Below are 72,089 nucleotides of genomic sequence, written 5' to 3'. Positions count from 1 at the left end.
GAAAATACACCATGACGAACAAAATATTCTAGTAGATAGTTGGGTGTAGTAGGACGTCTTGCTGGCCGTTAAATGTGGTAGACATATGTATTGTGCAGATACTCTGAAACACATATTGACTTATGCGACCGAGCATCATTATGCATAAGGGATGATTCTGAACCCAAGATCATCATACATAAAAGGCACAACATGTAGGACTCCACGTATAGCAGCGTATTCAATGTCTTCCTTGGACTCAGTACATGCCTCCAAAGAAAATGATAGACCGTTTCACAAATGTCACTGTTTCCAACGTGCATCGTTCTCCAGGTTTTCTCTAAACGTTTTCACGATGTTGGATGGTTGGCCACTTTCGACCGTCGGTGAATAGGACTTTTCCCATCCTCTACAGTTAACTATCAGTTGTTAAGAATGATTATTCTTTATGCCTTCGTCGGTTAAAAGGATGCCTTTTACGGGCTTTCTTACTCTCTCAGTTCTAACAGCTGAGTCTGAGATTGATGAGAGTACGCGAATCAGAATTAAGTTTTTAATGCGAGAAGACGTTTAGTTGCTCTTTAGGATTACTTTAGGATTAATACTCTAGCGCTCAATGCACCCTCTAGGGGTGGTAATTTTTACTACACTGAACGTGGATACAACCTTAAATCTTGATTGTCGTGCCATTTTTTGACTATGTTGGTAAGTAGTGAAGTCTCACATTACTGCGCATTGCGTTTCGAATTAAGGTACTTTAGTTACAATTTCACGAACCTGACCACCTCCCAGTTTTATGTGATTGCAGTGAGTAGTCAAGATACTTCGTTATTATGGCTTTTCTAAGTTAAATATTTCTTAGAATGATAAAAATCAAAATCCTGTAATAAAAAACTAGATGAAAGCTTACGGAGCCTTTAGAACTGAACCATCACCTGTATGGTGCATTGGGCACCTGATCACTTTTAATTATTTGCTGTTCTGACTTCCCGTGACTTACTGTTATAGCGATATAATGTTTGATGTGTATCGTTTCCAAAATGTGATATTGATCACAAAATGATTAATATGATATGGAGCAGCAGGTTACTCTTCAGCGCGAATATCAACTTTAAAACCTCTAGATAGAATTTATTATCAGGGTATCAGGATTGCAACAGGGGCGTTTAGAACAAGCCCTTTATATAGTCTCTGCAATGATGCCGGTGTCCTTCCTCCGGAACTTTTCAGGGAGGAGGCAATTCTTAGGTTTGTTGCTAGACTTTGGTCTAAGCCTTTCCATCTTCTATTTCCTTCAGTTTTCCGTAACCCTCACCAAGATATGTACTCGTTCCTAAGAACTAGGACGAGACCTCTCGGAATCCGCGGTACTGAAATGTTGAGATTAGGAGGGAATACCTTGCCGGCGGTTGAGGGTTTTAAATTGCTAGATATCCCACCGTGGGNTATAAATTTATTAAATTTTATGCAATTTAAAATGGGAATTTTGTATGCATTTGGCCTTCCGAATTAAGAATTTTAAAAAGAAAAATTAAAGCTTGGATGGCAATAGGATAAATAAGATTACGAGTGAATGTTTGGAGTCAGAGCTTTATAGCACTCAGAAGAGATATAGCTAACCTAAGATAGAAGGTTTGGATGTTAGGGCGTGAAATGACCTTAGCCGTTAAAACGCCCTTAAAAATTAATAATAATAATAATAATAATAACAATATTATTGGGTATACAATGCTTGCACTGATTAGTTTCTGATGTCTGGAGGTTTTGAATGCACTAGAACAATCAAAGACAAACGTACAGAAGTTTGCCCAATAATGGTCCTTCATAAAATGAAAGAAACTCCAAGTTACGAAGGGACCTTCACGATGAAGACAGCTGATAACCGGTGATTGGCCAGTTGGAATGCAACATTATCGTCTCACTGGCTTCAAACTGTCATGCTGCAACTCCAGTGGTACCGGTTGAAAGAATCGGACTTAAAGAAAACTAAAAACTACGTTTTAAGTTCGGGACTTCTTGCGATAAAACCATTATCAATTTTTAATGTTCCAAAGTTCATGAAGACAGATCGGAGGTCACTTCTTTCTGCATCCACGACAAAATCCCATGTGGACAAAGATATTGCAAGCATTACCACAAAAATCCCCGTTTCATGTGGCGAGAATGTAGTGTTGGATTGACACACATTGGTTCACTATTTATACAACTACCACAGACTCCACCATTGATCCTAATGAATTTCCATTGAGAGCACTGAAGAGGATATTTTTCTATGTTTCTAATTGTTGATTCAATTTTTAAGTATACATATTATATTTTATTAATTTTTAATATAAAAATAAAAAGTTGCAAAGTACTACATATAGCAAGTACGACATATGCGATAACTAGAAATTTAAAACAGGGTTAAGGTCTCTAAAAAATTTAGAGATTTCTAGGTGTTGCGATATTTCTAATGGGGAGTATTTATTAAATTCCATTAATATTTTGTTCAATATTTTTTTAAATTGAAAACGTAAAGAAATAAACATCGTCGGTGGCTTTGTTTACATATTGGGGACAAAATATGTTTTAATATGATCCGAACGAGTTTCATCTTATTAAAAAGGTTCATCTTACCAGGTTGCGCTTAAGTCATCACTAAGATCTTACTCGAACACCTTTTATTCGAGGTGCCTGTGGCGTGCATAAATTATTTCAGTATGTCACAAAATAACAAATTCCATAAAAAGATGACGACAGCTCATATGATGTGTTATTTATTAAAATAGAAATATTCGTTTGCGTGAATGGAGAGTCTTAGCCTTATCTACTCCGAGGATTATCCAGTACTTTAGAGTAGTATGAACGATGTCTGGTGTGTAAACGTAATTTATTAGTGGACAGGGGGGGAGTAGTTATCCACAATTTTCCCAATAAATATCTGGTATTGTGGGGTAGCAATACTATCACGTTTTTATGCGTATTTGTGTTATTTTACTCACAATTAACGAGGCCTGGGGTAGAGAGAGGCTAGCACTAGGATAAAGAAAAGAAACTAGTAGGATCAAATTACTACAAAGATAAAGGAAAAGAATCCTATCCTATATCCTAACAAAAAGAATATCAAAGAAAGAGAGAGCTAGCGATGAGCAATGCAGTTTGTTAGCCAACAAAAATATAAACAAGTCAACTAACAAACGTAACTTTATGGTGTTTAAATATACATAGTTCATGTTTTTATTTTGGTTATTTGTGTTTTTATTAAAAACGATTATGTAAAGAATTTTAAGAGATGATAATTAAAAACTGAAAAAGAAATGATCCAATGCATAGTATTAAGTTCGTGAATAGTTAGATTGCCAAAGTTCTGATAGAAGCATAGCCCAGGGATATGCATTATTTAGACGCTGTGTAGTTCATAGTTCGCCAGTATATTCATTTAAAGCACCTTATCTACCTTGTTTATTGAAATGCAATTTTCAAATGTAAGGAACGTACTAGTTTAAAACTTTATAATCAATTATTTGTTGACTAGTTTTAATGTATAAAATATTTGGTAGAAAATACATTTTTATGACGGCTTGTTAACCCAAAAGCATTAAGACACAGTAATACAAATTCCATGTCGATTGGCTACCCGTTAACCTTTCTTAACGTCCACCATACAATATATTCAATAAATGTCCAGTTAACTTGTTATATCATCTTTTATTGAAATCTGCCGTCTGATCATAACCGCATGCACAGCACTAAGTAATAATGTACTAAAACAATAATTATTATGATGTAGTAGTTTCTATATTACATATAATCATAATAAATTAGGGTGATTAAAATGGATCCCATCATGTTTCATCTGGTGCTGAATTCCATGTTTAATTTCCTTGCAAAAAAATATTTAGATTTTTATTTGTTAACCATTTAAATTATTAATTTAAATGAATTAAAATTTCGAAATCCTGGTGAAAGGCATACATTTCTCAAAATGTCAACGAAGGGACTATGTGATTTCTCTTTAGTGTGGCTTCATTCCGGACCGTTTCTAATTTAATTAGTCTTTAATTAGACTTCTTGGATATGTAATGACTATGAAAATGCTCGGTGAGTATGACTTATTCGTTAGTTCGGGTGTCATAGTCAAGATTTTAAAACACAGAAAACTAAGAATAGAAATTATAAAAAGTTAGCGTTCAACACGATTCCATGTCGAACTGCTGTGAATAATTTAACTAGGGTGGGGCTTATGAATTTTAATTTAAAAAAATTTATGATACTAGGTCACCAAAAAATAGAAATATCCCAGCATCTTATAAATGGGCTTTAGGAGAAGGAAATTTTTTTCCAATAATTTAAACACTTTTTTTCTTCTGGTTTTCTGACCTCCTTTTACATTTATTTCAAAGCTCTTATAAAGGGTGTTCCGTCAGGAAGTTATCCTTCGTATCAAATTGAACTAAAACTTCCATATTATTCAAACTCTCTCTTAAGTGTCCTCAATTGCAATCGAGATATTTCACATTTCAAGGTATTTCAACCTTTAACCCATAAAGATCCTCTAACTCATAAAACGTTAATGCTACTCTATATTTTATTATAGAAATGCAAAGATTTTTGAAAACTCATTTAGGTTTTTCATTATTGTAACCTTAAGCAAACAAAATACAAAATCCCTTATAACAGAAACGTTTACCAGTTTCTGTAGGTCTTGTTTAAAGTGTAAGTAAGATTTTCTTGGTTCTGAATACCGACAAATATGTCTCTTATGGAAAAGTGGCCCTAAGTAATGAGCTTTGTACGTACTACCATTTACTTAATTCATACGCTTATCATTTATTGTACTTGCTTACCTTCAATGTACTTAACACGCACATACGTTACGTTAAAATACTTGCTAAAGGTAAATGATCACTTAGGTAAAATTATACTTTAATTGATACAAGTTTCTGTTTTGGTTACAAGCGATTAAAAAACAAATCATTATGATTTTGAAACTTCTGTTAAAAATAATGATAGAAATAAATAGTACACAAAAAAAGATGTTTCAGACAAAATTTAACATTAGAAAAAACAAGCTTGAGAGCAGTAAAATCTAACAGGAATCAATGTCAGCCTTGCATTCTTCAAGAAACTGAACATTTTGAATATTTAATTTGAGTGCATGGTGATTAGTGACCCTTAGCCGATGATAATTCGGAGATATTGAGATGCGGTCTGGTGTGGGGTAGGTTTTAGAAAACCATTTTCTTTGTCGTGCCAACGTTTCGATTATTGAGATCATCTTCAGGGCTCAATAAAGACCAAAACGTTGGCACGGTAAAGAAAATGTTTTTCTAAAACCTACGTCACACCAGGCCGCATCTCATGATCCCCGAATAATTATTTAATTTGAGTGTTTGATGTTTCTTATGTTCAGTGTTGTACGAAAGAGCCTTTTTTTGTTGCAACGATTATTTAACCGCCATGACTGACAGTATTTACACTACTATGAAAATATTATTTAAACTTTAGACAAGAACTTGTGAACATCGTAAATCTTAAGTCCTTTTATACTTTCTTTGCATAAGGTTAAAATAAAAAAACAAATGAGCCTAATCGAATTATTAATGATATTTGCATTGATGTAATCAAATTTACAGTAGGATTATTATTTTATAAGATGGGGCTTTATGGGAAAAATTGGTAAATGGTCGAAAGAGCAAATAGGTCAGGAAACATGGAATACACAGAAATAGATATGAGAATCGACAACTGGGACTTTGTAGTCCCAACTTTTTATTTGAATAGACTCCTAAAGTGTTATTGCCTGCTCAAGCACATTAGTAGATTTGTACGTTTTACTTAAGATAAAAAAATGCAGGATGGTATTAAATAATACTGGAGAAAATAGAGTTAAATAATCTGGTGAATTTAAGTAGTTCAAACAAATATTGTTTGAAAAATACGAAATTTCATCCGATAGATAAAATTGATTTTTTAGCGTGTATGTAATCTACGTTTATATTTTATAACAATACAATCGAGAAAAATAAGGATGAAATTAACAAAAATATCTCAATCACATTATTATTTTATTATCCCTGTTTTGTTGATTTCCCAATTTGTGCCATCACGTGTAGTCAATAAGCTACCATCCATCTACCAAACAGAATGAGTACGAACAATGTATATAAATGTGAATGTATTTATTGGTGTATTGCAGTATTTTACTTCCGCTCGGGGCTGAAATGACACCTAGCTGTCCCCCTGGACGCCCCTGCAAAAAAAAAAAAAAAAGAAAAAACGTAAAGTAAAAGTTTTTGTGTAACAGTGTAGTGTTTTACAATAATAATTATTTTTGTAATTTTCGGAAAAAATTGGGTGCCGAAAATACATATTCAGTTATTTTTTGGGTGTGAAACTTCGACTTTTTTCTTGCTAAGAAAGGTTGTTTAAGTTTTTAAGTTTAACTATTTGAAAGGTGAAAAATTTGAAATTTTTTTGTTTATCTATTGCTAAAATTGTTTAGCTAAAACATATTTTAATCTACTCTTCAAACAACAGGAAAATATTAAATCCTTGTACAAGTTACTTATTGAAATACAAAGCATGATGTGTCACCGAGCGGTCCATGAGTCTGACGTCTGTTTTCAGTAAGTATTATTGAACGAGTTCAGGGTTTTTCTTTATCACTACTAAACCCTATTAATATTATTGAACTGGTACATTTTATTGACCGCTTTCGTTGGAATTTGCTTTTGCAAGAAAATAACAAATTGGAAATGTTTCACGGTGCACGATTTTTTTCTCATAGTAAAGATAGGCTTATCCAACTGAGAGCAACAGTTCTATTAAGTTGATTAAGTTAAGGCTGAATTCAGTTGATGGCCTCACCCCCTGTTGTTTACCAACCGGATGACGTCACAAGGGGCGCCGGATATCTACCCTTCCCCGCTACACTCCAGACACATTTTACAACTCGCGTTATTCCCCTTTGCTCAGCAAACAAATTCTTGCGCGACCCTGTAATTTTCTTTTTTCCTCGGCCTGCTCAATTTTCCGAGCGGATCGACCAGACGACAATTGAGTTATAGCTTAAATTAGGGCCAGCGAGAGCGCGGAAGACTTGTAAACTTACGGCCTCCCCATTCCCGGCGTCCTGAGAAATTCTTGTTTTAATTGTCCGGAATGAAGATTTGTTTCAATTAGCATTACAACACTCTGGGAAATTGTTCCGCGAAAGTTTTAAACGAACATGATACGCTTAAATTGAAATCAGTTGAAAGGCGAAGCGTGAGTTTTCAGTTTACGCTGTCACTGCTCGAACTGAACGTTAACAAAGAATAGTTAATTAAATGTCATACAATCATTCTTGTCCAATTAATTTGTTTTTAACGATAATGAGAAGAACGCACAACACTTACCAATCCGCCTTTGGCAGCAGCGGCAGGCGTTGACGTGGCGCTTATCACTGTAAGGTAAGGGTCCCGGGTTGAATGTAGGCATACTTACACTTTTTTTTAAATCCATGATTAGTATATCACCCTCAAATACTACTAACTACTACTGATTATTTACAATTTCGATATTTTAATATTTATTATGTTCAATTTACTAATTTCGTGGTCCGCTTGACCAATTAATATATTACATTTAATTAAGGTTTTTAGTTGAGATAAAAAAGTCAATGGCACGAGCGGGATTCGAACCCACGATCTTCGACTAGGTACGCCGCTGCTCTACCTCTTGAGCTATCGTGACCTCCTAACCTAGCGTGACCTCTAGCGTTCTAACTCCCGATCTCAACCCCACCTTTTGAATTTTCCCTCCTTTTTCCATTTTTCAAGGGGGAAAATTCAAAAGGTGGGATTGAGATGGGGTGTTAGTGTCCGAGTGGAACGAGGTTACGATAGCTCAATTGGTAGAGCAGCGGCGTATCTAGCCGAAGATCATGGGCTCGAATCCCGCTCGTGACACTGACTTTTTTATCTCAACAAAAAAATTCTTAATTAATTGAAAGATATTAATTGGTCAATCGCACCACGAAAACTAGTTAATACAAGAAGTTATAAATGAAGTATACCATCACTCTCCGTGGCCATTTCATATTTCGCCGAGAATCAAATAGATTACAGGACATTTGAAAAATGGCAAAAAGAAGGGAAAATTCAAAAGGTGGGGTTGAGATTGGAAGTTGGTGTCACAGTGGATGGAGGTCACGATAGCTCAAGTGGTAGAGCAGCGGCGTATCTAGCCGGTTCGAATCCACTCGTGCCCTTGACTTTTTTATCTCAACTAAAAACCTTAATTAATTGTAATTTATTATAGTATGGGACATTATTTCAAATAAATATTAATTTTCCACATTTAAAAGCAAACAGCCTTATAGTTATGTATTTACATTTGTTTAAATTATTTTTTTTTATAAATTGTTATGGTTGTTTGTCTATAAATATTCATTGTGTTCAGTTAAAACATAAGCACAAAATGATACTCAATTTGACGAGAATTTTCATTAATATTCATACAACAATGCATAAAGAAAGCTTGAAGATTTATCCTGAATCCCGATCTTTGGCCTTTCCTCGGAAAATTGGCTTCAACTCCTCCTCTCTATGCATATTTAAATAGGAAAAGATCAATAAAGTGAGATAATATGAAAAACGAGATTAGACACGATGGCATGAAGCATTTAGTTAGTGTGTTACTTTTACCCGTGACGTCATTAATTGAAAAGAAAACATATTTAATTCTCCTCTATCCTGGTAGAAATTTGAATTAATTAAACTTTTAATCTAAGGTCTTGGTTAAAATGAAAAGCAATCGCCACGAGCGGGATGCGAACCCTGGACTTTCCGCTCAATTCGTCGCTGCTCTAACCACTTGAGTTAGCATGAATGGCAGAGAAATTAAAGCGAGAATTAAAGAACAATTTTTCTCCTAACAAATTTTCTGCATTGAAGAAGCATCTAAGTGAAACAAAACAAATTTAAATGCAACAGTGCTATACAGTTCCAACAAAAAGAGGGAACTTGATTGGTTTGAGAAATTTGAAATAAAAAATGTAAAATTAGACATGGAGATAAATGCATAAATTACATAATAGACTTACATAATTTACCTTCTATTTTAAACATGTACCTTGGTAATAATTGACATACAAATTAATCACTAATTTAAAAGTATTCTTTTACAGTATTTATTAGGATAATATTTAGTTGTTCTGTAATCCACTTTTTTGCACGTTCAAAATGGAGCAGCATGAAAAACTAGCTTCTCCGTTGGCGGTGGATCAGCCGGTTCTCTCTTATAATTCATGCTGGGAGACGTTAAATACATCACTCTGATAATGAGCATTTATTGATTGAAATCTGGATAGTTGTAAACAACAAATCTGTGAGTAGAATCGTCATTTACAAAAAGTCTTCTATACTGTGTTAAAAGATAGAGAGAAAATAAAAAATTATAACTCAATCAAAAATTTAATGCATCTATAGTTTCAGACAATCTATTTCAAAACATGCAGCAGTTCATCAATTCACAGAATAATCAGGTTGTTTCCTTATCAGTGGTACAATTTACATATTACAATATATTTACATCATCATTACTAATCCAATCATATATATCTTGACTTTCGCATTCATACAGTTTTTGGATACGTTAATCTTTATAGAAAAGTTCCTTTTTACAGTTTTAGCTTGTTTAATGTTTTCTAAATTTTTCCTTATGTTGTGTTTTTCTTCCACGTCGATAATAGACGGCTCAGTCGAGAGCGATGTACTATCTTTTCACTGAAATGGGGTATTTAGGATATGTAGCCTCTTCTTCAAATAAATATTTTAGTTACTATTTACATAATCGGTAGAAAATAAATTTCGTGTTTATTTTTGATATAGAATTATTCGTTTAAACTATTTTAAGGACATTTAATTAATTTGCTGTCCGTAGTAAAAACAACTCTGGTAAAATACCCAGCAACAGCGCCTTTACTGAAGAGATTGTTTCACAAAACTCATACGAGTTTTACTTTGTGTTTCACTTTCCCAGGAGCAAACACAACTGTGGGAGAAGTAGAGATAAAACAGAACTCATTGTCGTGAGTGGAGCGTGATGGTATCAGCGGGTATTGTGTCCTCTTGCAGCACATCTCGCGACTCCTTTTCAGGGGTGTGAGGCTGTAAATCATTTTTAGTGGCTTGCAAAGGGGTTATTATTAAACATGCTCGGCGCATATTGCCAGCTTCCGTGTTATACTTTTGGCATTAGAGTTCCACGGAATTCAATTTACACTCAACCAGGCCGGATGTATTTTACTGAGAGCCCCCATTATCGAGGCAGAATTATCTAGAAGCCGTTTCTGAGCTCCATTAGTAAAGAACCTCGCCGGCTATACAGTAGAGGAGGATTAACGGGTCAGGCAGTTAAGAGTATAGAAAAAAAGGTCTATTGTTTAAAGAGAAATATCGCCTTGTTTTTGCTTTGTAGTGAAAAAATTAAGGATTTTACTCTTTTATATTTTATGAGTTTTTTCATGTTAGCTTGTTTGTCGCAAGGAACAATAGAAAGAGTTAAATTGCGTTATCTGACAATAAATGATCTTTCAAATGCAGCCTGATTAAAATAGAACTATAGCACGCTGTTAAAACATCTATTGTCCTAAACAGAACCGGCTAAACAGAGTGCCCTCTCAACACGACACGCAAGGATGGCACAATTACACAGAAGACAAACACTTTGAGCCCTGAAGATGATCTCTATAAAAGATCGAAACGTTGGCACGATAAAGAAAATGTTTTTCTGAAACCAACATCACACCCGACAGCATCTCACGATATCTGAATTACTATACAATTTAATGTTTAAGTACACTAAACAATGTTTTTAGGCTACTTTATTGAAAGAGTCTATTCGTTTTTGAAAATTGTATTATCTGAATTCAGTCTTGTCCTAGAATCCTGGATATAATTATCTTGTCCTACGTTAAAAAATCAACTAATATAATTATAACCTCGTAATACATGACCAATAATGGCAGAAAACAGCATTTTTACAAATTTATGCAAAATACATTCTTGTTTCAGCTACTAAGGCCTAGTTTCAAGGACGCTCGTTCACTGTCTGATATTGTTCGACCTATTATCACAAAAAATAGTTGCATTGAAATCGGTGTTCTCACGCCTGTAGTTTTCACACTGTAAGTGTTTTTTCAGTAATTTATTACTGTAGGATATATTAAGCTCCCACAAACATTCACGATCAGATAAACAATTTTGATCACCGTTAAAAGTGATGGACGCATTAAAATTAAATTTAATCGAAATTAAGTTTAAAAAGTCCATTTATAATACTTATCCCAAAGGGTGTTTTTGAACGTTTAAGAAATAAATCAATATAAAATTGTTGCATGAAAAGACGCAATAGTATAGAGAATTACGGCGCGAGATGTCTACACTGCAGTAATACTCATGAAAATGTTGCTTTAGTCTAACTCTACTCCTTTTTGTAAAATTCCGTTCCATATTGCTAATTTATATAACAAAATAATGTCATTATCATTAAACGTTTGCATTAATATGTAATTGTTAAAATTTCTAAATTTTAATTAAGAGAATACGATCACATAATTCATTAATTTGGCATTATACTCGAAGATCATTATCGAAAAGAAATACAAACACATGAAATATAACCTTAAACATTTTTATTTGCTGTATTACAAATTAGGCATCCACAATAGGAAAAGTTATTTTGACCATTTTCAATAGGACGAAGAATTAAATTAAAATAGTTTTATAAAATCGATTTATATACTGTTAAATAATTATCATAAATACGTGTGTTCGAATATTTAATAAGTAAATCAATCTGTAATTGTTCTTAATCTTGGTAAAGACGCAATAGTAGAAAGAATTAAATTACGACTCAAGTGGTTTACACTTCAGAAATACCAATGAGATTGTGGGTTGCCAGTTTATCCTAATCAAACGTCGTTTTAAATTTGATATAATAAATTTAATTTATTACAGAAAAAAGAAGTAATTGTTGAAACAATTCATAAAGTTTAGTAAACAACACAGACCTTGTTATTGCATTATAGAAAACTTTACGGAAAATGGTTTATGTGTTTAAAACGAGTAATTTTAATATGAAAAATAATCAAATGTTCATTTTCTAAAACTGTTTATTTAAGATTGTTATTTTCTATAATTATTGTAAAACAAGTTAGGCATCTACAATCCAAAAATTCATTTTGATAGAAATATGAACAATCCTTTCACGTTCAAGAGTATAACGTACACCCCAGTGATTTTGCCCAAATTAAATTATTTGATAAAGAAATACATAACCCGAAATAAATTTTTGTTAGATATACAAGAATAAAATTAGCAATGTACATATTAGATAAGGAAGAAAAGATGAATTTATGATATAATAGATTCTCGTGTAGTGAATGCCAAATCAAATACATTGATCCAACCAAACGGAGAATAAAAACTAGAATTTATGGTATGTTTCTGATTGTGGTAATAAATACTGGTAACGGACTATTAAAACATTGAATATAAAATAGGTCTAAATTTGACTTTTCGAATGATGAAATAATTGACAAAGAGTCTCAATTACTCAGAGGAAGAATAAAAGAGGGTCTGCATACTAAAATGGGAAATAATAATTATAACATTCAAACAGAAACAGAGAGATTTAGTTCAATTTATGTAGGTCGTATTAATATTAAAAAGAGGTCTTTGATAATGAGAGGACAACCTCCGGGGAAAAGTTGCAATAATGTAACAGTCCTTGTAATGTTGGGACTGATTCGATCTTCAAGGAAATTTTAGATCGCCTGTACAAATTTTAATATGTCCATCTGTAGACATATTTACTGTTGTTTTGCCCTGAAGAAGACCTTACAATAGGTCGAAATCTTGGCTATAGGGACTAAATGTTCTTTCTTATTCAAGACCATACCTTGATCCAGAGTGTTCGAAAAAAGTTATTTGCCATATCCCATTGGACTTTTTCTAATATCATAATTTGGGCACCAAACTAATGGCCCTTACTAGAATTACACATACAAATACTTTTTAAATTATTCATAAGCCTCAGGGGCCATGCCAAATGGGGCGAATGAATGATCGAGTTTTTTAGTTGTAGGGGCTTGGGTGACCTCTCTTCAGGAGGTGTTTCGTGCAATGTGTTCTAGGACTTCTTTTTGGTTAAGAAATGGCCAATCTTACTTTTCATTCACGCGTAATCCTTGGCATTTGGCTTACATGGAATGGCAGTGTAAGGCCTAAGACAATTGTGAAAAGATTAAATGACACCATCACCAGGAAACTCAGAATTAATTTCACCTAAACTGAAGAAGTATTTACAGAAAACGACGACCAATACTCAGGGAAACCATTTCCATTCATGAACACAAAATCGAGTGGTGTGAGGGGGTAAAGCACTTGGGTTTGACTCTGGATCGAAAACTTAACTTCTCTAGGCATATAAATGATATAGTTACGAAAGGTAAAATAGCCATAAAGGCCTTATTTCCGCTGATGGCCCGTAATGGTGGAATGAGATTTTAAAATAAACTACTTATTTAAAAAGTAGCTTTAAACCTATACTGTTGTATGCTTGCCCAACATGGAGTTACACGTGCGAATCGAACATGCAAAAACTGCAATTTGTCCAAAATAAATTTCTTAATTTATAACCTCACTACCTCGATACAGCAGAATTGGCCTCCTACATGAGAGAACGGGAGTGGAGTATATTTAGTCCGAATTTAAGCGTATGTCCAGAAAATGTTTTATGGGTCTCTTCACCAGCAAGGACACTACTTGTAGGGATGTAGGAGTGATTGCCGTTAACATTCCATGGACACATAGAAGGATTAGGCACAATACATAAATCTAGGATCTGTGATATATTTATTGTTTCCTCTACCAGAGCTGTGATACTATAAGACAATTTGTGATAATTCGTTTACTATTGTTGCATTGTTCTTGTAAATCTAATTTATTTTTATTTTATTTTTGTTAACATATTTTTGTTAATTCATTTGTTGATTGTTATCCTATTTGATATCTACTGGGTGTTTTAAGAAAATTTTTCCCACTATTTACTTGTTTGATTAATTAAAAATAATAACGGACTAGCGTGTTGATGGGAAAATGTTTTGAAATAGAACGTAAAAGTGCCCTGCTTAATGAAACGTTGTGTAACATAATGTACAAGTATATTTTAATAAATGTTTATTCATTCAAACATTCGTTCATTGCATGGAATGGATTGTTCAGTAAGCTTAACAGTGGGGTTTGATCTTCTTTTTATAATACGTGAATAGGTGGGTTCATGACAGTGCCACACAACATTTAACACTATTTTAAAATTCTAAACATTTTTGGATCTCTTTCGAAACTTTTAGCCAAGATTAGGGCTGCTACGCCATCTGCAAACCGGACTATTGTGTCGTTTCGTAGTAAGAAAGTTGCGCACAAAGAAAAGAAGAAAAGATAAAGACATAGGTATATCGCCTAGCCTTTTGCCATTTCGTAATTAAGATAGTAAAGTTGAAAAGTGAGGAAATGAATCGGAAGTATGTGACTAGCAATTAACTATTAGTTTCGATAATTAACCTGCGATCCGAAGGCTCTGTCGAAAACCAATTCTTGTCGAAAAAATTTCTATACATACCTTATTTCCTTTGTACGTGTTTAGGGCGGTATAGCAAATTCGCTGTAACAGTTGGGTGCAAGAGTGATATTTCCTAAATGCTTTTTGTATTAATTATCTTAATTTTGTGTTTCCCGACTTTTAAGAATGTTCGTTACTTCAGAAAATATGCAATTGTAGAGGGAATTAAAGATCTTAAGATCAGAAATCCCTACCTAAATAATGATGGGAATGTTGCTTTGTTCTAACCAAACTTGTTTAAAAATATGCTTGCATTATTTTGTATCATTTAATCATTGATATAATTTGCAAACGAAAGATACCAGGAAATAACTGTGTACGTCTCTCATTTTTTTCGAAACGAGTACCCGAAAAATGACCTACTTAACTGTGTCAATATGAACGAGATTAAAGAGAGTTGTTAAAATAAAATCAGAAATAATCTAACACTGAATAGCAGTTAACAATTTATCGCAATGATAAAATGCAAAAAACCTATAAAATCAGTTTGGTCAATCGGACCACAAATCTAATAAATTCTATAAAATAAAGATGAATACTAATATATAAAAGAAAAATGCTATTTCTAACTTATATAGACAATTTATATTTCTTCTTTTCAACTTTCATACTGTGTTGAAGTGCTAACTGAATTTACACAGAACTACTATGGAATCTGATAGTTGCGGGTAATGGTTTGAAGTCGATTTGTGACCCACTTGTGAGTTAGCCAATTGCTGATAATATTGAGACGTGCTAGCAAGTTAGTCAAGTTTAACTTCGCTACGTTTGTTAGCTCTTCGACTTCCTTAACGACGTTCTGCTCCTAGAGAATTGTTTGACTTATAGTACTAAACAGTACATCAGTTCAAATCAATTTTATTACTGTTACATTGGGTAATGTAATTTAAAACTACTTTCCGATTTGCTGGGAAAATTGTTGGGAAACGCGAGGGCCGAGTGTTTGCCATGCGGTTCTGACTTCGAATTCTGGTCTACCCCATGGTTTTTTTTAAGTGAGAATAATAAGAAAAAATATATTGTAAAAAGGTTTCCCTCTTAAGTTAGATGTCGAGCCTTCCTGTGTTAGAAATTATTTTACTTTTTTCGTTTTATTCATTCTGATTTTTTCTAAGTATTTTCGTATTTAGAAAATCGTAACGGGTCTAAAAGAAACGCACAGAATGAAGAGTATATAATAAAATAATTATTGCTGAGGTAAAGTGAAGGATGTTAATTGGCTTATTGTTTGACAATATTAATATTCCTATATATNTGTGTATATAAGAGACCCTCTCCCACCATTTTTTGAAGACTTTACTCGGATTCAGACTCGGAATTGAACCGCATCTTAATCACGACCTCGTCCTAATTTTTATTTTACAAGTTATTCATTTTTTGTCAATTTAATTGTAAACTTTAATGATATATAATAAATAAATCTTTTTTAAAAACGAGGGTCGTTGAGTCATATTTATAAATAGCGCAGTCGAATAGGACTAGATTCACGGGAACAGTGTACATGTTACCGCGATCTACAAGACTTACCAGATCCTTTTTGCTGTGAAGAAACTGTGATTTGCAACTCAGCAATCTGCGTTCTGTAAGTTTAATTCACAATTGAGCAATTAATCACACAATTAAACAAACTTTCTATAACAGACATTAGTGTACGTAACATGACGTCGCAAACAGAAATAAAAGTATTCACTGATAGTATTTCGAACTATGATGGAAATTCGAAAAAACTAGCACATTTCATCGAAGAAGTCGAAGAAGTAACTTCAATCTTGAATTCAATCGTTTCCACAATCAGCGAGCTCGCAAAAAGAAGTGCTTTCCGCGCGATTAAAGGAAAATTAATCGGAAGAGCGGCAGAAATCCTCCAAGATTAAGATTTTGCAGATTGGAATACATTGAAAAATTTTCTAATAACAAAATTTTCAACCACTCAAAATTCTCATAGTTTATTATTCGAAATATTAAACTCTAAATGAACAAAAGATCCGTTAAACTATGTTAAAGAAATAACAGAAAAATTTGGAAGTTACAAATCCAAACTTTACACGGAAAATAACCCCAACGCCAATACTATCGGAGATTACAATGAAAAACTAATAGTTTTACATGTAATATCTGGTCTCAGAGATCCCTGGCGAGATAATTTGGCCACCAGAAACCCACAAACACCGATAGACATTGAGATATTATTACGAAATGACTTTCAATACTTAAAAACTAACCAAGCAACAATAACACTAAACAAACTCAATCACCAAAATCGCCCACCTTTCCCTCAAAACTATCAAAACCGTCAACTATTTTTTCAAAATTGCCAACCTTACAACCAGAACCAACACACACCAAAACCGACAACTTTCGCAATATAACAAAAAACCATCCCTACCCCCAGTAACCCCAATAAGCATATCGACAAGGAACACTTCCCAAAATCCCAATTTTGGCCAACACACCGGAAAACAGTCAAACCCCCGATAAGAACTCTTTTTTTAGAAGTAGGCCAAACTTCACAAGAAGATTTCACATAATGAACATTGAATGCGACAAGAACGACGAACTTCCGTATATAGTCGATAAAAAGACAAATTTTAAAATCCTAATCGACACTGGAAGTACGAGGTCGTTCATAAATCCAGAAATAGGAAAAAAACATTTCAACACTAAAATAAAATATAAGCCATTTGAAGTGATCACTACTCATGGCTCTTCAAAGGAAAATTACAGTACACTTCTGAATTCAAACGATCTCTCAATCGCTGATAAATCAGACCTTGAATTCTCTATGTTTAATTTTCACCCAAAGTTTGACCTACTACTAGGGACAGACAATATTAAAATTCTAAAAGCAAAAATTGATCTTTCCAAAAATAAAATAATGATACAGGGGAAATAATCCTCAATTGCTTATATTAAAACTTCGGATGATGCCGACTCTAGGGACGAACAATCCGATTCGACCCAGAACGACATCATACAAACCGGATTGCTAATAGAAGCAAATTCCGAAAAAAATCATCCCCATTAAAATTAAAAATGTCTGTAACGGACAAGCATTATTGAGAAATATTAAAATAAATGAATTAGAAATCCCTGAGGGTTTGATAAACATAAAAAATAGCACAGCTCTTTGTGTGGTGAAAAACGATACAGAAAAGGATTTGAAAATAAAGTTAGAGCACCCGATTACGGTTGGACATCAATGACTTCATTAAATACAAAAAAGGACAATTGAATTCTAACGCAGACGCTCTATCGAGAATAAAAATACACATAAACGAAGGAAACTCGCAAACTCCAGATTTCACGTTCACGAACTCTAGACTTAGACGAAATCTTAACAGAAGTGCTAGAAGATAGAAACGCAAACTCGCCAAACGAAATTATTGCGGAACTGACCAACACAAATCCGGACAGTGATATGACATCAATAGTAGCACACTCACCGGACGATAGTGACCTAGAAATGATCGAAGAAGAAACTGACGAACAGACGGTACATTCGAACTACCAAAGCCACATAGAAATTGAGGCACCTGTCGTTGAAGGTCCAATAAATTATTGTAAAAACCAAATCATAATTTCACTTGTAAACTTCCAACCCAAAAAGGTCAAAATAATAAAACTATTCGTTAACAAAACGAGGTTAATTGTAGAAATTTCAAAAAACAACTTCGCCACGGACATCGTAAACTTTATCAAGGAATTTCTTGTACCAAAAGTAAAATACGGAATTTATTTCGAAACAAATTTTTACGAAGACTTTTCTCGTATTATGAAACAATACTTTAAGGAATCGGAGTTAATACTAATTACTCGACGTAATTGGACAAAACGAGATGTTGGAAATAATTGAGAGTTATCACATCGCAAAGACAAATCGTAGAGTACTAGACGAAACGTATAATCAAATAAAAAACAAATATTATTGGCCAAACATAAAAACCCATATTCGAAATTATATCAATAGATGCGAGTTGTGTCTAAAGACAAAATACGACAGAACGCCCCTCAATCTTGAACTGAATGTCACCCTTACACCCACACACACACGCCCTAACGAAATAATCCACATCGACACTTTTACAGTGGACGGAAATAAATTTCTCAACACCATAGACACTTTCTCACGGCTTGCTCAAGCGTACAAACTTAAAACTTCACAGGCCGTCGAAATAACACACAAATTAATCAAGCATTTCACACATTACGGCATAACGAAGAAAATCGTTACCGATAAATGCGTGGAATGCACTAACTCACTTGTCAAAGAATTACTTAATTTCTACAAAATCGACACACATTTTACCAGCACACAACAACCACGATCAAATGGGATGATAGAACGACTACAGTCCACAATCGTAGAGCACATACGATTACTCAAAAATAGAGACGAATTCAACGATCAGAATATGGAAGACAAAATGAATTACGCCATATTCGCTTACAATAACACGACAGTCTGCCGCAACGCACACACCACATGAAATCCACAGCGGCCATATAAATAGAGACTCCCTACTAGATATAAATATAAACGAGCAATTAACTAACAACTACATAGCAAACCACAGGGAACGAACTAAATTATTATATGAGAGAATTAGAGAATTAAGCCAAATCAGGAAAGAGAAATCTATTAACAAACGGAACGAAAACAGTGAAACCCTCCCTGAAATTCCTAAAGACGTTTACGAGCGAAACGCACAAAGACAGAGCAAAACCAAAGACCGTTACACCGGAACAGATAGATACTGTTAACAAAGAATTAAAAACCGCAAAAATAAAGATCCAACACCACAACACAAAAGACAAAATTCATTTAGAAAATATAAAACGACCTAGGAAAACGGGAAACTAACAAACAAATCTGTTCCAGGACACTCTTCTTGGCAGTCACATCGGGAACTATAATAACGGACATCACAACAGGCCCAGGACTCATCGCTATAGACCTAGGCATTGCAAAAGTACAGACGTCCCACCACGTTGGAATACATTTTGTTAAACTAAACACTTTTTAAATCAACTACATGTCCTTGACGAAAACTATCGCTCGACACTGTTGTACCAATAAGGAAAATTAATACGAGGGACTAGAACGTTAACCGATGGAGCCACTCTAACTAGCTAATGTAAAATAATTAACCACACTAGAGAAATTATAAGAGATAAATTAGGATTTATCAACCCACAAGGGAATATATTAAAGATAAATTTAAGAGAGGAATTATAAACGGAACAATAATTAAATTTATAACTGGTAACTTAGCTAACAACGATAAAGAAAGATTCGAAAAAATTATTAAACATTTAAATTCACAACAACAAGATATGCAATCACAAATAAATGCTCAATTCTCACTAAACTCAGAAATCATAAAATAATACAACAAAACATTGCAAACTACAAACCAGAATAATCACGAGATTGCTAAGAAGATATTGAAACTACACGAGAACATTGACCATTACATGGATTTAAACAGAAAACATAATATCTTAAATCAAATACAGATTCAATATCACATTATATTAAACACATTACAGGATATAGAAAATTCTATAGCATTTTGTAAATTAAAAACATTACACCCCAGCATAATTTCCCCATCCGAACTATTCTATGAACTAAATAACATTTCGCCTTACTATGGAAATAGATTACCTTTCGAAGTTCACCCTCAAAACATAATACACTATGAGGAAATTACCAAAGTCAATTGTGTTATCAAACCTACAGAAATTGTATATTTATTAGAAATACCTATTGTACAAGATGTAAATTTCCGACTATATGAAATGTACTCCGTAGCTGCCAAATACGGAGAAAGCTTTGTAACTACACTTCCAAATGTTAAATATTTACTCAAACCACAATTTGGTCTTGAGAAAACAGTAATTACACTAAAGAGTACTTGTACACAAAAAATTGCATACGTACACTTTTGCTCTCCTGATTTAATAACTTACACAAATGCTCATGTGAATTGAACCTGCTAGAAAATGGCAGTACAGAACTTTGCAGCTACTGGACATCTCTGCCAACCACTTGGAGTGGAAACCACAAATCAACCAGTATCTGGCAACTTTCCCCGCAGGAGGACGTTTAAAAATCATCGACCAGGACATCGCCGAGGATAAACTACTACAAGGAGTCTTCCTCATCAATCCAAACAACAGTCGAATAATATATCGAGGAAAACACCTGAAACACGAGCCTAGATCCTCTGGGCAAGCAAACATCTTGGCAAACGTTGATTTAAATTTCCACGTCACTCAGATGTCAAAGTTCAAACTACATCTTCAGGAATTGAATCTGCAAAAACACCATCCAACGTCATCGTGGATCGTAAAAACATCGTTTGCTTTACTGCAATGAGTTACAGCAATTTGGCAATCATCATAATGTTGATCATCGCAGTGACTTTAATCACCACCATGGCTTGGACACGATTCAAAAAGATGACAACAGACTTCATCGGGTCACCCGAGGATGAAATCTGCAAAATTCAAGAATTTCCAAGGAAATTCCCGAAATAGGGGTGGCGGAGTTACATCCGTATCGGCTGCTTCTGTCATCATAATAGATCCTGCAGACTCAGCAACTCTACAGAGGCTATATTAGACCCTCTCCCACCATTTTTGAAGACTTTACTCGGATTCAGACTCGGAGTTGAATCGCATCTTAATCACGACCTCGTCATAATTTTTATTTTACAAGTTATTCATTTTTATGTAAAGTTAATTGTAAACTTTAATGTTATATAATAAATAAATCTTTTTTAAAACCGAGTGTCGTTGAGTCAAATTTATAACTTTCTATTTATATATATATATATAAAAGTTATAAATTTGACTCAACGACACTCGGTTTTAAAAAAGATTTATTTATTATATATCATTAAAGTTTATTATTATAGTTATTAAGTTAAGTTTATTATTATATATCATTAAAGTTGGAGAGAGAGAGAGAGAGAGAGAGAGAGAGAGAGAGAGAGAGAGAGAGAGATTTCCTATCCGATTATACCGATAAAATATTGAATATATCAGTATGGTGTAAATAATCTGTGTTGAAGGGACCTTTGACTCCAGTAGATGCTAGCAGTTTTGTAGGAGGGTCTTTCGTGATCAGCCACTAATTGGCGTACCCCTCAACGTTATTTAGAGGTCATCTCGGCCACCTGCTCTTCCAATCGCTCCTCCTCGCTCCCTCTCACTCCCTACTGGCCTAAGTAATGGAGCACGTCGCGGCTTCCGCAAATTGAGTCTGTCCCCACTATGAGGAAACCTACGATAGGGGAGAAACGTAGTACTGGTTCTGCAATCCAGCAGACACGTGGGAAAAGTTAAAATGCCTCCCACGCTTTATAGGGGTATAAAATTTCATAATTACACGATATGACTCAACTAAAAGGCAGCTTACCTTGTGTGGCACCCTTTTATGCCCGTGGATGTTGAGATAAAGTTGAGAAAGATACTTTTTCTTAATTTTCACAAAGTACTTTTGTTTTAAAAATCAAGTGAAGTTTATTTATGTTGCACATTCCACTTAGCACCTTAAGAGTCCAGTAAAAAAAAAGTCAAAAACAATAAAACAAAGATGCCTACACGTTTAACAGATTTACGTACTTAAATTTTATCTTATTACAATAATGCTTCACGGTCATGTTCTTAATATCTCAACGGCCAGTTAAAGCCTCTGTAAAATTAAAGTTTAATTGCTGGAGATTTGATTTTTTAATAGCATAAAAAATATTCCTTAAGATGTTCAAACTTCTATTTAAAAATAGTGAATGAAACAAAAATTAAACAAAACGTACTATGTGGCGCAAAATGAAACATAAGAAAACACAACAAGCTTCGAAAAATTAAATGAAATTTTCAAAAAATTCACCTTCTTAAAGAACATAAGACTCACATCGTTTGCTCTGACAAATTTTTCTGCTCTCATGAGTCCCCCATATGTAGGTCTACTTCGAGGATAAATCTGAGCTTGGTGTTTTTTCTTATGTTTAATTTTGTACCAACAGTTTTTTTCCTCAATTTGTATTACTATCAATTACTATCATAAATATACTATCACTATTTTTAATAGATGTTTTAACATTTAATGACTATTTGTTTAATTCGTAACCAAAAAATTAAATTTTTAGAAATATAAATGTTATTTATTACATTGATGATAATTTGCCGTTGAAAAACTAAGTACATATATTTAAAGGACATCGGAAGTAACAATGTTTCTTTAAGCACCTCTCAGTACTAACAGAGTAAAAAAAATCTTACTTAAACTTTATATTAGAATTTAGGAAACTCGTAAAATTATATGTTCTACCAAATATTGTACTTTGTATGCTTAGCATTAAAAAGAGAAAAACTTGGAAAGCTTTTTGAATGATGTGGTAAGATGTAAGGAAAAATTAATATTTTATGAGATAGGGTGATTTATGGGAAAAAAATTTTGAAAGGTTGAGGTATCACAAAAATTGAAATATCTTGAATACAATTCAGAATCAGATTTCGTCGTTTCTATTCTTAACTGACTGTACAATAACCTCCTGCGATACGAACTGACGTGTTCACTAGACAACTTTAATATGTAGAAATAATTGATTAAAAAAGATTAATTTGATTTGCAAAAGGACGAAATCGATTTATGTAAGGGTGAATTAATTTTGTAATAAAGTGAATTTGATTTAAAAAAGGATGAATTTAATTTAAAAAAGGATGAATTTAATTTTCAAAATAGTGAATTTCATTTTTAAAAGAGTGAAACTGATTACCAAAAATGTGAACTTGTTTTGTAATAGGTGAGTTTAATTTGAAAGAGGAGGAAATTGATATGAAATAGGGTAAATTTAATAAGCAAAAGGATGAATATAACAGTAAAAGAATGAAATGTATGTGAAAAGGGTGAATTTCTTCAATAAAAGAATAAAAATTGAACCTTTCCTTTCCTGGTGTATTTTCGAAATATTTTAAATATCTAATCCATTAATTAGAAAGTCGAATTACTCATATAAGAACAACAACTCTTCTTTACACAAACTGCACAGAACTAACCAGAACATATTCGTAAAATATTAAAAATTTTGATTATACGTATTAACAATTACGTCTCAAATTCATAGAGTACATATTTTATTTAGCGGCAAAAATTAATTATCTAGTAAAAATTATACATATAATCTTCAAATGTCGATAAATTTTGGACTGGGTGTTATAGCTAGTATCTTCTTAATGTTCAATTTAGGCAAATGCCAGAAATGTAACATGATGAAGTGATAGTTCTAAATGTAATCACTGTCTCTATCAAGAGTTCATCAAAGCGTGAAGTCTTGCGATTGTATAAATCTGATGTTGAGGTAGGAAAAGAACTCTTATATTTGGAAGATCTCAGTTGTTAATTAAACACACAAATCTCTTTAACCTTCCAGGATTCATGACATACTAACTAAATTGGTTCCGTAACCGAAGTTAAATCTCTGGTATTAAAACGCAATTAAGAGACGTGTACAGAGATTTGTTATAGGAGACGACGCAGTAAACGATGGAAACCCAATGCCCTAGAGAGAAGGGTCGGATAGGAATAGATTAGGGATTTGGTCCGTTCTTGTTGTCTTCATTTGCATTCCGGAATGGTACCTGTTGTAATAAGCCAATAACGTGCACAATCCGAGGCGTGGATCTCATTCGAGAAAGACAAAGGTATATAACATCAAGGAAGCTTTATATTAAACAAGTACAAGATTGGACACGTCCAACGGATGGGGTCTTACAAATTGGATAATATGCAAAACAAGGTTCGGGGACTGCGGTTCTACAGTGCATTATTTAGCGAGTCGGCCACCGTTCGTTGTACAACACCGAATTAATGCATTTATAATACAGGGCGGTGAGCCCCTGCCACTTCTCCACCATGGTTAAGCAATTCATTATGGGTTCAAGCCCCAACAATATTTGGGGGGGGGGCCTTTGACGAGAGCCACGCGTTTGTACAAACCTGCCCGAGGCTGTATTCTCAAACTCGAAAACCCCATATTCACCGGAACCCTTGCCCTCCGCGTTCATTTAGATATAGAACTAATTGTTATGAACCGAGGGGAATCCACTAATTTCTTGTCACAACCAGCTTACCCCACCTCATCCAGTGCCTGTCGAGCTTTTTTTTTTACCACGGTTCATTATCTCTTTGGTTTCTCCTACGGTTTAATCAAGTCCGGACTTAACAGGGGGAAAATGGGTTCTCTTCAATGGTGCCATTTGCTATATCCTGAGCGTAACGCTTTGCCTTGGGCATTGCAAGCCTTTTCATCTTTTAGTCTACCAAATCTTGATTAATTTAAAATCATTTTTTTAAAATAGAAATTACTTAACCGGAAAAAATTATTTTTCTCAGAATAGCTACCTAATTTGGTTATCGTTTAAAAGCCTTTTTCCCTGCTAGAAGAACAGTATAAATGTGTAATATTTCACTATATCATTTAATAGGCGAAGTAACGCAATATTTTTTATTGTTTTATTTTTAATTTACATACACTTCTTGAATATAATGTCAAATTACCAGTGACGATATAAAATATATTTTGAAACATCAAAGCGCAAATGTTCAGTTGCTTTAGGAAAAATAATAAATTTATTCAATTTTGTTGAGAATAATATATTCTTGTTGGTTGATCATATTTCTCAAATAATGTTTTTTAACACTAATAAAACGGCGTTGGTGGGCGTAATGCTTAAGGCGACTCACCACTGTAAGGTAAAGGGTAAAATAAGTGTAGTGTAACATATATATATATANTGTATATATATACATATAAAAGTGTAAGTGACGACCCCCTACCGAACATTTTTTTAAAATTTAGAGCAAGTTGCCTATTATTGATTAAACATTTCAATTTTTTATTAATTCAAATTTTTATATAGTAACAAAGCAATTACCCCGAGGAAGGAGTACTCTGGGTTATTGTGAATATTATCTAGTCTATGATGTTTTATTTATTTTAGTATTGTGTATGTGTTTACCATTTGTATTATGTTATTCATATTGACGAAGCCCTGAGGAACAGAGAGGCTATACAATAAAGAGAAGAGATAGTCGATAACCATGACATCATAAAACTTCAAAATTTGGCTGGAGAAATATAAACAAATAAAAAGGATTAAAAAACCGAAAGACAGGATAAAATTGCAGGATGGCGTTGATCAAGTTGTTTGCCGGCTAAGCAATGTAGTGAGATGATAGTGGTCAACACGACTTGTTTTTTAAAATTTTGTTTTAAGATAAAAAATTAAATTTTAATTTGGTCGAACGGTATTGTAAGTTGATTTTGGGCAACATAAATTATAGACGGATAGCAAACCATAGGGGGCAGTCCCTCAAGCAATTAACTTGTTCAATCAATCGAGCAGTTAACAACAGTATAAATTACTGTTCGTTTTTAATTAAAAGTGCCAGAGACTGCACGGGAAAAGGAGAAAAATGCCATTTTTGTCTGATATAGCCGTGAGAAAATTGCAAAGGCAGCGAGAAATGAACGGCAAATTGACGTTGAAAACGAAGCCCTATTGAGTTTGAAGGGCAATTGTAACAAGGTGCCACAACATATAAGTGGATCCACGTATCCGAATTTGACAGTTAACGTAATAGGAACATCAATTTATCACTTGTATTATCTTAGAAAAAAAAAGTTCATGTCCTTCCAATCAATAACGAAATGCGGAATTATATCATGGTGTGATTCACTCTGTAAAAGGAGGGTTGAGTGAATCACCAGCTGGCTATGTGTCGTTGGGGAAATTGGGTGAAATCCTTTCTCGGAAAGGTTTATCATCCTCAAAACGATATTTCTACTTTTATACTCATATTATGAACGTTAGCGTTGGCACAATTTTAACTTCAAAACTATTCTTTAATAATAAATTTGTCAAAAGATTCACTTACAACTAGGGACGTGTACAAAAAACATTATCCCTTTTTTCCCTTGTCGCCGGCTGGCTTTCCTTTCTCTCGACACTACAATATTTTTTCGACAAAATTACGTTTTTTGTTCTCATTTATCCTGTTGTGGTGGAGTAAAGAAAGCCGCAGGACAACACTCTTTAGATCTTTAATTAAAAATAACAAGTAATTTATTGCTTTTAACCTGCACATTGATAATAGAAGAATTTCAACAAAATATAGCATGTAATTAATATCCTACGTATATACCGATGTGTATAAGGATCTAACCAAGAGTTCCGAGTAAGTAAGAACATTAAAATAGATGCAGCTCTTGCTTTTTTAATAAATCTAATAATAATCTAAATAGAAATTTATGATAGTTAATTGTCTAGTTATAATTTATACGCTCATAATTAATTTTATCACAAAAGTTTGAATATATAATTTGGTTGTTGACCATTTTGGCCTGTTTATCTGTCTTTGCTTGGTTGATCCTGCCCTTGTGCTTTGTAGGTTTCAAAATTGCCCAGACAAACAAAGGAAGCGGCATGCTGAAACCCTTGTAACAAGCCAACCCAGCTAGGATAGACAGACCAAATTGACCGTTTACGACCACATTACATATGCATCATTCCGCACACCACAAAGAGAATTTTCACAACCAATAATATTACCTTAACAATAATTTACTTTATTTTATAAACGATTTAAAAATAGTTAGGAAATCCGATAAATCGATGAAAATGGGAATGAGAAGTGAGAGCAAGAGAGAGGGTGGAAAGAGAGGAAAAGAGAGAAAGAGAGAGAGAGAGAGAGAGAGAGAGAGAGAGAGAGAAAGAGTGAGAGGGGGAGGGAGGGAGAGAAAGAGAAAGACAGAATGAATATCGTTTTATTTTAAAAAACAATAAATTTATGTTTTCACGCTGAATTAAGGAACATATAACGTGGGATTCAATATACAAAACAAATAAATAAATACGTACCAAACAACAAAACCAGAAAATATTATACATGTAGCAAACGTAGGGTCAGTTTAAGTACTATTAAAAATAGAAAATATTAAGAAAAGAAGAAGAAACCCTAATAATAAAGCACAATACATATGAATGCAGTACATCATATCCTACAGCACGTTAAATAATAGTAATAACTTATTCAAAAAGGACATTAAACAAATGAAAATAATTATGAAAGGCACTACAATTTTTTTATAAATATTCGATATATATATATATATATATATATATATATATATATATATATATATAGAGAGAGAGATATGCAGAATATGGGTGAGAAAACGGGGAGGGATGGTGAGAGTTTGGAAGTGACAGTGAATGAGAAAAAGGGCAAATAGTGAGTGAGAAAAATGAATTTAATATTTTCTTCCTTTAATAATTTCACTTTACTCTTTTATTTCTAGCCTTAATAACTTAAAAACACGCTTGAAAACAATTATTTATTTTACAGATGTGTGTATGTGTGTGTGTGTGTGTGTGTGTGTGTGTGTGTGTGTGTGTGTGTGTGTGTGTGTGTGTGTGTAAGTTTATATGTGCCTAAAACTCTGTTTTTGGCCATTAGTGCATAAATTTAAATATTTAACGTTTCACGGTTATTATTTATTATTGCTAATTTCTATGCTAAAGTTGAGAAATGACGAGATTAAGTGAAAAAATCTGATTTTAGACTAAAATCACAAAAATTTTAATATCTCAGGAAAGAGTCAATATAGAAACCTCGTTCTGGTGGCACTGAACTACGTTTTATTCAGTGAACCCCATGGCAGTATTGATATTTAACCCTGTATCACTCTGTATGCAGGTGTATAATTTTACATTGTTCAACATGGTGTATTGTAAACATTTGCATAAAAGTTTGTAACTGGATACAAATAAGCTTGACATTAGTACGTCCGAAATTTGATTTAGACAAACAAGCAAAATTATAACTATATCGCAAAAGATTTTTCGAATCAGGTGTAACTATAGTAACGCATTGATGGACTTACTTACCGTATCTTTTTGAGAAGGTGACATCTCTTTTATCCAATTTGTTGACAGGAGCTCAATAGGCCTCGCTCACCCTATAAGAATCGGGAAGTGTGTAACCCTTAGTGACACTCTTTTCTTCTCTATTTTCACCCAATACAGATGCGACATTGGGGAGAGTCCGGTTTCTGAGTAGACTCCATTGTCCGCACTGAGCTATTGTTTTTCCTCTGCACAATAACATTTAGGTGAACGAGCTCACCCTCATCCACCTCTTCGTGTTAAGTTTATGCCTCCCTCAAGCACCGTCTTCTGTCATTTATACTCGCAACTCGAGTTATTAAAAAAAATATATATTTACAAAATCAACAATGTAATTACTCTAATTTAACTTAACAAATATTAACAAATATTTCGTAGAGAACGATAGGTATGGTCAGAATCTCTAGATTCATATATCAAATTCGGCCGAAGGGACTTCTACGAAGTGAGTATAATAGTTTGTACGCGTTGTATTGCGAATAAGGAACTGGGTCCGTCTATTCTCGCCGGGTTTTTTACGTTGCAATCGCATGTCTTTCTACTTTATGTCACCTTCATTTAAAACTGTTCATGAGAAGTGTAGATCACTTTAATGCAAATGTTTGATCCAATTTCCCAGAGCTGTACACAGTTTTCTGTTCAAATCTGGTCATTTTACTGAACTCAAATCTGGTTTTGTACTTTATTTGTTTGAAAGATTTGCGTCAATACTGACGAATGTACCTATTTGCTTTTTTTCATAAAACTCAAACCAATGTTTTTGATGTCGTTACTACAAATGGGTAAATATGCTTTGTCACAACGATAATACATATTAGAACTAATAAAGACATGTCCAATTGGCAAAATCTCATAACAACGAACACGAAAACCCAAGGTAAAAACGGCCAAAATTCGCAAAGAAAATCAACTAATTATACGGATATTAGCCGTATATAGCTGATGAAGTACAGGGGCTAAAATACTACATTATTTTATAGGATTAATACCATTTTTCAACTAGAATGAACTGAAGAAGACATCTGAAGAAGTGGAGACAAATTAATTCCACCAATAACAAAATTTTGTAAATATCTGATGTTTCATGGCGGCACCTCCAACACAAGGAAACAAACCGGATGCAACATCGAACAAGATATGAGGTTACCTACTCCTATGACACTCTTATTCCGCTCTCATCCGGTAGGTGCATTAAACTAAAAGATTTTTAAACGAAATTTCTGACTAATCCGATCAATTTGTTTATCTCATTCCCAACAATAGATAGTACTGTTTATAGATACTGCAGAAGATATTTTATTGGATTATGATGTGGATGATGAATGAAAGTTTTTTCTATTATTTTTAGATTTTGGAATACAAATTTGCACTCTTTATTTGATTTTTTGGCCTTGAGCCGTCGTTGTGGTGGGTTTGCAAGTCACGTCCTACAATGCTCAAAATCTAGATAGATGTGAAAACAATTTTGTGAGTAGAACCATTTTTTCCATAAAGTGAATTACTATACCATGTGACAAAAGATCATGCACATCATTAATTACCAAAATATCATTTGCACTAGTTTGATAAGTCCAGTCTGGTCGTATGATTGGGGTTCTGCCAAGCGCTCCAACATATAAGGAAACAAAAATTTCCAAATTATCAGACAAATCTATAAAATTCTCATCTACGTACCTAACTCACGTATCATTGCAGATCGTAAATATACACATCTTACGCCATACCATCCTATCTAGTTCCACAAATGGAATGATGAAAAAATGGTTAACAAAAACCACTCATCCCGTAAAATCCTTGACGTTGGCTAAAAAGGTAATGGCTCAAAGATCTTGTTTCTCGTGAAGATATTGAAAGTGAAATGTAATTTAAAGTGCTACAAATGGTTAATTTCACTACATTTTTTTATTTCGCTCTTATTTACTTTTGCATATTACCCACAATTGTGAGTCGTTGTAGTATTTAATAACTTTCAATTAATTAAGGTGTTTTTTTAATTGAGAGCAGCGGGGTATCTAGCCGAAGATCATGGGTTCGAATCCCGCTCGTGACACTGACTTTTTTATCTCAACAAAAAAAATCTTAATTAATTGAAAGATTAATTGGTCAAGCGCACCACGAAAACTAGTTAATTTAAGAAGTTAAAATAAAGTATACCTTCACTAAAAGCTCTCCATGGCCATTTAATTTTCCGCCGAGATTCAAATAGATTACAGGACATTTGAAAAATGGCAAAAGGAAGGAAAATTCAAAAGGTGGGGTTGAGATCGGGAGTTAGAACGAAATCGCCTGGAGACGGTGTGTAAATGATTAAGGGATCTTCGGGGTTTCTGAGAAACACTACAAGGCCTTCAAGTGTACCTAGGTCTACACACATGTGAGACGGTAGATTCATCCGTCATCAGGCTCTACGAAACCGCAGCATTATGGGAAATGAGATACGAAATCCGATATGACAAGTTCGAAATGTTTCTATTTCCTCCAGGATAGTAAGAAGAAGGCTCAATGAAAATAACATCACGGACCGGCACCCGGCTCGTGGACTTTCTTTTATCACAGATCAGAAAATAACCAGGTTTCGATTCGCACAGGAACATTTGAATCGGACAAGTTTGGAGAATATGAGGTGAGGTTGGCCTCAAATCTTCAAATGAGTGATGAAGAAAGGTACCCCATGCCGTATGATTACTCAGGTGGTATTTCCTCGGACGCATGGAATTGGTTGTTATGTGCAGAAGATCTCTAACTTCACAGACGTACAAGACTAATCGAAGAACTTGTAATGCCATTTACCCCCTCCATCGTCGAGAAATTCTTGTTAATACAGGATAATCCCAGGCCCCATGGAGCACGTATTGCGGATGAGTACCAAGAGGTTGGAATTGAGTGGTTGCCGGCTCAAAGTCCAGATGTGAATCCAATCGGACACATTTGGGACGAACTTAAGCGAGAGTACGTTAGCGAAACCCAGCTCCTAACGCCATGCAAGAGTTAACGGCTGTTCTTGATGAATTGAAAAGACTTCATCAGGATATTATCATAAATCTTTTCCAAGTAGTGGAGAAGCTTTTAACGGATGTGAATCGAGCCAGAGTGAAAATATTCGGAATTAGTATGGAAAATATGAATAAACCTAAATACATTAAAATTTAAGGGAGGTGCGTTTATTTTGTCCATCAGTTTACAATAATTCGTACATATGAAAAGGAAGAAGGCTTCCCCTTTGTTACTTGAGTTAAACCTTAAGTGATAATGTGGCCGAACGTGCTTCGCCAGACTAAAAAGAGATCTCTTGAAACGAAGTCCCTACTCCATGGTACAGTCAAAGTCGTCGTTCTATATAGACTGGCTTACATTTCACCCTCCCGCGACGCCAGTGGAAAAACACGGAACACACTCCATTCAATCCAGAGCCGTCGTTCCTATGTTAGAAATGCAATTATTGTCAATTCGAGAGACACTGCATAAGTCGACGGTTTTCTCCTAATCGGATGGGCCCTGTTTCCCCAATTCTTCAGTCACTCCTCTATATTTATCCAGACGTGAGCGGAAATATTTACACTTGAAAAGAAATCTATTAGAAATTCTGTTCCTTAAAAAAGTGAGCAAATGCAATTTGCATCCAATTTCTCAGCCTTGGGATATTAGGGGTCTTTTAGAGAGACACCCCTTTGATCTACTGAAATGGTATCGATGTAATATACATTGACTTGTATTTTTACTTTCCAAAGAATTGGAATAGTCTTTAAACTGGTGTTTATTAAAAATCTTGAACAGATGGGATTTTTCATATCAACCATACGAGGGGAAAAATGGGGAATAAAGCGAAACATTCTTGGGAGAAATTATTCCGATGGAAATCTTTTGCATTTTTGATTCTTTTTTCTTCCATTTTATTAACAATACAAAAGGGATTTATGTCCTATGCCTCCCCTGTCACTCCCGCCATCAAACCCCCCAGCCAGCTAAACGGATCAAATCACGTTTCACGTATTGATTAACACATTAATTAAATTCGACCCTTCTTTTCCATCGAACGGGATTGGATTCATGCCAGTCTGAACATATTAAATTAATAAAAATATTGTATAACAGTTTTTCTCATGTGTACTTATATCGTTACGGATTTGAATGTGTTTCTGCCTTGGTATTGCATGTATTTCAAGGTTATTATATATACCATTCGTATTTTTTTACGTAGGATAAACAAACAATGATGTTAAATGTGATTAAATTATAAAAGGTTACAAATCAGACGTTTCCAGCAAAGCAATTAATTTTTTTAAACAAAAATCGGATTCGTTTTTAACACCCTTAAATACGAATTTTTATATTAAAAAATTGTATTCGCCGGGGAAAATTTCTGTTTGTTCTGTTTACCTTAACAGTTTACCTCCTTTGGATTTTAACAAAATGTGTGGTAATTTATTTATTTTTATTTTTATTTTATTGGGAGGGGGTTCTATCACATTCTGTTCTATCTATATTCGTTAGTCGATTCGTTTCGTTGCGATAACCAAGGGTAAGGAAGATGGTATTAAATATATGAAAGGTTACAAAAGCCAAAATTAGCTTAGAAAAAAATCTGCCCTAAAATAGGTATGCTGTCACAAATATTTGGATACATTAAAGGAACTATTTAAAACTTTAAATGCAAACTTAAGTAGCACAAGATGAACCATTTTTCTGAATAGGAAGCATTTGAAATTCGAACATTTTTTTAAAAACCAATCTAAACATTTGTACTCATGGTTTTTTGAGTAATGAAAAGGAATGTCAACATTCTGTCTTGCTAAAAATTGTTTTAACCTACTTAAAAAAATCAGGAAATGTATCAATCTGCGAGTGAACAATTCTACCTATTATTGAAATTGAAATATAATATATAATTATTTAGCAGAGGGCGCTTATTGCAAATGATACCGCCAGAACTTTATGTCAAAGCTATTTAAAAATTTTGAACTAACTAAAATTTTTGTATACAACCTATTTGGTATTAGGTTTAAACCTAATATTTTTTTCTCTATTCTAATGATCAAGTTAGCAATTTCTGTGAAATTTTGGCTGTTCCAAATGAATAACCCAAATCGTATAAAGTTCTTAATTATAATATCCTGTTTGGATTACGAATTAAAACAAATCCCTAATTATTGTTGTCACTACTTCTTTTAAATCTTAAACCCTTTATCTATACCGTAAAAGAAATTGATTAATTAATCTTAACAGCCAAGAAATAAAACATTAATTATTCATAATAATTGAGAAATTTATGAACCAACTATGCTAAATAAATGTATGCAGAAACTATGAATTACGGACATCAGTCTTTTATAATTATTGCATAGTGTAAGATCATAAATGTTAGAAACGTTTTCTTTAATATCAAAATTAGTGCAGTTATGACGACTTTAATCCAATTTTTCAATTACAGCTATAACCACATTTGCATTTATATGATTATTAATAAAAAAATATATTGTTTGTCATTATTAAAGTATAAATTAATTACATTACAAATGCATTGGACGCTTGGTTATGCATTACCAATAACTGTCCGACATTATTATTTTATTAAATTATATATGTAATCAACGGATCGATCAACAATCTCATATGAGTAGTCCCCTCGTCATGGGAATTCCGGGTAAATAACGGACTCAAATATGTTCCGGTATTATGCCGTCATTACCGGAAACACAACACGCCAACGAATAATTAGCAAATTTAACTTGGATGATTTCAAAATGTTCGCCAAACGGAGTTATTAAAGCCATAAAGATAACAAATGTTGCAACGTTTTGAATTATATGTATACGACAGGTTGAACAGTATCGTTGAAAGTAATCAAAATGGAAAGTTCAACGAAAGTACTAATATAAATTTTATATATTATATATTATATATTATATATATAATATCATATATATTTATTAATCTAAAATATGCCTATCATTAATATGATATACTTTTGGATAAATTAACTAACTGTGTTGCAAACTATTGTCACACAATAATATAATAAATAATAATGATGGTAGAAAAAAGTTGTATAATTCTATTCTTGTAACTCCATCATCTACTATAATTTTATTTTTCTTATTATTATATCCTTGCAGATTTTAGTTATATGTTGATTTTTTTCAAGTCTAATTAAAATTTTTCCAATTCTAATTTAATTATCATCAAACTAAATTATAATACTCATGTACCTAAAAATAACGACATCTCTATTATCATTATATTGTAAAAATAATGTTAAAATGTTATACACATGACCGGTTGTTTAAAAAATATTTAATTTTTTTAAATAAAATATTTTTTAAATTTAAGGTTTTTATGTACCAGTCGATTGTTTTGTATTTTTTACAGGAGAGGTCAACCGTCGGATTGCCGATGTTTTTGGAAAAAGTCCAATTTGTAAGTATGCTTGTCAACGAAAATAACAATAAGAATAAATGAAATAAAAAATTTGATAAATTGTTTAAAAAAGTTGTTGAAACAAAAAACACAATTCGGAATAGATTTAAGAGGAGGCCAAAACATTCTAATATATCAATAAAAATTCCAATATCTTGAGTTCTTATTTCTCAGCAAATAATAAAACTAGTTTTTTTTTGTTATGTATGAGCACTGTATAATGGCGTTAGTTTCCAACGAATATGTTTTCATTTGGAGCACAGTATCATTTGAATTCAACTTTTAAGGATTGCTATTATTTTTGGTCTTCTTGTCTTTCTAGGTTTACATATTCTGTTACGCTCAAAATATCATAAAAAGCCGAATGACCAAAATATACTGTATTATTTACTAAAACCGCTTTAACCTTTATCAGCTTGGGGAAAAAGGAAAGTAAAATTAAAATGTTGGTATTTTTCAAGAGAACTCACCACATTTTGTAAATTGTTTTGGTTCAAACGCGAAAAGTTATCACTTATCACAGAATAGTTCATGGGAAATTGATGGCTTTTTATCTTTATAAACCGGAATATATTACATATCTCCAAGAAATCGATTTGCCGAAAATCGTATTATTGTATACTTTGAAAGTCCCATCGTCAAAATTCATTGTTTTTGAGTCTTTAGAACGTAGCAATTTCTTTTTTTTCGGGATTTGTTTTATAGTCTGGAAGTATCGTTTTTTGTTATTGTTTGTCTTTGTGAGTCTAACAGTAATTTATAGTTTTAGTTCCAAAAATTCTTTGGCTATATACTAGAGTTGGGATGTCACTTACAATACAATTGTCCTTGAGCACGGTAATAAGTATTTGGTTTTGCTATTTTGATATTTGGAAAAAACAGCGCTGTTTGAGTGGAAAAAATAGTGCTGATAGACTGAATGTATTATTGTCGGGAGTGGATAGTATGAGAAGGACGATCAAGGTATAGTGAGTATCCCAGCATCTTTCCATTACATTAGTTATATTTTAACATTATGTGTGTAAAATGAGAGGGGATGTCGAGTACTCCACCGATATTACTTGAATGAATGATGTGTAAATAAATGCCACTGACCTACACAATTACTGACCTATTTATTGTTAGTCTATCAGCAAGATATTGGAGAATATTATTCTCACTCACATTGCTGCCAGTATGTATGGAAACAGCATCATTTTTCCAGAGAAGTTTGATGAAAGGGCAGGTATTCATCTACGACCAAACTAGCCTGGATAGAAGATGACTTAACTCTAACCAGATAGAGAAATAGATTATCTTTAGTGGTGATAAAGAAAGGAGGGAGAAAAATGCCTTAAACTTTGGGTTTTATATCCATTCATATTACATAGTATTTGACAGATCAGTATGTCACCAGCCAATAAATCTCTGCGGAACCTGGTGGTTATCAGGCAGAAGCTCGGGGTCGCACATGCAGGCTGCAGGTTATGTAGAAACCGTTTCTGACGATTGTGACGGACTCATACATAAGGGATGTAACATTAAACTTTTTCAAAAATGCGATGCAAGAACTGGCACAATCTCCTCCCATACATATAAGTGTAGGTTGGACACAGGTACTTGCACAAAAGAAAAAGAACATTCTCCTATAATTTGGCCTCGATAACTCGGGTTAAGGTTTAATCTTTTCCACAAAAAGAAAACTAATGTCATGTAATCAAATAACAAGATGGAGATAAGTGTCTCTGTACAAAAATTCAACTAAATTATTGTATCGAATGTATATTTTTGTAAATAAAATTTCTGTTCTAGTATGTAAGTAGAAAAGAATGTGAAAAAATGAATAAGAGAGTGGTGTATTTAGATTTAAAAAGAGAAAGACGTAGGCGTTGACACCCCTGGAGCCTACTTCAGGCCCGGAACCGAGGTCTGACCCGAAACACCGAAGTTGGAGAAGCTCAATTTTGTACATACGTGTGTATCATATTTGCATATCCCTGCTGAGTTGAACATTACAGATTTTCAACCAGAATTTAATGGACAATAAACTGTTGTTGAAAGTTAGATCGGGTTTATTGTTAGGATGACCGGCTGGTGATAAATGAAATTTCCCCCTGATAAGCGGAAATTGTAATGGCAACATTGGACAATTTGGGCAACGAAAACACACTCCTCCCGTCTGTAAATGTCTTTATTAGATGCTTTTGTTGTATTCTACATTCTCTTTCTCTCAGCTGCGAACAAAAGCCGGAGGAGATACCGATCAGCGCAGAAAGGAGAGCTTTCGGGCTCCCCTCGGTTCGCCTCCGAGCAAACTGGGGTGGCGATGGGCGAAGGAAATGCCCTTCAATTTTTATGATATTATGAAAAGCCGAAGGAAATGCCGAGGGATGACTCAGAAGAGGGTGAGACAATGTCCGATATCGAACCGGTCCGGGACCATTCGCAACACATTTCTGGATGACACCCGTTGTTGTAAGAGGAAACGATGTTCTACCGAAGCAATATTGCATTCAACATATTTTTTTTATTGCCTTGGCACACCTTTGATGTACGAGCCCTTCTTAAACATTCAATAACTATCATATAATATGCAAGTAGATCAAATCTGTTGACAGAATTTCCATCAACGCCGTCTATCAATGGTATGTCCATTTTTACTTTGCTTGTTTCGCTTTGAACCTCAACAGATTCTCATCTAAGAATTAAGCATCTATAAGAGGTTAAAATAGGAATTTAACTTCATGTAAATATGTAATTAGAAACAGTGAATAATTAAGATTTAGGATACATTTAGTATAGTACACTAGAGTGTGATCCTCTTTGAAGATCACTTTCAAACAATGATTAACGAAGAACAAGGTATAAGATAAATCGTTGAAATGCTTTATTGCAGGGACTCTCCTAATTGAAATATCAATGGGGGAAAGGATTTCACCGCAAAAGAGAAACAAGACAAAAATCGTCGATTACCGTTGAAAGGTAGTCAACAAAGAATATGGGAGATCATTATTCCGCGTTACTGCAGTACCTTTCTTCCCTTCGTTCAAGGCTCACTATCAATCAACCTCGCCCTGAGGAAATTGTCATCTTAGTACAGCCATTCAATCTGCTAGGGAATTCTAAAGAAAATGACTTTTGGGACGAGAAAAAGGCCTTAAATCCAAAGGAAGAAGTTTTATAAAAAGATCGAGCTAGCAATAATTTGATTGAAAAGGGCAAATTTATTCTGAATAAACACTTGCTAAAAGTGAGTTCGTTCAAACATCCCACTAATTAGAATAGGATTTATAAACCCTGTATAATACGTAACACGATAAGGGGTTTCCTTTCACATCGAACGGGTAAATCGTTACTGTTACTTCTTTTCACATTGACGGTGTATAAGACACTTGAGAGTATAGTTTTAAAATTTATAAGAACGATAAGAAATAAACTATCCAATTAATATATGACTGATAAAAAGGCTGGCAAGAAGGCAAAAAGATTACTATAGATTCTGACAGCCGAAAATATGGGACAACGTGAGTGCCTTTGGAAAATTAAGGAACAAACCAGAGCACAAAGGACAGAAATGAAACAAAAGGCTGACAAACTAGCCAATAAGGGGCTTACCTTCACCAGTAGGAAGGTACTGTCCTTTACCTTCTGTAAAATTGCCAACTGCCACAAAAAAGTAAAAATGCGGCTATTTTTATTTTTTATCTGAAAAATACATATCTTGTGAAATGACATATTAAACACAGGAAAAAGAATGGTAATGAAGTGAATTACTGCATTAAGGCACATTTTTTAATAACCAGCTGAGTTGGTTGTGTCAAGATGAAGAGGAAAACTCACTAAATATTGTAATGTGCATGCCTGACATAAAAAAACTTGCTACTCAGAGAAAATAAAGTCTGAATTAAGTAAATTTACCGGAGGAACCACTATGTAGGTTAATAAAAAGCTAGATGGCGCGCATCAACCCATTAGTGGAATACAATTTAATAGTATTTTGATGGTAGCAGAGCCACAGCTTCTTAGCCAAATCATAAGAATTTAACATAACCCAGCTTATCAGACCCAGGGTAGCCTAGGCCAACACAGGAAAACAATTTTGGCCAAATTTGGTCATACATATTTGCTCAGCCTTTTAAGACAGTCTTGCGCTTGGTCTCATGTTTTAGAAAATTTTACGCTGAATAAGAAGGCTTTTTAAAATGTTTTCCTAGCTTCAGTTATTCGTCATTATCAGAATTTCAGTAACATTTAATTTTTGTCCTTTTTATTAATACTTCAAATTGAGCTATGAAGCCAAGGATTCATCCTGGAAAGGTGCCCGATAGCAATCGATAGGAAATTTAAATAAGCTTTCAATCGATCACATTCCACTTTTCCCGAATTCTGAAGTTTTCTTGCGCGTTTATGGCAAAACTGATCACTCTCTCTGCCGATTTTTAGGAATGCATAAAGTATAAACTGTCATGTTTTCGCAAATTTTGCGTGCAACAACTTCTGTTTGAGGACTTTTTCAAAAAGGTGAAAAGGGAAGCGACAGTTCTTACTTTGACCTATTGGGATGTGGAATGTTTCTGCTGTCGATAACCGCTTGTTTACCTTATCACGGAAATTCAACCTTTTCTTTCTATTTCGCAGGTGTCGTAGCAGTTTGAGTTCGAATAACGTATTGAAAGGTTTATGAGTGGTAAAATCGGGAGAAAGAGTGATCGATTTTTTCCACGTTTAAAAGTATAACTTCGATTATTATCCAGCAATCGTCCCAACCTTCTTAGAAAAAAATCTAATTTCGTAAACTAATGAGAAAAATATGAGGTGTCATTTAAAATTAACGAGTTGTACATGATTTCATATTGTAAAAGATATTTCTACACAAAAATTACATATTACACCCCGTGTGTAAAACAGTGAGTGGATTTATATTTATTTTTTTCAGTTTTCCTGAATTTGAAAAAAAATTTACGTCATTTTCCAAACACACTTTTTTGACATCTTTTCATTAATCATGTAATGCATTAAAAATAGAGTGACAGTTTTTTACTCTCTCTTTCGTTTTAATCTCTTACTCTCTCTTTTTTTCTTTCTTACTTTATTTATTTGACCAAGTATGTCTTTATCTCTATCGTTCTCTTTCACTCTCCCTCACTATCTCTCCTTTCTATTTACATGTACATTTATTCCTGTCTCTGTTACTTTCACTCCATCATGTTGACTTCTTTTATTTTCGTACTTTTGATAACATTATACACCTTTTTTCTTCTTCTAACTTGCTGTCAACTTCTTTTTTCGTTTCTCCAAGATTACGAACGTGCCTCTCATCGTTTTTCTCCTTCTCCTTTTCTTTTTGTTATTTTACTTGGTCTCACTCTCACTTCCTCTTTATGCGAATTTTCTCTTTACACTATAATTCTATTAATCTTTCCTCTCTCTCTCTCACTCTCTCTCTCTCTCTCTTTCTCTTTCTCTCTCTATCTATCTATCTATCTATATATCTATCTATCTCTCTATCCATCTATTTATCTTTCTCCATCTCTTTCTCTGTGTCTCATTCTCTCTATCTATCTGTCTATGTGTCTATCTATTTACTTTCCTCCCCATCACTCTCTCTCTCTCTCTCTCTCTCTCTCTCTCTATCAATCTACTTGACTGTACCTTTATTTATATATCTCTTTTTTGTCTTGTGTATATATTTTCTGTGTTTATTTACCTACTCAATTCCTTATCGTCGTTACTGTTTTTTGTCTTTATACAACTCTTGAAAACATTTTATTGTAATTGTTAAAAAAATATTAACACTTATTTGGATTTTTATAGTGGAATCGCCACTTTATTGCGGAATTGATTTCCTTGTTATAACAAAAATTTCTGATTTAACTTTTCACAATACTGACATATTCAAATATTAACCCAATCACACCACATGGTTGAGCTATGGCAATCGACTATTGCCGATGCACAAGTTGAAAATATAAAATCTCAATAATATGATCTATCTCACACACACACACACACACACACACACACACACCACATACACGCTGACAGATACTTTCTACCTAACTGTACTTTTAACACAATGCATACGATTACATGAAAAATTGTATACAGTTGATTATCGTTGCGTTCACCTCCTTAAACATAACATTCATATTTTAGATGATTAATTTATAAGTAGAAAAGATTTATTTAGTTTAATCAATCTTCGTACGATAAATATTTGATTTTCACAAGGGAACGTCCCCTATGTTTGAAATGATATTGTCATGGTCAATGTAGAAAAGCGTAAAGTAGAGTGGATTCTTCTAAAGGGATAAGTCGTTAATGTCAATTCAAAGTTCTGTCCGTCTGATCCAGCCGGCGCTTCCTTCATCGATCCCCACGTTATTCTCCTCCCGGTTCTCAATTCACTTCTATTGCAACCCCCGGAAACCTTCAACCCCCTTTTTACTAGTAGGCCTCCACGTGTTGCTCACCCTCCCATTTGACGCAGGGTGCTTTCGGGTTGGAACATTAAGTCCAGCTCAGGTGCAACCTTCCCTTGGCATCTAGGCACACTTCAATACCCGTTATCCTATGAGGAAGTAAAATAGGTTTACCATAGGCCTATTAAACTTAGAACTTGAGTAAGTGGTTAATACAATATTGCGAAACTCATGAACAAGACCATGAATAAACAATAAGCTGAATTAACGAAAACTGCCTCGAGACTGATTGAACTGTGAATACCACAAAAGTCTCCCATTTAATTAAAGACAGTACAGTGGCATCATCCTTTTAAAACATAGTATTTACTTACATAAATATATATTTATTTAATACATATATATTATATGTATTTATATTATTATTATTATTATATTAGGTATGTATATATATATATATATATATATATATTTCATTTGCTTCGTTTAGCGCACAAAGTAAGTACAGTATATACTGACAGACCAAAAATTCCACCCAATTGATTTTTTTCATTTTCTCGATAAAAATAAATTCTACCCTTAATTCTCAATTTGTCCCATTGTTTTTACCATAAATATTTGTTTATGCTATGTTTGAAATTTGGATATCAATTAGAGGTAAACACAGTTACTCCTTATTCAAAAAAAAGGATAAAGGATTTTTCAATGTTTACTTTTTACGGAATTTAAAATGTTTATTCAGTCTCATTTGAATTCTGAAGCAATTAAATGTTTGGTTTTCATCTTTGTTTTCTTAATTTCAGTTTTTCACCTTAAAAATGCCACTTAGTGCTGAGGTTGGTGTGGCACTTATTGATGTTGGACGCTTCATCAGGTATGCTATTGCCATCAGAGATCCCTACGAAACTCTGCAAGACGCCGTTAGATGTTTTGGAGAAACTGGCTCCTACCATAGAAGACCCGGTTATGGATGCACTAGTGTAACAGAACCACAGGATGACCGTTTTTTTGACTTTGAGAATTTTGCGAAAAGGGCACCTTATTGTTGTTTTGATTTGTCACCTCCAGGAAGTTCGAGGTGTCCAAATTTCTGAGCGCACTGCTCGAAGAAGATGAAATCAGTATGGAATGATTTTTTTTTATTTTATTTTTTTTTTATTATTTTTTTTATTGGCCTTATGATCTTGGATATTAGCCATGGTACGAATTTTTGTGTTTCAAATTGGGGGTTATCGGGAAAAAAGGGCCAGAGGCGACGGTGGGAATCGAACCCACGACCGCGGCGTGAGAGTCTCTCATGCTAACCACTCGGCTACCGCGGTCCCCAAAAACATAGCCATTGATCCATTGATCTGCTGTAATTTTTAAAGATGAGTGTAGATGTGCTCTGCAATCTCAAAATGGGCGTGAAAGACTGTGGAGAAGGCGAAATGAAAGGTAAGAAGCCTGTAATTTTTTCCAGACCCGACCTTTTCCACGTAGCAAAGTGATGGCGTGGGCGGGAATTTCAATGGAGAGTTGGTTGTTGTTCGAGGACGGACTTTGACGGCCACTCGCTACGTGGATGAAATTTTGAATCATCATGCGCTGCCTCTCCTCGATGAAATCGGCGACAATACTATTCTAATGCACGATAATGCCCGTCCACATGTTGCTCGCAAAGTACAAACGTACCTTCAACAGCATAACATCAGCTAAGAAGCTTGGGCAGTCCATTTTTCAGATTTGAACACCATCGAACCTCCGAAGTACAACCTCAAAAGACGAAAAAAGAGAACGTCCATCACTGCCTGATACACTCCACGATCTTGAAAGGACTGTTCCTGAAAAATGGGCTAACCTCCAGCAAAGAGACATTTCCAGACGGTAGAAATTATGCCGATGCGTCGTCAAGATGTAATTAAGGAAAGAGGAGGAAATACGCGATATTGAAATGTTAATTAAAAATCTAAAACAAATTTTATTTGTCGCTTTTTTTTAATTTTTTAAATTTTTTTAATATTTTATTTTTCATTTTCTTTAGCAATTTACTTTTTTTTAAAGACAATCTTTCTTTTTAGACAAAGATTCAATTATTGAACGTTAAAAAACGTAAAACTTTGATTAATATATAAAAATATGTGTTATAATATATAATAAAATCTGTTAGATCTGTTATATACATATTATTATATATTCTAACAGATTTTTTTATATATTATAACACATATTTTTATATATATTTATGTGTGTGCAAGCAGTTACGCCACGGTATGCAGCTCTTTAAATTACTTTCGTTTTCTTTACTTTGCTTTTTTACGTTAACCCTTTTCATTCCAAAACGTAGTAATTTAACGGGATGCCAAGATCATTATTTCGTTTAATCCCTTTTGTTCTGGCTTTTGTACTCATTTTGCGATATTTGACGTTTCGCCCCCTACATCAGTGCGTATATTTTTCCCTCGATTATATTCCTTTATTTGGAGATCGTGAGATGCGGTCTGGTGTGACGTAGGTTTAGAAAAACATTTTCTATATCGTGTCAACGTTTCGATCATGACCTCATCTCACGATCTTCAAATAACCATTAACTAACGGCCACTTAACACCAAACATATATTCCTTTAGTTAAAGTTTTTTTTTTTAAATAACCTAATAAACAATTTTTTAAATGAGGGTTTTTCAAATACGATGTTATCTGAACACTCGTGGTGCCGGTGATTTGGAATAAAAATCGCATTTGTAAGTATGAACCTTGATCTTTACCTCACTGTGATGATTCGCTGTCGAATCAAACCTTAAACGTTACGGACACCGACACCCAGTGCTAATGAACTTTCTGTGAAAAAATGTAACCATGAATCAATAAATAAACGATTATAAATTCCAAAATAAAAATAAATGAACAGACTAAAGTTATTGATAATTCACATAATTACGGAACGGGGTATACTAAATTCGAAATTGCTCCATTTGGAAAACCTTGTTGTCCCTATTGATTAACAATTAAACCGACAGGATATCAGCCAGCTGGATTATCCAATTTAGCCGGATAGTCTTTTGGGCAAACAGGAACATTGCACTATTACAGTTATTTGGTCAATATTGAGAGTAACCGTTGTTTCGTCGGGGAGGTCAGGCCATTACGAAGGCGAGAGGCGACCTAGTACCGAGCGCGTAATATCTGTAAATCACCCAATTCTCGACAAGCTTGCCGGTCACTGAACTATTACAATCTGTCAAAGAATCGTCCTATTCCAGATAAAACAGATGGTGTTTTTATTATTTTCTTGAATTTTATTTTAACAACTCAAGATTAATTTTCTTTGTTGATTAAACTTGTATCTTGAATATAAAAGACTTTTTCTCTTTCTTTTCTTGAATACCTTATTAAAATAACATTTTGTTCTAGGAAAACTCGTTTATAGATGTTGGTTTTATATCAACCTTGTTTTTATTTTATTTCATCAAAGCAATGAGATAATGAATAAAGATTAAAAAAAGGAAAATTACACAATACCTTTTCTTACACAATAAAATTGGAGTTTAAAAAGTAAACTTAACCTTTAGAAAAAAGGGATCTTTTAGTAAATTTATAATATGTATATATATAAACTTACAAGGAGAGAGTACGGATGTGGGATCACACATTTTAATGTAACCTTATTTAGTGATACAAGAGCAAAAGTTATTAGACATATGTCTGAGCATTATTGCCAGTGTGTCTTAGGAGCTGAAAAAAAATTTGAAATAATTTTTAAAAATATGCTTTTCTGTGTTTACTGTGAATATGTTTCAAGGTTATTACATATTAGGCGATAATATTTTACACCTAGTATATGAATAATAGACGGCCGTACTAAATGAGATTAAATACATATAGTATGTATATATGTAACTAAAAGACATTTCCACTAAAAGAGGTCATAAGAAAAACGCCCTTTTTTAAACGCCCTTTAACACCCTTAAATACGAATTCACTGTAAACATTTTTTTGTTTTGTAACATTTCAAATATCTCATTTAATTTAATACAATCCTGGCTAGTATTCCCATGTAAAACAGTAAATAAGTAAAGATGATACAAAAATTGTCTCCTATAATAATATAATACATGAATACATTTTCACATTATGAAAACAATTTTCATCTCAACTAAAAACCTTAATTAATTGTAATGTATTAATTGGTCAAGCGGACCACGAAATTAGTGAATTTAATTAATTAAAATGAAGTACACTTCACTAAAGCTCTCCGTGGCCATTTCATTTGTCGTCGAGAATCCAATCCACGACATTTGAAAAATGGCAAAAAGGAGGGAAACTCATAAGGTGGGGTTGAGATAGGAAGTTGATGTCCGAGTGGATCGAGGTAACGATAGCTCAAGTGGTAGAGCAGCGGCGTATCTAGCCGAAGATCGTGGGTTCGAATCCCGCTCGTACCATTAACTTTTTTTCATCTCAACTAAAAACCTTCATTAATTGTAATGTATTAATTGGTCAAGCGGATCACGAAATTAGTGAATTTAATTTATTAACCTTGACATTCATGCACAAAAATGGTAGAAAAATTCATGTAATACCTGTATTATTCTCGTTAGTCTTTTCAGCACCATGGACATTTTTTATTTAAAGTATAGTTACAATCCGGTTATTATTATTGTATTGTAATGTTTAATAGAACATGACATTTTATAATTATTTTGTACGTATTCTTTCTTATTGCAAAAATACACTTTAATGATAACTTCAGTTTATCGGAATATCCAATTAGGAATGTGGGAAATCAGATCCTCATTCATCTTTTATTTCAATCATACTACGTCAAGAAATATTAGGCAAGGCTTCGAGCGTTCTTGCTAACTGGCCCTAGCAGGTGAGAAAAATATATATTATGTATATATATNGAAATCGTGAGATGCGGTCTGGTGTGATGTAGGTTTCAGAAAAACATTTTCTTTATCGTGCCAACGTTTCGATCTTTATTGAGATCATCTTCAGGGATCAAAGTGTTTGTCTTCTATGTAATTGTGTCATTCTTGCGTGTCGTGTCTTGGGCACTCTCGACATCGTAGCCGACAGATTGGTATGGTTTTTGGAACACAACTCGCTGCTCTCTCCCTGGCAGAACGGTTTCAGAAAAAATGGACTACAAGAGATAATCTTGTTAATTTGGAAGCTGAGATACTTCATGCTTTTAATCGCGGAGAAAAACTATTGGCAGTCTTTCTTGACTTAGAAAATGCCGTAGACCGTACTCTTAAATTTCTAATAATAGGGTCATTAAGAAGATATGGAATAGTCGGTAACACCCTCACCTTCATTGAAAATTTCCTTAAGACAAAGCGATTTAAAGTCAGATGTGGTAATTTTTTTTCCAAAGAATTTCATAAAGAAAATGGCGTACCACAGGGATGTGTTCTAAGTGCGCTACATTTCTGTTTAGCATTAAACAAGGTCTCGGAACACGTAAAATTACCTGTTCGTGCAAGCTATACGCGGATGATATTGTTATTTATTGTACGGGCAAAAACATCGATACATTGAAATCTAATATGCAAAATTCACATGTCGACGTAACTAACTGGATGACTAATAGTGGCTTCAAGCTATCTGAGACTAAAACGGTTGCAGTCCTTTTCGCAAAAAGAAAGCCGATATCACCTCCGTCATTAATGATAAACAGAAAACCAGTTACATTTTCAGATTCGGTCTGCTATTTAGGGCTCATATATGACAAAACTCTAAACTGGTCATCTCAGTTAAAAGCATAGAAAGCTCGGTGCAGTAAAGCATTGAGCGTTCTTAGAACTGTTAGCTCCACATCGTGGGGTGCTGACAGGGTAAGTATGCTTAAGCTGTACAGAACACTAATACGTTCAAAATTGGATTACGGTTGTAATGCGTACGGATCAGCTTCTCATAAACATCTAAGAATGCTAAACAGTGCAGGCATAAGATTAGCAATGGGCGCTTTCAAGTCAAGCCCGGAAAATAGCTTATATGTCGATTCGGGAGAACTGCCACTAACCTATCGCAGTGGAATACTAGACGCAAAGTTATTCTGTCTATGCCTTCGCATCCGCTGAATATCTTCTTCCCGGCCAAACGGCTCATCCCCGCAGAAGTTTATAACAATACCACAAGAAAACATTTTCCAATCGGCGCCTCTCATATATTCTCAAATTTTAGATCATCCATCATTGACTTTAAGAAAATTCAAGGCAGAACTGTAAGCTGCTCCCCTCCTTGGGTTTTCCCTAAACCCAATATACATCTATCCCTTACAAAACTCCCAAAAAATATAACACCTCCCATACAATACCAACAAGAATTTTTGAATATAAAAAGTAATTTTAACAACGCCACATTCATATACACAGACGGATCGAAAGGCCCGGATGGAGTCGGGGCTGCCTTTGTATGCGAAGAAAGAAAAAACTATTTCTCACTTTCACCCATTTGTAGTAATTTCTTTGCGGAGTTGCTTGCCATATATAAGGCAATATGCGATACCTTGAATATAATAATATGTACTGATTCCCTATCCGTTTTACACGCCATTCAAAATTTTTTCACCTATAATGTTCTAATACAAGGAATATATTACCCTTTAAGGAATCATAAAAATTTGGGAGTAGACATAGATTTTATGTGGATACCTAGTCACTGTAATATCATAGGAAATGAAAATGCTGACAAGGCGGCCAAAGTCACTACATCCAAAGGTGCAACGAGATCTCACGTGGTGACCTTACCTCCTTAATAAAACGTAACATCTGGATGCAGTGGCAAAGGGAATGGGGCAGCATCACAAACAACAAGTTGCGCTAAATAAAACCATGCGTAACTGCATGGAACTCCTCCTCCCGCAAATCAAGGAAAGAGGAAACTTTCCTTGCAAGATTAAGAATAGGACACTGTCGAATCACACATGGGTACCTCATGAGACGTGAATCCCCTCCGAACTGTGCAACTTGTGGCGTGTTTCTAACCGTGAAACACATACTCACTGAATGCAGAACATTTAATCATTTAAGGGACAAACACAAACTAACGGACGATATTTACTGCACCCTTAATGACGATAGTACCATTTCCATTCTCTTTGCTTTTCTAAAGGAAATTGCTTTTCTAATATCAAAAATATAGTTTCATGTCATTGATATTGAGTCCAGTTCAGAAACTCGTAAAATAATCGCATAAAATCCAAATGACATTATGTTGTCGCGCTTGTTGGAGCTCGGGATCGGTAGGGAGCGGGGCCATGTGACTGGTCGGGGGCGGAGGCGCGTCGGAGGAACCTACAAGGGCAAAGTGAAGCTCGGGGCCAGTACGGATGTGGGAGTGGAGGCACAGCACCCGTACATCCATCGGAAGGCCTAGTAGGTATAAAAGAAGTTAAAAAAAAATTGCTCAAATGTTTCGTTTCATCTTTCCTATTTAAATTTATTTAAAAAATTAAATTTATAGCAAAATATGGGTAATTATTCAATCAAAACACACACGAAATATGCAAAGAAAGAAAAATTAAAACATTATTTACAGAATCGAAGGAAAAAAGGTAGTAAAAGAAGAATATTTTTTGGGGGAAAAGAAAAAAATCTCTTTTAGTTTTTATGAGTATTCCTGTTTTTAAATAGATTGCAAGGCTCACAAAGGGAATCTTGATTGTTTCTTGAAGAATTTGACCATATTTCTTCTGCCTCGGCTTTACGTTCGGAAAAAGGGCACTACTTTGAACTTTTAAATATTTTACAAATCTTGTTTACGACTCGATCCGGATCCTCCTGTACATCCGGTACTAGCTAGCGTAAGTCCTCCGGATTGTGGTTAATAAATTTTGGAGCTTTGTTCGTATAGAATGAGGGGCATAAATCTTTCGGATTGGTTGGTTTGACGTCGAGAGAGCATGAACTTACGGTAAACCTATTCTCTCACAGAGTTTTGAGTTATGATGTTGAACCTCTCGATTTCTGTCCATCAGTCTGCCTTCTCTCTCCTCTCCCTCTCACTCTCTCTCTCTTTCTCTCTCTCTCTCTCTCTAACTCTCTCTGTCTCTTCTCCCTCTCCTCTCTCACCGCTCACTCTCTCTTTCTCTCTCTCTCAAGTTTTTAAAACACCAGTTTTTTAATTCCATTGTTACTTATTATAAATTTTTTATGTTATTTCATATTCTTGTCATTATACATAATATTTATTATAAATAATTTTATTATTTATTAGTGTTTCATGTTTGTTTATAATAATTCAAAAGAATAAAAGAGCCGTAATGAATTAAAAACAACAAAACAATCATTCTAAACCAATTATAATCTAAGGTTGTCAGGATACTAATCCCCACTACCTATTATAGTAGACAAATTAAATGTTATCCATAGCAGAAGAAAATGAAATGTTTCAGCATATTTATGTTAAAGGTGTTTGTTCTAATTTTTATTGTTTTTTCACAAGTTTTTTTCTTTATATTATGCCAGAACATACAAAAGAAACGCGTCTGGAGATTTCGTGTACGCAAAAAATAAAAAGATAACAAAACAATTAGTTCTTTCTTGACCCTAGACCATCGGTAATATGCAGCGAGTCGTTTTTAGATGTCCCGGCAAAATTTCTCTTGAACCAGTGACGCTATAAAAAAAGGACATTTTTATATTTTTTAGTCTAGTTTCAAATTATTACCCTTTTTTTTAAAAAATTATACAGGGTACCTCAGGCCCAGTCCAACTTCAAAATGTAAAATACGACTCTATTCATCCTGACACATCATTTTAATCGATTTTTACGCTGATAACAATGGTGCAATCGCATTTCAAATTGGTCAAAAAAATGACAAAGTTATGGAAAAAGAAACCGGCAGCGTTATTTCGACGAGCTGAATAGTATACTGTGTTCCGATTTCCTCTCTCCAAAATGTTGGAAGGGTCAGGTTTTTCCAAAAATAAAATTAGAGATGTATTCCGGACCTACAATTTTAAGCCATAAAGTTATGGCAAAAAGTTTGCAAAAAAATTTGGTTTGCTATTTGTTATGTGTCAGAATGTATAGGGTCGTATTTCAAATTTTGAAATTGAATTGGGCCTGATGTACTGCGTACAATTTTTTCTCCAAAAAATAAAAATTTGAAACTAAACCAAAAAATATGAAACACAATTTTTTTATTGCGTCATTGATTCAAAAGAAATTCAGCCGGGCTATTTAGAAAGTACATCTTGTACTAATTGATATAATCTCTTATGTGAAATTTTCTTCAGGAGGCCATGCGTTGCATGTGACCATTTGTGTGAATATCATCTATATAAACCGCAAGATTTACGTATTGTTGTCTTATCACAACTCAATAAACTTGTATGGATAGTATTTTATAAAAATATAAACAAAACGAACTAAATATTGAGTCTCAATTTCTTCATGATTTGGCAATTTTTCCCTGAGGAAATTTGGAAGGGAAAAGTAAAAACTGCCTTTTCATGATATTTTCCAAGCTGTATTTTCTGATTGAGAGAATAGCTTTTATTCACGGTTTCTCATCCGGATTTTACGATCTTGTTATCACCGTCCTTGGCCCGAGCAAACCGTCTTAAGATCAGGCGACTGGCATTTGGATTCGGCTCAATCCATAAATTGTTCAGATCATAAATCCGTCGCCGAACCGAATCTGGGCTCCTTTTCGTCTTCTTATCCCAATCCTAGGAAACAGAGATATGATTTAAATCACACCATTAAATCACATTTATTGTCCTTTTCTGCGTCCATGAAGTCATCTTTTACCGTGATCCATGAAGGATCATTTTATTCATATTAGGTGCTAATTTCTAAAATTTCAACTTATGGTAATTTTCTGCCTGATTTAAGGAAAAGTTTATTTAACTGATTGAAAAGATTAATTTTCTATTAACAAATTATTTTTAAAATTAAGTTTAATGTTGTGTCTTGCAATAAAATATTCTTTTTAAAGCAATACAAGTAATTTAATACAGTTAATTTTTGTCTATCATCTTTGTTCATTTCAGAAGACTATATTCCAACTTTAAATTCTTGTCGTTTTTTTAGATGTGATAATACATGATAATAGTTTAAAATTTAGTGCAAACTAAGTCAGTTTATTAATGTCATTTTCGTCATATTATATTATAATATTGTTTATACTAATTCAGATATCGTGAGATGCGGTCGGGTGTGATGTAGGTTTCAGAAAAACATTTTCTTTATCGTGCCAACGTTTCGATCTTTTATTGAGATCATCTTCAGGNCGTTGGCACGATAAAGAAAATGTTTTTCTGAAACCTACATCACACCCGACCGCATCTCACGATATCTGAATTACTATCGATTAACGGTCACTAATCTCTACACATTGTTTATACTTAAGAAAATAATACCCTTGCGCTCATAGTGATGAAGCTTAAAAAAAAAACACTTTTTCTTCAAATTAAAGATATCACTTTTTTAATTTTTTAAACAAAACATCACTTCAACATTGTTTTAAGAAGTCCCTCAAGTTTAATTTTAAGGAGTAGAACAACAGACATATCTGTTCCTTTTCGATTCTCATAGCCTAATCTTATTTTTATTTTCATTGTTATTGATTGATTATAAGGTCATCTCCGCACACATATGCGCACAGAATTGAACTTCATGATACCTGCTTTCGATATTGGAAGTCCGGGCTCACCCCTCGATCTTAACCACTGCCCAATCGCAACGCATCAGATATCGGTTTTTAGACCGAAATTCACTCACAATCTCACTCTTAAATACAATCTTGCCCATTTCCATTCGTTCAAGAAGGGTGTCGAAGGGGTACTCGTTATTCGGCAATCAGCTTTCTCACAGCACATATTCACACTAATAAATACATTCACTCTCAATATAAACCAAAGGGAACAAAAAACGATATCACGCAATAAAACAGCCATTGTTCCTTAAAATACAATAAAAAATAAAAGACCCAATTGTTCACTGCCGAGCTTAAGCACATTTCTCATTGCGAATGGCGTTCCTACACGCTCGTTATAAGGAGCCAAAGAATGTTTCCATTCAATCAAAAAGAACACGTCAAGCTATATTTGGGAAAGTATAAAAATACTGTGTCAACCGCCAATGACTCTCATTTAATCGAATGAGAAAGATTCCTTATCATCGATTCAGATCTCCTGAAGAGTCACCCATCGACAGTGTTCTTGGTATGTTGGAAATTCTCTTCTGATCCAAATCACTAACGCAGCCATTTCTTTTTGATCAGATTTTTATTGCATTGGGTGAGAGCCGGATCGCGGTGGCTTGGTCTTGATCTTGGGTCTCGTCCACCCTCGTCTGATTATTCGCTACCGTCGAGGCAATTGTCCCGGTAGTTATTGCCAAAAAATGTTCAAGTCTTTAAACTTAATAAAATATTACAGGATTCGCGAATTCATACGTGCTTAATTCTTCCACACATTATGAATGTTTCTGGTGAACATAGATTTTAAATATGTAGTGTTATATTTCTTTTATATAAGGAAATCACATTGACGGGTTTATAATATTTTCCCTTTTTTTTAATAGCGGATTGTTTTTCTTAAATCCTATAAATATTTTTCCATTATTTCTAAACTTATACATTATTCATGAATGTATTAAGATAATCAGATTCAGGTGAATTACCTTTTCTCACACGCGACGAAAGGGCAAAAAAAGTTGATAAGGTTCGAAAATAAACATTATATTTCATATAATGATTAAAACATTATTAAAATGTACTTTTTAATTATTAGAACTGCATCAATTTGTGCAACAAGAAGTAATATAATGTAATGTTTAACTTTTCATATCAACTTAACATTTTTTATTATCACTTAGACAATCCTCCATTGATTATCTTAACGTAATATTTGGTTCGTTTTAAAAGTAAATTAGAAGTCTCACTTGTGTTTACAATTGAATTTTGTAAATGAATTTTTGGACAGTCAATCCCTTCTTTGTTGGTTTTACTGTAAAACTTCTTTCTAACGTTCCAGTTGAGTCCTTAATAGTTGCGCATTGAAGATGTGTTATTAGGAGAAATTGTTCCTTATATTCCACTAATTGCCGACGGTTTTATTTTTATGCGTGACAATGCAAGGCCCCACATAGCCGTTATCGTTGGTGACTACACGAAACGGCTTCAATTCAATGTTCAGGTGGCTAGCCGACTTAAACCACGCGATCAAACGCTTCGCAGACGCCTAACTACAGGGAATAAAACATACAATCTGGGGTTGATGCCAGGACATACCAAACACGAGAAATTTGGTGTATTGTGTAAATATAGAGGCCGAATTAGGTAATAATGTTTGTGGTGTAAAATATTTCTTGCTTTTTTAAATTTTTTGATTTCTACCATATTCACATTCGTACATATTTCAAATGTCATTACAATTTTTTTTCACGCAGTCACAACATTAACACTAATGCTAGCGCTGCACTCGGATGTCACATGCCATGAGAAACCAGCCAATGCAGGCTCAACCTAAATGGAATTGACATAAATTAAAAACATTACATAAATTATTGATGTAAAAATGACTGCAGTATTGAACATAGTTTTCAATTGTTATGTTGTTATGATAGTAATTTACAACAATATATAATGATTTCCAAGATACTATCATTAAGATCCTACGTACTATCAGTCAGCCATTCAGGCTGACCTGTCATCAAGTGAATAGTACCCTAATCGGATGACGAGAGAGGTTTAAATTTGGCGCTGAATGGTCAACTAATTAATTTACTTTATCTGCCACCCTCCGACTTATCAGATAAGGGATTAATTTTAGAAAGACTTGTATTAGTCATTCCATGCGGCTGTTTCTCCCATTATCCATCGGATCCTGCAGAAAGATTGCTCTAATGGTTTCTGACCCGAGGGGCAGGTGCAACTCTAATTATCCAGAGATCCACTATCCCGCGGTGAATTCACCCTCCCTCAGGGGGAGAATGTTGTTTGCAAGGTTACTGACCCTTTGTAAATATTGTAAATAACCAGGGGTGTTCCTCCCCATCCGAAAGCATTCACTTTCTCCGCTATGCACTTGTATTTCGGTCATATATCTAAATTTCAAAACATCTTCGTTCTGTGACACTTGATTGGTATTAAAAAAAACACCTGCAAAAATGGTGTGAATGTTTAATTGTCACATTTTCATACAAATAAAAGTCAGCTTTATTTACATTTTTTATTTAACAAAAGTATCTTACGCAAACGACATATCACAATTAAAACGTTCACGATTTGAAAGTAGATTTGTTCATCCAGATATAAATAAGGCAGTTTTGTATAAGATTTTCTTCGCTTGTGGGGTGAACAAAGTTTGAAGGGTAAATTTGTTGAACTAATTAAGAACAGAGCCTTTGGTAATTAACTTGCTTCATCTCTGAAACCTCAGAGATAGTTGACCTTCCATTAAGCGTTACTTAGTTGACCCCAGCTAGCAAGTTCCGAGAATTATTCCTCTTACAAACTTTTTCATGTAACAGAAGTTGTTTGACTCCGTATCTAAAGGTTTCGTAAATTAGAGAGTTAGGCGATGTTTTTCTTTTTTTAAGGAAACAAAAAGCTGGGAATATTGTCTTAAAGAAATGGGATTATCTCCTTTCAAAGTTTTGAACAAGTTTATTTTTGCATATATACAAGGTAGAACACCTCCTCGGCCTATTATGCTTCTTGAACAAACATCTATTATAAAGTTTGCAAATCAAGATCCCTACATTTTTGCTGTTATTTTTTCCAGCACCCTGGGCAAGATGCTATTATTTACTATTGTTTAAAGAGTTTCTGAAGTTCAGTTATTAATAATCTTTTCTAGGACATGATTTTTAGTAATTATTTTGTATGTTTTGTTGTTCCCATTTCAAAAATACACATTAATGATAATTTCAGTTTTTCTGAATAGCAAACAAGGATACGGTAAGGACGTGAGATCACAGATCTTTATGAAATTGTTTTTGGTAAGGCTAGGTCGAATAATATTAGACACTTGTCCAAGAGTTCAGGTTAATGGGCACTAGGAACTGAGAAAAAGTTGTCCATGGTAATTCAAGATTTTTTAAAGGATGTGCTTATACTTTTGCTGTACTGTGATTCAACTTTATTACCCATCGATTTTTTTAACCTAAAATAAGAAAATATTAAGCAGATTTGTATTAAATATAGTTAAATGGCTAAAGAGTTACCAAACTTAACAGACGTTACCAATAAAACAAATCCAAAACAAAAAACAATCAAATTTGTTTTAAGCACAGGTTACCACCTATAAATATAAAATTTTATCGCATATTCATTTAAATTCATACAATTTAAACATTCATTTAAAATATTCATTTTTGAACTGGATTTGTCGTGTGAATTTTTTCCTCTGATATCAAGTGTTCCATTTAAACATACATAACTCCTCCGAATTTGACCCGAATTCAACATTAAACAAACAACCGTTACAAATTTCGTGTTTTTTCAGGTTACATCAACAACGATTAAATGTTTTGTCATTATAAGTAAGAAAAAAATGCTCAAACGTTTAATTTTTATTCCTCCATTTTAATTTATTTACAAATGCGACGTTTATGTCATTAGGTATGTGGTTCTAAACCCCTGTAACGTTTTTGTTACATAAGTGGAGTCGGTGCAAAGTTGAAACCATTTTTGTAATTTTGCAAAACAATCGTAAAAAGTCAATTTTGAGAAATTACAAATATATATATATATACACACATATATTTAGGGTTTTTATAGTGTGAAAAACGAATATTAATTTTACTTCTTGCTACAAAATATTTTAACCTACTTTACTGACTCCGAAATACCTGAAGTTGATCACAATATTAAGGCAAGCTACCTGGGTCTTCACCTCCCATTAGATTAGATCATACTTATCCAACTCTCCTGCCCATATCTAATAATCTTCCACCACCAAAGAAGAAAGACTCTTAAAAAGAAAAAGAAGAAAAAAAATTACAATATAATTATATTTAAATACAATATTATATATTTGTTATTACATTGCGTACTGCAATAGGGTGTCCTTTTTAGAAGGCCCGGCTGAATTGTTCTTGAACCAATGATGGTATCAAAAAAAAGTGTTGAATATTTTTTAGTCTAGCTTCAAATTTTTACTTTTTTTGAGAAAAATTGTGCCCAGTACCTCAGGCCCAGTTCAACTTCAAAATTTCAAATACAACCCTATACATTTTAAAATAAGATTTTTTACGCTGAAGAGATTGGGGCAATCGCATTTTTAATATTCAAAGTATGACAAAGTTATGGCAAAAATTTTGAAGAAAAAACCAGTCATGTTGTATGAGGTTGCTGGGTTGTGATCGCCGTAGACATTGTATTTTTAATTGCCCCCACAGAAAATAGACTGTGGTGTTAAATCGGGTGATCGAGGAGGGCAACAGATCGGGCCATGAGGTCCTATCCACCCATCCCGGAAATGTCGATTCAAATAACGTCTCAACTGCAAAGAATTGAGTCCATCATCCATCAAGCTGAACACTCATTTTTTGACGTTGAGTATGCATGCCTCTAATAGTTGTTAAAACTTCCCCCAAAAAGTTGAGGAAGTGAGCACCATTTAAATTATTTTTATAGGAACCCTTCTGTGGTATAGGAATCCACACTATTAACGAATATCTCAGACAGAAGGACAAAAAGAAAATTAGTGAATTTTGGAATTCACTTATTGGACATAGACAATCCAAGAATCTTCTAACCAATTTTGGCAAGAAAGGAATCACAGAATGTGTCAAAGGAAGCAGGAACAAACTGCGAATCCTAACAGGACACTGTAGATTAAATGGACACCTAAAGAAAATTGGAACAATCCAAGATAGCACATGTAGATTCTGCAAGGAGGCAGAAGAGACACCAACACATTTACTAACAAACTGCGGAGCTACATTAGCCCGCAGCAGGAAATGTTTTGGGATGTATAATGTGACCATAGAAGAGCTTCAACCACTAAAACCGGGCCTATTAATCAAGTTTCTTGATGAAATAGGACTCACCGATGTGCTTTAGGCAGAGAACGGGGGATACAATAGCTCTTAAAGGGCGCAGTATACCATACCCTGAAAAAATTACATCTACATTTACATCTACATGGTTTTCGTCATAAAAAATCCTTTCAAACGATCTGTCAGGATGTGTAGGATCGTATATGGGTTGTTTAAACTTTAAGGAATATTGTCTTTATACCCCAGCTCAAAAATGGCTGCAGTGGTTTGGCTGTAATAATTGCAGTTGAAAGCGACAAAAATGGGTTTTCTTTCTAACTCATCTTTAGAATATACGATTTTTAAGCTTGTTTTCTGTACAAAACGAACTTGCCTAACCCCTATCTCTAGTCAAAAAATTATCTTTGCTACTTATGCAAATATAATCAAAATCGCGGTAGGTTGAAATACCCATGTCGAATTTTCAAGTGAATAAATCATCTACGCACTCTTTCCGTCTATTTGAAAGCCATTTTTCAGGCTGAAAAGTATAAAATTTAAATCTTGAATATATTTAATGAATTTTAAAAAGTTGCTTAGAGGTTGGGAAATTTTTCAATAATGCTTGATCCAATGAGCTTTCGAACAATATAGTTGTATGAATCGGTAAGATCATATCGAGGAGTTTGATACATCAAACTCAACAAGTTCGTTTTTCCGGAAAAAAGTTTCTTCTCCGCGGTGTGAGTTAGAAAACCAATTTTTGCTTTAGGCGTTCTACTCCATTTACCGCCTTCTATCATTCAATTGATTTTGCAACACGTAAAGTCCCATCCTGTGTAAGTAACATCCTAGTCGACAAAACAAAATAAATAAAAGTTGCAATTATCAGAGTATGGGGGATTTTTAATTTACCACATTTATTATTTGTTTTGATGGTGAAACTTAACAGTTTAGACTTTCTGTTTATTTTTACACATTTGCAACTCAAAGTTGTTCACATATTACACCTATTGTTAAGTGATGGCTGTAAAAGCTATAACATGAAGCATACTCAAGACGAAATTAAGGAATTTGTGGGTTGTACCCGTTCTAATTCGTTTCATTTTATTTATAATTATATATCTTGACTACTGTACTAATTTATTATTCTTAAACGGCTAAATAATGCAAAATTTATCATTTATTTAGGTTTTATCTTGAGCAATTACCAAATCTATAAATTTAAATATATGTTGCTTGTGTAGTTTTGTAATTGTTTCATTAAAGTATGAAATGGAATGGTATAAATATCCTCCAACAGATACTGAATTGAATTAAATAAACTTCTACTTTATAAATATTTGTTTTACACAAACAATATTAAATTTCCAAATCGGTTAGTCTTCAATAAATGAAAATATGTGCATCTTTCTGATAACTTAATTCAATTTTTAAAAATTCTATAAACTTTACGTTATAACTTAATTACTGCCCTTATAAATAATTGTACGGAAACTGTTTACGTATTTGAATAGAAACAAAACTAATTAATAAAATAATATACGTATTTGTAAATCAAAAGTGTTAGTATTGGTAACCAAACAATCACATATAATCATTTGATAATTTTTATTAGAAGAAGAATTTTTATTAAAGATGAAAATTGGATGAGAATGTGTTTTTTATTTTTGTTTGTTATTAACTTTTTGCATTTTACAACGTTAATTTAAATCAAATTCGATCTACTTCTATACTTCCTATTTTGATTAAAAGTTATCTTATTTATAATCAAGATTTGTTAGTTCTTCTAGAGTACAAACAATGGGCGAATTCTTCTCGAACCGGGCACGAATCACTTCCAGGGAAACTTTCGCTTCTGTCGAGCCCATCTACATTTTCTTTGAGGGGGTTGGAAATGCCTTGGGCGGAGTCGGTGGACGAATGACTTTCGGAGTTTCACTAAATGACCCACATCTATCTTCTCGATCTTCCCCGCCTACTCGACGATTCGGCTGGCCTTTCTGATCTGATATCTCTCGTAAAGTAATGTCTTAATAATTGATAACGGCATTTGACCTTTGATCCTTCTTCTCTTGATATACGGCGTCGTTAAAACTCAAACGGGCAGCATTTAAGCGTTGCGTTCAGCCTAACCCGTTCCATCAATAAAATATGTACTAAATCAAGAGTTAACTCAAATATCTATGTATGTAACATGCACCAACAAAATAGAATACATTAAAAATAATAAAAAGTTATTAATAATATAATATTGATTAATAAAATAATTAATAAATAAAAAAGGTAAATAAAATTAGAATAAATGTAATTAAACTTATGTAACCAATAGATAAATTTAAATACAAATGAAAACAAAATTGATTGGATGGAGCACAATGGAACAAAGATTCAGAAAGCTAGAATACTCGGACTCGCTCGTACGCCCGAAAAGAAAATTTGTTATTTCAAAAAGTATTTAGATCTGTTTTCCTTTTGTTTTACATTTTTCATTTATGGTTGATTATAAGTCAAATTATTTGATTTTCTTGTGAATTATATTTTTATTTTTATATAAATGAAATTTATTTTAAGTTCCAATCATTGTGTTGCAAAGTAAAAACATTTAAAAAATTAAATTATTATTTTGATTTCTTTTTCCAATTACAATAAATAAATAATTAAAAATACTATTAATTCTTATTTCTATCATATATTATTATTTGGAACCATTAATTATAACAATTATACCAATCAATATTTTCATTTTAAAACATACTATACGAGTAAGTTTAAAATTGTTCCTTCAACACCTCTAGGGCAAGTGATATTTTTCTTGTAGGGCCACAGTTCGAAGAGGAACACGTATTGTCCACAGAGAGGTGACAGATAAGTATGTATTGGGTTGTCCGGAAAATAATGCAGGATTTTAAGTTTTCATTAAAAAAAATCTATATAAAATATTCTGTTTACGTTTACAGGATTACTCATTTGTATNTTAATACCAAAATCCTGCATTATTTTCCGGACAACCCAATAGTACGATAATTTCTCTAACAACGTACATTCCACAATACCACTAAATATTATAAAATTACTATACTACTAAACATATGCAATACTAAAAATATACAGTGTTGACTCGTTAATGTTCATTCTGGTTTTCTTAGATATAACTTATCTTAAAAGAAATATTTTAAAAATTTAAGCGTAATGTTTACTTTCAAATATGTTAATAATTAATGTTTGTTGTTTTCAATTTTATAAACTTTTTTTAAATGGGAGCCGAAATGCATTTCATAAGCAGATTCAACAATTTCAATCAAGTTCAATTAATTTTATTAAACGTTGCCAACATCATTTCTCGACCAGTTCTGGAAAAGTAAGTAGCAGTAAAATGTTGGATCCCCTATTCCGCTTTTTAAGAGAAACGGGGGTGTTTCCTCACTTGTAAATAGTGTATAAAACGTGAATATCTGTGTAAATAAGTGTATCTGTGTTGTATTTTATTGTGTCGTGTATTTATTTGTAAGTAATTTGTTTATTTGTTTGTTGTAAGTGTTTGTCTTTTAGACTGTAGGGCCGATGGCGGAATATTGTGTACCCCATCGGCCATAACAGTGCAGTGAGAGGGGGCTGAAATGACTATTGTTCGAAGCCCCTGGGGGAAAAAAATTCAATTATTAAATGTTAAAAAACGTGAAACTCTGATTAATATATAAAAATATATACAAACCAAGTTATATTACAAGTGGCTGGAATTTTTTGCCTGTCAGCGTACAATTTATTTTCGTCCTTAATTTTAAAACATCTACTTATTACAATAATACATATGTACTGGAAGAAGAATAATTTTAAATTAGGGATTAATTTGTATGTCGAATATTATTTAAGTATACGTTCGAAATTGGGGATAAACCGAATTGGTTATATTATTTATCCATTTATCTCCATGTTTAATTATATTATTTTATTTCAATTTTTTTTAAACCAATCTATTTCCTTCCTTTGTTTAGAACGCTACTCCGACTCAAAATTGCGCACTATATACAGAAACTGCTGTAGAACCACTTTTCATTTATACATTATGATTCCATTTTGAATATGTAATAAAATCAATGGGAGGCTATGAAGGCAAACTATCCAAGACTACAGCGGTTATTCACGGTTTGCTCACTGGCATGCGCTTTTCTGGAAACGCGATCTTGACATATCCCTGACTTAAGAAAACACCCTCTTGCGGAACTGAGTTATTTGTTCAGACAAATAAACTCTTAAATGCTCACCATCGGGAGAATTGTTTTGAAACAAATAAACTCTATTGAACACTTAAAATCTACGGATTTAACACGACATGGTATTTTTTTAATTTACAGGAATGTAACTATAAAGACCCCACTATACCAGGGCTCCGCCTTTTTTTTTTTTTTTTTTTTTCAATTCACTGTAAGGTGACATTTGAAGTCAGCGTTATGGAGCGAGAGTAAGTCAACCAAATGTAATCTCTGCAATTCATGTGCTGTTGAGGACGTATTTCACTTCATGGCAGAATATTCATATTGAGTGAGATACGCTTTTCCATATTTAGTGTTGCTGTGTTGGAAATAGAAACATTCCTTCAAATATTGAAAGGATTAAATACGCATATTGTGGTGCGGTATGCGCGGCATGCTTGGAGATATCGGTACGATTTTGTAAGTTAATTTTCACCTTAATTTTAGTATAATAATAATGCATATATTTGTGGCAGAGGGTTTTATATCCATTCTGTAATGCTAGCAATTATTTGTTAGTTAATTGTGTACATATTTATCAATAAAAATATGAGTATCTATCTGTCCTTTCTTCAAAATATGTAGCAGTGTTGTGTTTAAATTTAAGCAACATTTAATTTGTTTTTATAGCAATTATTAAAAACTTAAAAGCAAAAATTAAAAACCACGCTTCACAAGTTATCAACCTTTACGTTTGGAAAAGATGTTTCTATTTGAGCTCACGCCCCTAAAGCTACTCTAAATTATTATTCTTTAAGAATTTTCCCTACTTTTTCCGATATTTCACCAATGTACTAATTAATCATATATATTGCGGGTACTGAGCATAATTGTTGATTCTTTTAAATTTAACGATGAGCATTACTATACTATAAATTCGGATAACTGCTAAAACAACTGTACCTTTTCAACCAGTGAACTGATAAACATCGAACATGATTACTCACCTTAATTATTTTTACATAGTAACTTATGTAATTTATTTAAATTATTTGCCAGGTGGATGATAAGGAATCAATTCATTTTTTTAAGAAAACGTTTACATTGTTAAATATAAAGAAAGTTACCACAATATTAACAGTTCCTGAAAAATTCCACTATAATTCAGAAATTATTTGTTTCACTTTTTGAATTTTTTTATACTATTTAAACTCGCTAGAATACTTTCTTTGGGGTTATAAAAAATTAGGTCAATGAAAATTGTACTCCCAGAGGCTTCCTCTCATGTGAACCCTAAAATTATTTAGCAATCCGTACCGGATGAATAGATGTACGATGAAACATCTGGTTACAGCTTATCGTCGATCAAATATTGTAAATAAATCCATTATATTTAGTGGTCTGATTGACCAAATTATTTTTTTAAATTAATTAATCTTTTTCTGCAAAGGTCTTGGTTGAAATGAAAAAACTAGTGTCACGAACGGGATTCGAACCCACGACCTTCGGCTCAATACGCCACTGCTCTAACCACTTGAGCTATCATGACTTCGATCCACTCGGACACCAACTCCCCATCTCAACCTACAACTTTTCGAATTTTCCCTCCTTTTTGCCATTTTTCACAAGTCGTGTAATCAGGATTCGATTCTCGGCGACATATGAAGTGGTCACGGAGAACTGTTAGTGAAGAAATACTTCGTTTTATTTATTAAATCTAAATGGATAATAAAATTATTTAGTGGTCTGATCGACATTGTAAATAAAGTTTTTTCTAGGCACTATTTGTCATAGTAAGTTGAAGTTATTCATATTGTTAGAGAGATATGAAAGTAATATATGTTGATTGGCGTCGTCAATGATTTATTATATATGGTTATAAATGTTTTGATTATTGTATAACTGAAACATTGGAGAATTTCAGTTTTAAAAAGTTTCAGTTTATATGCGGCGACATTAATACTAAACCGACTAGCTTTTAAGCGTTGCGTATAGCCTAACTTGAACAAATGAAATAAATATGCAAGGATTAAGAAGTTAATTAACTTATAAACGAAAGTAATAGATTATTTCATGTCCGTCATATTAAACTAAAATTTAACATAATATTTACAAAACTTATATTTTTAACAAAAATAAAGCATTTGACTAATTATATTTCTTACATTGGCTCATTAACAACGGCATTTGATCCTTTCCGTTGAAATACGGCGTCATTAATACTACACCATATATCGTTGACGTGTTGCCTTACCCCAAAATAAAACTTTTAAAATAAGAAATAAACTCAGAAATAAGAGATTTTCGGACCAAAAATTGCATTTCATAAATGTATAATGTTTAATATTAAACTATTTTTAAATAATAATAATACTTCTTTGCACCATGTGTACGAATTAAACACATTGCAAAGTAGTTATTCGCTATCTACGCCAGGTAGATTAAAGAAGGAGATTGGAGAAATCGTCTTATGACTTTTATTTGAAATATTTAGATTATTTGGATATTAGATGACGTATGGTACCTCACAGCTTCGCTCCGCATGTCCAGATAAGTCGAAATAATGTTTTGTACAGTGTTAGTTTGCTCTTTACAGTCATGTCAACGTTTTCACTCACGAACAGTCTGGAACGAGGTTTGGTCTTGATCAAGAAATCAAATTTAGCGCTCGACCTATTTTAAGGTCATTATCAGGGCAAAACAATCTTAAATATATCTACAGATTGACATAATTTTTTTACAGGCAGTCTCAAATTTTCTTGAAGACCAACGCAGTCACGGTCCTTGGCAATGTTGGGACTGAGTCGGTTTTCAAGGAAATTTGAGATCGCAGTAAAAAAAAAAACTTAAATATGTCAATCTGTTTTTTCTGAAGATGACCATAAAATAGGTCGAGAGATTGCCAGTAACAACTGAATTTGCTTTCTTCTTCAAGGCCATACCCTGATCCAGAGTTCGTGATGTCTGATTTCGGTCTTGTGCGTCTTCGTAATTGTCCAAAACGTTTATTTAGTTCTTATCGCTTAAGTCTTGTTTGAGGATTACAGGTCAGTCTACTGTCTAAGGATAGCCCTAAGACTACGCAGATATTTGTAGTTACGTTTAGTTAACGTATAAATGTGAGCAAGACTGTTTAAAGTGAACGTAATTTAGGTGCCTTTGTCTTCGTTCAGTTTCATTTTCCACCATTCTTCAATGAGTTCCAGACGCACCTGGATGTTGGGTTAGAGCTAGGAGATAAAACTGCATTATTGTATGCTTAACGTTTTTTAACGTTAAAGTTGCAAGAACAGTGGTTGGATGTATCGGCATATTAGCAGTATAATGGTATATATGATGGGAGTAGTGAGGAAAGGATGCCCCTGGCACAGATGATACTGGCACCCTTGACGGAGTCTGATGACGTCACAGATTACTACACTAACAACGCTCCCAGGTGTACTCTTTGTGCTCTAAAGCAGGGGAAATAGGGTCAACAATTCTGAAGCAGTCTTGTTTAAATATCCAAACAATTACTTTACGATATAATGCCAAATTTATGAGTATTGTGTGTGGTGTTTAGTGACCGTTAGTTAATGATTATTTGGAGATCATGAGATGCGGTCTGGTGTGACGTAGTTTTAGAAAAAACATTTACTTTTTTGTGCCAACGTTTCGATCTTTGTGTTGTGATTAGTGACCGTTAATCGATAATTATTCAGAAAGCGTGAGATGCGGTCTAGTTTCGATCTTTATTCATCATTTTGAATAAACATGAGATCATCTTCAGGGCCTGGGATTTATCAACGTTTAAACTCCTCATATAAAAATGTTTTCTGTCCCACCTTCCTTCCCCACTCTTTCAAAATCCAACTTATATAAATATATAACATCAATATCTCACTGGCACTCTCAACAGGACACCCAATAATGTACACATGTACACAGAAAACAAACACTTTGAGTGAGTACAAATACTTTGATTGAGTCTAAAATATCTAGCATTGAATAAATTCACTTTTATCACATCCTACAAGTATTTGTATAATTTAAACAATGCTTATAAATCCCAGGCCCTGAAGATGATCTCAATAAAGATCGTAACGTTGGGACGAAAATGAAAATGTTTTTATAAAACCTACGTCATCTTACGATCTCTAAATACTGTATTAGTATTTTTTTCTACTTTTCGAGCTATTGTTTATTACTTGAGCTTTTAAATGATTTGTGGCGTAATCGAATGATCTCCCAGTATCGAAAAGGCTTAAATTGCCACTATTGCTTAAGTAGTACAATAACTACGGTATACTGTGGTATATGATTAAAGCTTTATGTTATTCGTCATCGGTTTCCCATCGTTTTATTTATCTTGAAAATAAACATTTGTCCTTCTCAATTGATTGGACCAAAATGTAGAATAATAAAGCGGCTTAAATAGATTATTTTGTTCAATCATGTCAACAGATTGAGAAAAATGTTCTGGTTTTTCAGTATTAGCGGGGTACAATTTCCAGATAATGAAAATACTTCGTTTTATGCTGATAAATTGTATTCGTCTCAATGTGTTTCTCCCTTTTATTCCTCACTAAGTGCAATGAAATATTCAGCGAGAATTGATTGAATTTTTCAAACTGATGAAACCTAGAAAAACAAGAAGGAAATATTTGAAGTTGCCCCTTACTTACGGAATAAATTCGCCTGAGACAACTTTGATATTCACGCTTTATGTTAGATGCTGATAATAAATATGATTTTATTTAAAAAATAAAATAAAGTGCCACTTTGATTAATTAAATATATTTATTGTATCGTCCAGCACATTGACTGTTGAATTCTCTCGTATTTTTCTCGACCCGAAAAGGCTTGATTAAATAACATAATCGCCGTAGGCATGAGACTGAAGATCGTTTTACAAACAATTCCCAGACCCTTTGACCGACTGGATTTTTACATATTTGCTTTCCAACTTCCCTCCATCCACCGGGTTGTTTCTTTATGCAATAGTCATTGTGCTTTCCTCTAGAACTTCGTGAATATAAAGGAACCGGGATCTTCTTACAGTGTGTTTCGGTTTATAACGCGGGCCAGAAGGCTCGTGGATATGCAATTTTTCGTACAGTTCCGCAGGTTCGCAAAAGAGAAACAAACATAATATTGTTCCAGAAGCTACATTTCACTATACATGTATTATTTCTTCATGTATTGATTACATTAAACTTGTTGAGAGAAAAACCCATTGTTTACTATCAATACTCAATGCTCTGCCTCACAATCAATATACACACACACACACACACAATGCCATCTAACGTGGGCAAAATTAAATTCGAATGGTATTTTTACGGGAATTTTTACTAAAAGTATAACCTTTAAAATGTTAATTGTGACAAGTTGAGTTTTTCACTTATTTATTTGGACCCGATATGCAGAATTAGGGATGGTTTTTAGTATTTCTGTATTTTATATAACAAATAGCCAGTATCATTACATTCAATTACAATTAGTATATTATATTATTATTATTATTACATTCTAACTTATTTGTTATTATTTGAGAATAATAAAACCAGTTATAAAAATAACATACATATTTACCTGACATTCATTCAGTCATATTTCTTTATTTAATCTAACATAATGTGTAATATTAAGTAGCTTTAAAAGTCGTTAAGAATGAAAAGGGTTTTGTTCAAAATTATAATATAAAATCTTTACAAAAAATTTGTGAAAATTTTAATCAATATTCCAATCAAGATTTCTATTTGTTTTCCAATACGCATATGTCGATGTTTTCCGTACGTGACCGACTCCTACTTCATGCTAAACTATAAGACTAGATAAGTTTTTCTTATTTTTATACTCGTCCTAATTGTTCTAATAAAAGTTGTATTTAATGATATGGCGTAAAATTGTGCGCTGGCAATGACAAACTTAAAAATCTACCAAATCGTAACATTTAAGTTACAATAGATTATATGAAAGACAAACGTAAAAGTTAATGATTAAATGAAAAATAAAAATTATAGCACAGTTGTTTGTAATTTATGATCAGAATTGGATCCACATGTGTACCGTGTGCATAAACCGTGTCGGTAATTCATGTAGTTATAACTTCGCTAATGATATGCTGGTCCAACTGAGTTTAAGCAGAAAGCTTCTTATTTGAAAAAATATAGCACTTCGTGCAGTTATTTTTGAACAGGCTAAACTAAAATTTATATATTGCTTAATGCTTTTACTTGTTTTTACTTTGCACTTTATATTTCCCATAAGATTCATGTTTTAAACTTTATAGGTTTTAGCTACATGAATGCATTTAAAAATGCAAGCATAAAAACGTTTAAAAAAATTTTGAAAAAAATTGGCTGGTCCTGTAAACAAGGTTGTATCGTCGCCATTTGTTTGTTGGGCGAAGGTAACAGCAAAGATCAAAACTAGTTAATTACGACAGTGGGACCTCGGAAACTGCTGAACATTAGCGTGGCAACTCATCCCCGACCACACAGCCGCCCCTCGTACTGTGGCAGTCGCTGAACGTCCAATTGGGGATGGCAATCATCAACCTCCTCCGTCTACTCCAACAATCATCCGCCTCGTTGTGAAAACCGAAAAGATAATTTCGGCTTCCCCTTCTTTGAAAAATTAAACTTTCCACAAAAGAAAATCGAAGCGTCTCCCCTTTTGAACAGTTTCCTTTGGAGACTGAGTTTGATCAAATTCTTTGCAATGGGTGCATTTTCGTCTGTAAAGAATTCGATATATCAAAAAGTGATGAAAATGCAATGTTTTTTACACTGAAACGTTTGTCTTGTAAATGGTCTTTTCTTATTTCAAAATACCTAGATAAATAAAATAAATAAACAGTTTTCTCTGACAATACCTTTTTTACACATTGCTGCGTTAAAAAAATCGTTGATTTCAAAATTCTTTTTTATGGAAGTTCTTTTCAATACATCTCCTGTTATCAGGTCTGTCCTGAAATTTTCCTAGTATTAACTTTTTGTTTTGTCGCAAAAATTTGTTTTGTTTCTATGTTTTCCCTTGTCTAAACTGTCTAAAAGATCGGCATTTTGTTTGTAGGTTTAGGAAAGCACATAAATTTATTCATTTGAATCAAAACATACGTTCGGTAGTTACCTGGTTCGCCCGTTAGTTACTAGGTTCATATAACTGTAACTTTTCAATCTAAGTTATTTGACGTGTTACGCTCCTAGTACGATCGTATCTTTGTTCTTTAATTATACCGTTAATTGTACTGTTGGGTTTTGTTCGATCCAAGTAGATCGACGTTTGATTCAATGTACATTATTGTTTTCTTTACCTACTTTTCCGATATTTTGTACATGTTTATCTTTGTAGTAAAGTGATTTGGAATGCAATCAAATAGTCCTTTCTTTCGTTTATTTGTCTTTCCATATTTTTGAATCAACAAATAAAAGCAAGAAAAACTAATTTTTTTAAAAATGTTTAATCCTTTGATCATTAGCGTGGTGCATCGAGTGCATCGCATTTGGGTTTCTGTTCGTTTACTGTAATTCGTTTAATTGATAATGAATTGATTTACATTCCATTCAGTAATTGTTTTTATTTGTATATCTTTAATACTTTACCTAGTTCACATGTTTCTTCATTTTCTGAACTCTTGAATTTTAGTAGTTTCTCTTTTTTTTGGTTAGTTATAAATTTATTAGTAATTTATTTTTAAACTATTTCTACGATGATGTTAATTTTTTCGAATTTTCATATTAAAAAGTAAATCTGTCAGAGATGTATGTGTTTCCCCTTTTTTTGTTTTCTAGATGTTTATTTTTCCCTTAAATCAGATATTATGTTAGAAAGATCGTTTAAACATTGTTAAGACTGTAGTACATTAATTCTTATTTAATTGGTTTTGTGTATACTGCTGTAATGTAACCATTGCTCTTAATTTTTTAAAGTTTAAAGTTTATTGCTTTCACTATTGTTTGTTCACATTTTGTTTGTTTCGACGTGATTTTCTTTCATATATTTTTTTAAATTTTTTTAGGTCTTTACTAACATGGGCTTTTGTTGGTTTTATTAATCTTTACAATTATTACACTGTGTTTTCTTGCTGTAATTTTATTGTTTGCTCGATTAATTTATGTTTTCGTATTAGTATATTGGTATGTTTTACATTTTATTAATAAATCATCCTTCAATTTTTTTAAAATTTGTTTTTATACTACATCTCCCAGTTGATTTTTTATAATTATTTCTTGCTGTTATTTTGCAGTTCGCCTTTCTTTCCATTATTCTATTTTGTATTTGTCTGGTATTCTTTTTTTGGTTTCGTTGGTGGTCCTTGATTTTTGGATAATTTTTTAAAAATTAAATTAAACTTACAATTTCATCTTTCATCGCTATTTGTTTGTAATCATTTGTCAATTTTGTTTGCTACAGTTTATTTAACAAATATAATTGTATACATTATCCCCTGCATGCAGACGCAAATAAAAACTTTACAATTAAATATTATATCAATTGGTGTAAAGGTGATTCATTGTTATTTTCTAAACAAATACAGATTCGTACATTAAAATGTGTTATATTGTTTGTGGCCCAATTGTTTATATTCGTAGTAAAACGAATATTTTATGTGTGTGTAAAAACTTTTACTTGTTTATTTTTACAACGATTCGGAAAATGTCTCAGATTCGCAAGAAAAGTAGTACGTGGTAGGTAGAAAACCTGGAGATCTGTGAATTGTTAGGGCCGTGTGGGGCATAACGCATACGTGCCGTGTGTGGTTAGGTGGTTTTCAAACCACACGGCCCCCTGCCACAGGATCGGAAAACGATACATGCTTTGAGAGGATATGTCAGCAGTCAAGTAACAGAGGGCCAACTCCTTACCTGACAAGCTTATAAAGGGGAAAATCGGTTTATAGGAGCCTGAAAGATACCTTTTGCCAGCAGGAGCTCAATTACGTTTGTTCTAAAGAATTTTTAACTACAAAATCAACTTCCTAATTCCATACATGTAATTGTGGCTATGAGAAATATGGCGGTATTCTTGTCATCACAATTTTTAAGTACCTTTGGTTAATTTCTAATGCTATTAAAGCCTGCCTCACACATCCTCTTAAACATGGTTGTTTAAAAAATACGCATAATTTTTTTCATAGACATTAATTAACAGAATATATCGTATTACGCGTTTTGAGCTTACCTATTAAGCTCAAAAATCTGACTGATAAAAGCCAGCTAATACGGTAAATATACAATAATTTGAAGCAAGTTTTGATTTAATTACTTCGAAGTTATTGCAATCCTACACCCTGATTAAAACGACGTCCAACCGCTAATTTGGTGTCACTGAGGAGAGGGTCAGCACCAATTTATAATAATTTGTAAATTAAACTCAAATATTATTCCAATGGTAATACCGGGTTTCCGACTCAGAACCGCCTTTGGCCTTCGCTGCCCCCTTCTAATCATTGATCAGAAGTGCATTTCTGATTATCCTAGTTCGTCCATCATCTCTGCCGTTTGTTTTAGAAAGGTACAAATTTAAACCAAAAGAAGCTGACCCTAACGATCAGAATTATATCAAACGACAAAATAACAAAAACTTACAATCAAAAACCGTTCATTGTAGCTAGCCTGGCGAAAAATCTTCTAAAAAGAAAGACTGTATCTTGTTGTATAGGGCGTTTAGTCTGTAATGTACTATAAAAAATACCTGCAGATGTCGGAGATTTCAGACGTCTTGGATGTTTGTTGGAAAGTTTAAATAATTAAATAAATTCTACTTGCAATTAAGATGGAAGGATTTAATTTGGATTTATCAAACTGTTGTAAGTTAAATTAAATTAACTAACAATATTTCAATTTGAAAGCAATGAAAATTTTGTTTTTAGAATAATTTGGGGTACATCTGAAGTAAAAAAGAAGCGGGACTTCCTGACCAAATTATAAACCAGAATAGTCGGAACAGTGTAATTAGGGATGTTTTACTACCAAATAATTTTTCAAATTAACGTTTAAATAAATTGTTGTTCTACATATATTTAATATTTTCATAATATAAATGTACTATTCTAACTGGAGATGTGATAATACTATGAATCTTTTGATATTCAACTTTTTATTTGACGATCCAAAAGTATAATTTACATTAATAATAATTTTTGCTATCGCATGCATACTACCATTACCTTTTTTTATTTTGCCTTATGACATTATTAATTTTGATTTATACTAACATGTTTTGGGATGGTGCAAAAATAATTCAAGTTTTGAAAAGGCAGTTGAAACTATTTTCAATTTTTGTAAAATAAAGAAACTTTATTCGAAACATTTTCCATCACAATCTATACATCTTTGCGTGTAATACGAGTTTAATTCCGCTGACATAAAAATCTGTATTTCGACTCACAATAAAGTCTTAGAATGCGTTTTCGGCTTCACCACGTTCTTTAAAAATACCTCAAGAAGTGATCAAAAGGCCTAACATAAGTAGAAGTCTGTGGGCGAAAGGTCGAGTGAATTTGGAGGGTGCGACATCCTAAATTCCTACGTTTTCGCAGGGTTGGCATTGCGACATGTG

This window comes from Cimex lectularius, unplaced genomic scaffold, assembly GCF_000648675.2.
Source record: "Cimex lectularius strain Harlan isolate CLEC.00 unplaced genomic scaffold, Clec_2.1 scaffold179, whole genome shotgun sequence".
Taxonomy (NCBI): Eukaryota; Metazoa; Arthropoda; class Insecta; order Hemiptera; family Cimicidae; genus Cimex; species Cimex lectularius.
This window is presented reverse-complemented; position numbering follows the sequence as displayed.